Source organism: Stegostoma tigrinum, chromosome 6 (assembly GCF_030684315.1).
Source record: "Stegostoma tigrinum isolate sSteTig4 chromosome 6, sSteTig4.hap1, whole genome shotgun sequence".
NCBI classification, from domain to species: domain Eukaryota; kingdom Metazoa; phylum Chordata; class Chondrichthyes; order Orectolobiformes; family Stegostomatidae; genus Stegostoma; species Stegostoma tigrinum.
This window is the reverse complement of record NC_081359.1, coordinates 55,115,665-55,187,753: the sequence shown is the minus strand read 5'-3', so window position 1 is coordinate 55,187,753 and position 72,089 is coordinate 55,115,665. Positions and strand designations below refer to the sequence as shown.

Genomic DNA, 72,089 nt, shown 5'->3' with positions numbered 1-72,089 from the left:
GGCCACCCAAGTGGACAGGGTTGTTAAGAAAGCATATGGTATTTTGGCTTTCATTAACAGGGGGATTGAGTTTAAGAGTCGTGAGATCTTGTTGCAGCTCTATAAAACTTTGGTTAGACCGCACTTGGAATACTGCATCCAGTTCTGGGCGCCCTATTATAGGAAAGATGTGGATGCTTTGGAGAGGGTTCAGAGGAGGTTTACCAGGATGCTGCCTGGACTGGAGGGCTTATCTTATGAAGAGAGGTTGACTGAGCTCGGTCTCTTTTCATTGGAGAAAAGGAGGAGGAGAAGGGACCTAATTGAGGTATACAAGATAATGAGAGGCATAGATAGAGTTGATAGCCAGAGACTATTTCCCAGGGCAGAAATGGCTAGCACGAGGGGTCATAGTTTTAAGCTGGTTGGTGGAAAGTATAGAGGGGATGTCAGAGGCAGGTTCTTTCCGCAGAGAGTTGTGAGAGCATGGAATGCATTGCCAGCAGCAGTTGTGGAAGCAAGGTCATTGGGGTCATTTAAGAGACTGCTGGACATGTATATGGTCACAGAAATTTGAGGGTGCATACATGAGGATCAATGGTCGGCACAACATTGTGGGCTGAAGGGCCTGTTCTGTGCTGTACTGTTCTATGTTCTATGTGACCACGGCCAAACCGTGCACTGGTATCGGAGTCCTCCCTTCATTTACTGTGTCAGGACCCCCTGACTGACGGGTGCCTCAATGGACTTCGGTGAGAACTGCTTTCTGTGGACTTTGAGACATGGCTGCCAGCTTGTTGTACAAGCAACACATTTGTCACATTAGTTGCTGACACATGTATGACAAACATACATATGAGTCTTACAGAAAGATGTCTACCCCTTTTACTGAGGACTGCTGACAAGCTCCCTGCTTCTGTGGCTGTGCTTAGAGGTAGGACAAGGCAGAAATGCTGTGAACATCCAGATAAATTCTAAATGAGTGAGAGCTATGAGACCAAGTCATTAGACCTGAGACACAGCTTGGTCTGTGTGCTGGGTTCCTGTGCCTGTGTGTAAAATATCCTGTGCTTCAAGATGCAGCTTTGAAGTGCACAAGCATCCTGCAAGTAAATCAGAGAGGTACCATTAAGGTTCTGAGAGCTTGGAAAGTGTCAGGTGTCAATGTCCTTGAATGCACAGTGGGTGAGGCTAGTGATCTAGAGCATACCTGAGATGTTGTTGCCAGGTGTCCAAGATGGCAGCCCAGAGGAGCAACTAGTGAACTGGAGTTGACAGGTACCTGCTCTGAATCTTATGTTGGGAATTATTAATATGTAGTTTCCTCATGGCAAGTGGTAGGATTTTAATTTGCATATTGACTAGAAACTGAGCTGAACAAGCCACTTAAATACAGTGACCAGAAGAGCAAGCCAGAAGCTTGGCATTTGCAGCAAGTAATTTGCCCTCTGCGTCCCCAAACTTTTCCCATCTACAAGGCACAAGTAAGAAGTCTGATAGAATTCTCCGTGGATGTGTGCATGTCCAACAATACTCAAAAAGCTTAACACTCAGGACCAAAGCGCCTACTTGATGGGCAGCACATTTGCAAACAACCATACCAAACATTCAGCATCAGCAATGTGCATCATCCACAAGATGCTCTGCAGAAATTCACCAAAGCTCCTTGGACGGGACTTTCCAAACCAAGAATCACGTCTGTCTAGAAGACAAAGGCAACTGTTACATGGGAAAACCACCAACTATAAGTTTTCATGCGAGCCCCGTACCGTCCCGACTTGGAAAACTTTCACTGTTCCTTCAGTGTCACTGGGTCAAAATCCTGGAAGTCTCTCCTTGACAGCATTGTAGATCAACCTATGGATCATGACTGAAGTGATTCTAAAAGGCGGCCCATCACCACCCTCTCAAGAGCAAGTAGGAATTAACAACAAATGCTGGCCAAGCCATGATTACTACATCACATGAGTGAATAAAAATTTAGTAAAACAAGATTCAGGGTTAATGAAGGCGTTAACATATGATAATCCCCATTAATAGTCATCTTGTTGCTGTCTAATGAAAGTCTTAAATCAACACCCAGAATTTAGTTGGATGATGCAGCTAATTGCACTGAAAGTCATGTACTTCTCATGTGAATATTACAGATTTCTCACCGCTGCTCACATTGCTCAGGTTACTATAAAATTCTGACCTGGGACACAAAAAACTGACAAACTCAAAGATCAGATGATTCTAAAAGAAGTGGGTGAAAATTGCAAATGTCTGAACTATGAAATGGTAAAGTTTGAAGAACACAAGAGAATTCAATTTGCCTATACTAAATCATCACCTCCTTAATAAATAATTAGTCACCAGCTCATGTTCAGTAATCGATGATTGCCATTAACGGGACAATTCTATACAAGCCACTGTCTGGCTAGACAAGATCCATCAACATGACCAATCACCAGGCATGTATAAATTGATCAAAAATAAATCATTACACATAATATGAGAATGCCATTAAACGATTAGATGCCTGTGCCATTGTGTGTTATCACTACATCTTACCATTTTCGACTTATTCTGAACGCTCATGACTGTTGCAACTTGTGACCCTGAGTTTTGCAGCTGAGTGCAATATCTTAGTGCCTGAAATGACCTTACTGAATCTCCTCTGAAAGACTCTGGTCTGCTGAAGGTATCCTGTACTGATGGGCATTCACCACAACTCCCCCCCCTCCCACCCCACCACCTGCCCTTCAACTTAGAGGCACTGAAGTCACTGGCAGGTGGAATGAAGAATGACAATTCACCATTCGAGTGCTCTGACATGACACTACCTGGCACTTCCTATCCCACTCGTTCTGTGATGGCATCCTGAGTATAGCAGATGGGCCAGCTGGAGGTAGCTGTAAGTTGCTCTTTCCACTGCTCAGTTAGTTATTGCTTCTGAAGTCCAGGACCAGAGCAACAAAGCACAAGTCTGAGTGTGTATCCAGCGACCACTGAGTGTTCTGCTGGACCTGACTCTCCATGGTGGTTGCTGACTGCTGCATTCAGGAAGAGGTAACGTCAGTCTACTGCCATGCCACTTGCCTGACTGCTCACAATTACAAAGCCATCCTACTTCTGGCTAGTTTTCTTGCTTCCCCCTATGTAGGAGTTAGGATTCTAGTGTTGGAGCCTCCTCCATTTACCTTCACTCACTTTGTATTATGTGCCAGTCTGTCCTTCAGGCTGATGGGGAAATCTGATGTCATCTCACTTGGCATCTAACCCCCTTAGGTACATGTAGACCTATGACAGATTATGACACCACCTAAAAAACTATTCACACTTGTCCTCTTAAGCAACTTGTGCTATGTATTCTTCATGAACTGGTTTACATACAATCAGACCTGAAAATGCAATCTTCCAGCATACCTTCCTCTTTCCTCCCACAAATGCATTCCTTGATGTTCTCTTCAGAACTGCATTGTTGTGAAAGCAGTATCAATTACATTGGCATGTGGACTACACTGAACTAAACATCTGCTAATATCTCCATCTATGGATCCTCAGTCAGGAATTCTCTTTTATTCATTCACGGAATGTGTGCATCACTGACTATGCCAGCATTTATTGCCCTACCTGAATTGCTTAGAGAGCAGTTGAGGGTCAACCACATTGCTGTGAGTCTGGAATCATACATAGGCCAGAACAGGTAAGGACTGGAGATTTCCAACCCTACAGGACATTAGTGAACCAGATGGGTTTTTTGCCCAAGAAGTGACAACAGTTTTATGGTTATTAATAGATTCTTAAATGTATATTTTATTTTTATTGAATTCAAATTCTACCATCTGCCATCATATGATTTGTACCAATATCCCAAGAACCACTGCCTGGATTTCTGGATTAATAGTTGAGAAATAATCACTTCCCCAGGGTGTCTGGTACTATTTCTGGGGAACACCATCAGCTGTCATTCACAGAACACCCAGAATAAAATCTGTGATGAAGTGTAGTGATTGTAACAAGGTCAGCCAACTAGATGTCATAGAGGCACCATAGTCCTGCCCTCTCATTAGAGAGAGGGACAATGGATGGTGGTTTAACCTGACAGTCATCACACTTCAGGCAAGGAGAAAGGTTAAGAAGGAGAGTCCTTCATGATAAATGTAGCTAGTGCAGAAAATGAACCCATGCTGTTAGTCTCACCCTGAATCTCAAACCAGCCATCCAGTCAACTGAGCTAAACCAGGGTCCTGGGACTCATACAATGAGTTCCCTGATTGGGGTTGTTAATCTGGGCTAATCAGGGAGACCTGGCTGACATGGGGAGGCAATTAGGGATTGGCAATAAATGCTGTCTTACCCTACGATGCCCTCATCCCATGAATGAATAATAAAAATGTCAGGGATATTGAGGCCTGACTTCCTGACTCAGCGAGAGGTAGTTCTACTGTTAAATATTATGTATTTGAAATTAAACGGTGATTAGTAATGGGATGCCAGCTTCTTTAGAGTCATTTCAGGAGCTTTAGTAAAACATGAAGCCACACATATTGTTTGCTCTGAGGCAGTACCCTGCCTGTTTGGGAAATGACTGCAGGTCATCAGAATCAACAGGTGGGTAGGAGATCAAATTTACACTTCCATAAATGACAAGTGGGTGATAGGTAGTGGCTAATCAGTTGTGGGGGCAGTAGTTGTGGTTACAAACACAGCAGAGTGACACTCACAGTTTGCAGGAAAACAGCTAGTTCTGAGGAAGGGTCACCGGAGCCAAAACATTAACTTTGTTTTTTCTTCACAGATCTGTAAGACTGGCTGAGCTTTTCCAGTAATTTCTGTTTTTCTCCTTAGTTACAACATCCACAATTCTTTTGGTTTTTACAAGAAATGGGAGCTGTTTGTAAATTGTGCCCATGTTTTCAACCCCCATCAGTTGGCAATAGCTTTCTGCATCTTCTGAATTAACTGAACATGTTGCGCCAAAGGGCCTGTTTCTGTGCTGTATGACACTATGAGTTTAAGTTCTGTCCAAAGAGTGGTCAAAGTTTGAAACTTTCCTCATAAATCGCAATTAACACTCAATTAATCATTAATTTCAAATCGGGATTGTTAGATTTTTAAACCAAAGATATTAAAAGATATGGAGTTATGGCAGGTAAATGGAATTAGGTCACTGATCAACCATGGCCTTACTGAGTGACAGGTTTGAGAAGTTAAGAGGCCTAATCTTATCCAGTGGTCTGCATGTGGTGAAGGGAAATATGATTCATGTTGGAATATGACAGGCATGACAGCTTTGTCTTCCTTGCAAAGAACAATGCTGTGAGTGGTACCTTCATTGGTATCAACTTTATCAGTTGTTCAGCTCTTAAGTGGTCAAGGATTGTATATTTTCACCCCCATGGAAGCAAGGATGCCATTCTGGAACAAATGATGGATGGAATAGGGACAAAATGACAATAAGATGAATTATGGGCCTCCATGCTGAGTACCATTTCTCAAGGACTACGAGAACTGATAAATTCCATTGGGCCAGCTTTCCTACTGATCAATGGGACCATCAATCCAGAACTCAAGTGAGAGGTAATAGTTGAACTCCATCAACCTGGTGACTCATCTTTCAGAAAACGATACACATAACATACAATCTGGTCCTGCCCTTACATAACTCATTTTACTTGGCTGAAATAATTGCTTAATATAACAATTAATAAACCTCAATTAAATCACCCATAAGTCTCTGCTTTGTTTGAGTTTAGAGAATGATTTTAAATGCAAGCTTGGGGATCATCATCTCACTTTTTGGTTAAGCAGTTTGTAGCCTTCTGGTCCAAGCACTGATTTAATCAATTTTAAGTTGTAACCAATGTTTTCTTGGGCAGCAGATGTAAAACATTTTGGGATGTCTGTTTATCAAGAAAGGACATATTTCTGTAAAGTTAAGCCTTTAAAGTTAAGCCTTTAACTTTCTAATCACAGAAAGGAAGGACAAAGGTAAAGGCTAGTATAATCTATAATGCAAAGTTACTGAAAAAAAATCCTTTTCTAAAGAAAACATTTTGTGAGGTGCTTTATACAGTGGCCAGTACCTCACTCATCTGTTTTCTGTTGTTTAAGAACTGCAATTCAATTTCTTTGCAGTGCAGGATAACTACACTTCCAATAAGCAAATTCATGAACTTAAAAACAAGAAGTGCCTGAGGCTGTAAAGTACAGATTTTGGTCAGCAGTTGTTAGTGTACAAGCAAAACTTTGTGAAAGCAGGCAGTGGAGAAATCGGGGAACTGTAGACCTGTAAGGCTGACTCGATTGTGGATAAGTTATTAGAGTTGATTATTAAAGATAGGATTTATGGACATTTAGAGAGGCAAAAATTGATTGGGGTAGTCAGCTTAGTTTTGTGTGAGGAAGACGGTATCTCACACACGTGCTTGAGTTTTTTGAAGAAGTTACTAAAAAGATTGATGAAGCAAAGCAGTAGATATTGTTTACTTGGACTTTAGCAAAGACTTTGACAAGGTTCTGTATGATAGGCTAATTAGTAGAGTTAGGTCACAGAGGATTTAGCTTGAGCTTGCCAGTTCGATACACAATTGGCTTAAGGGCTGGAGACAGAAGGTGGTGGTGGAGAGTTGCTTTTTGGACAGGAGGCCTGTGACCGGCAGTGTTCCACATAGATCGGTTCTGGGTCCTCTATTGTTTGTTATTTATATAAATGATTTGGATGAAAATGTAAAAGGTATGCTCAGTAAGTTGGTGGATGGCACTAAAATTGGTCGCATAGTAGGCAGTGAATGTTTTCTAAGATTATAAACGGATCTTGATCAAATGAGCCAATGGACTGAAAAGTGGCAGATGGCGTTCAATCTGGATAAATGCGCGGAATTGCATTTTGATACAACAAACAAAGGAAGGGCTTATACAATTAATGGTAGGGCCTTTAGTAGTGTTGTAGAACAGAGAGACCTACAGGGTCAGATACATAATTAATTGAAGTTTGCATCAGAGGGTGTTCAAAAGGCATTTGGCATGATTGCCTTAATTGCTCCGTCCTTTGAGTATAGGAATTTGGAAGTCATGTTGAGCTTGTACAGAACATTCGTGAGGTTTCTTCTGGAATACTATGTCTATTTCTGTTTGGCCAGTTAGAGGAAGCATGTTACTAATCTGGAGAGGGTTCAGAAGAGATTTACCAGGATGTTGCTGACTATGGAAATGTTTGAGTTATCAAGAAAGGTGGGATATGCTGGGTAATTTCTCACTGGAGCATAGGAGGCTGAGAAAAGATTTTATAAATTTTATAAAATAATGAGGGGTATGGTTAGAGTTAATGGTGGTTTTCTTTTCCCCAGGATAGGGAATTTCATGACAATAGGACACATTTTTAAGGTGAGTGGAGAAATATTTAAAAAAGACACGAGGGGCAAATTTTGTACAAAGAGGATGGTTTGTATTGGAATGAACTTCCTGAAGAAGTGTTGAATGTGGGTTCAATTACAACATTTAAAATGTTCTGTTTAGAAATGGATTTTTTTCAGTAGCTTTGCATTATAGATTTTACTAGCCTCGACTGTTGTCCTTCCTTTCTGTGATTAGCAAGTTAAAGGCTTAAAGAAAGACTTTCATATACGGAAATATGTCCTTTCTTGATTAGCATACATCCCAAAATGTTTTGCAATCAGTGAAGGACGATTGAATTGCTATCACTTTTATAATGTAGGGAACAAAGTGGCCTACCAAACTGCATACAGCAGGCTCCCACAAATAAATGAGGAAATTTTGATTATCTTTTTCTTAGTAATGCTGATTGTCCTTGTCAGTATTTATCCCTCAATGGGGATACCTTCTTTAATGTTTTCCAAAATAACGTCATGGGATCAATTACGTTCATATGTCTGAGAAGTCAAGCCTTAGAGTAATGCCTTATGAAAAATGACAATACCTCCATCAGTAATGCACTGAAGTGTTAGTATTATTTCTCTGTTCAAATGCTAGAGTGGAACTTGAAGAAGGACTATAGGCAGAAATAGCGACCTGTGCAACATGTGCTATGATGAGAAATCTGGGAGAATGGCATGAGAAGTCCAGTGAGGCTTTTCTCAATGTAGAGAGCAACTTGTTATATCTTCCAACTCAACTCCTGGCGTTGATTCAACATTTTCACAAGGCAGCAGTGATTGCCTATAAATGGGGACTATTGCTTGTAACCAATTAAATGATGACCATATCTTCCCCCCTTACACAAACAGCTTCCTACTATTCTCCACAAGATGCTGAAAATTCCCAACATGAATTTCAGAGTGAACACCTGGCAACTCCAGCTTATCACTTGCTCCTCTGAGCTCCCATGTTTGACACCAGGCAACATCATCTTCAGGCATGATCCAGGGCACCAGCCCCACTCAACTGCCCATCTACACAGACCAACATCCAATACTTGTCAGCCTCTCAGGACCTTCTCTATCTACTTACAGAACACATTTGCATGTTAGCATTGAAATAATGCTACAAGGATACTTGGTGCATGGGGGTCACAGACTGGGCCAGGATTCATTTCAGGGCTGCTCCCAAAACTAACTCTGCTCCCTGGTTTGTCTTGCCTCTTAACACAGGGCAGCATTGTGGCTCAGTGATTACCATTGCTGCCTCACAGCACCAGGGACCTGGGTTAAATTCCACCCTCAGGCGACTGTCTGTATGGAACTCGCACATTCTCCCCGTATCTGCATGGATTTCCTCCTGGTGCTCCGGTTTCTGCCCACAGTCCAAAGACGTGCAGGTTAGGTGGATTGGCCATGCTAAATGTCCCATAATGTCCAGGGATGTGCAGGCCAGGTTGATAGGCCATGGAAAATGCAGGGTTACAGAGATAGGGCGGGGGTGGGTCTGGATGGGATGCTATTCAGAGGGTTGGAGTGGACTTGGTAGGGTTGAATGGCCTACTTCTACACTGTAGCAAAGTCAGCAGTTCACAGTCAAGGGGTGGAGATGATGCTTTATGCCACATTGCACCATCAATACACCTACACCAGGTCCTCAAACTCAGGAGGAGCAGCTAAAGAAACATCTGTCTTAGCATCAAGCACTGCTGGAGAAGATGACGATGCTGCTAAAGTGGTTGGAGATGCATAGTACACATAACTAGGAGCTGCAAATTACTCATGAGATGGTCTTTTCAGAAATAAATGCCATAAATAAATAAACAAGTCACATTTGAGGAACTGAACATAACTGTTATTTGAGTAATTGCCCATATGTTCTTGTAACTCAAATATTCACTTATTATAGTAAGTAGTCAAGCTGCTTTAAGGAAGGAGGGGCATGTTTAATTTGTAACTTGCTATAAGAATTAATGCTGCGTGCATACAATGTTGTCACTTATCTTAACAGTCTGCTTTGGATTTGCAAGCTGCCTTTGCAGAAATCTGTTGAATTGCTGTATTGCTTCATAATATTTAATGTGCTTTACAATTTTAGAGATTGATTATTATGTCATTATCATTGAGTTTGTTCATTTGTACATTTTGCACTTGTAAACATTACCCATTTATTCAAACATGGTATTCACTGACTATAATACAGGTCAACACTTCACATTTGTTATCAAGCCACGAGATAGAACTATTTCTTTGAAATCATGTGATCTTACATCACTTCCAAACAGTGACGTAAACTATCTTATTTACATGTTTTCATTAACACATACATGTACACATACATGTATACACATACATATACACAAACACGTATGCACACACCCATGATCTAAATAAGAAACAAGCCATAAAGAGAGATGGAAAAACTGTAAAGAAAGACAAGGAAGATCAAAATGGAAATGCCACAGAAGCTGGCCAGAGAATCTTTAAAGGGTAAGAGAATGATAGAAGATGGGAAGCATAAAGGGAGAATTAACAACAGGGAAGAATTACAAGCAGGACAAGTAAACAAGAAGAAAATTAATCAGAAAAGAATAGCAGCCAAACACAGTAATGGCAGAAAGGAAGTAAGAGACAGTTGCAAAACCTGCAAGAGACAAGTGACAAACTTTCATGGGATGGGGAGACAGTTGTATATAGAAGATACAGGCATAAGTTACAAAGTAAAAGAGACAGAGGAGGAGATGGCAAGGGAAGAAATAAAAACACACAGATCAAGTGAAAGAGTGATCGAAGGGAAGGAAACTTAGAAAAAAGAGGTGAAAAATAGTTCTTCAGTATCATTATCCTAAGAAAGTATGAAAGTTTTATACATAGAACCATTTGTTAAAAGAAAATGATTTTGAAATCGAATGAATCAGATTACATAAGATTTGTTCCCAAGATTGACAATGTGAGAATCACCATTAGGCTATAGTACAAATTTTGAATTTAAAATGCAATTTAGTTCCAGAACTTTACAATGTGGTTGCTGAAAAAGTAGGCATGCCTAACCCTGTGAATGTTTTAAACTTGTAATGCATTTTAAGGGGTCACTATTACAAAAACGAAACAAAATAAATTCAAAATTAAATTTAAATGTCCACTGTTCACATTTGGACACAATTACAACAATGGACATCATGTATTTCCTCTCCAGGGATTCCTAGGCACAGACACAAACATGAAGAAAGAAGATGACTTTGTGCCTGAGTGGGGTTGACTCTCCAAATTATTGGTTTAATGTTGAAGGTGCTAGCTGATAGCACAATAGAAGATCACAAAGTCTCTTAAAGATATTTCCCTAATCAACCTGTTCAGAGGTGTTATTACATGCTACTGGAGCAAGTAGGATTGTAACACAAGCTGCCTGGTCTAGAAGTAGTAACACGACCATAGCACCACAAGCCCATTTCAAGAGTGTGGCTAGAACATGGTGCCAAAAAACTGTTTGAAAAATTTTCTAATCAAGCTGTTCAGATGTGTCATTATACAGGTTCGTGACTGGAATGAACTAACAGAGGAAGTGGTGGATGCGGATACAATTACAACGTTTAAAAAACATTCAGATATGTACATGAATAAGAATGGTTTGGAGGAACTTGGGCCAGGAGCAGGCAGGTGGGACTAGTTTAGTTTGCAATCGTGGTCGGCAGGAACTGGTTGGATCAAAAGGCCTGTTTTTGAGCTGTATGACTCTATGAATATGACCTCGAGAGCACGTGGGACTTGAACGCAGTCTTCCTGGCCAGAGGAAGGGATAATATCACTGCACCATGAGCTTATTCAATTGATGTCAAAAATCAGACAACGATAACTTGTAGCAACTGTTTTATGTCAATGTTGAAAATACCTGGTAACTGCCCAATTACAAATTATCTTTGGCTAAAAAGGTTGATACCAAATGTTGAAAGAAGGTATTAAAAGGTGACTAAATTTATTATTTCCTAGAAGTAGTGTGTGTTTGCAGTGTACTCATTTCCATTCATAAATTTGAATATCTATATTCTATTTATTCTTAAATTTTAAACACGCATAATTGAAATATCGAGTGAAACTATAGCTCCAGTTATGAGTTTGTACTCCATTGTATTTTAGCAGATCCAATTACTTCAACATCAGACAGCAAGACATTTATCATGAATAGGCATCCTGTTATAAGTTAATATTTTTCTGCAAATTTGCAAAACAGAAATATGAACTTGTGCTATGAAGATCATATATCCTTCCAAAATAAACTTATTGAATTTGAATTATGCTGATGGAGGAAAATGGATGGCAGCATTGTTTGAATCACTGATAGATGAGGTAAATATTATACCTTGTTGGCTAGCGGGGAAAACCAAGACATTGATTTCTCATGCCAAAGGACTGAATTATGACAAAATATTGAAAACAGAATTAATCTTAGTGGAAACAGATACAAGAATTATTTAACATTAGTACATAAACTCTGGGAAAGATATTCAAAAAGCTGATGTAAAGTGAAATATCATTTAGGAAATATTTATCATGTGATTTTCTTTTGGATTCATGAATAAATAGCCCGCCTTATGTTTCTCTAACTTTTAGTTTTTAAGAATCACACAAAGTTCAGTTCTATTTGACGGTTGGTTTACCTTATTAACTGATGTTGCAATATTTGTTTTGTCCTCAACTGTCACTGAAAGAAGTAATAATAATTTTAATATATCCAGTATTTGTGTAAACGAATAGATTGGTCGCCGACTTTCCAATTCACCCAACCTCTGTTTCTGAAAAACAAGTTAAAATTACTCACATTGTGTGCAAAAGCTGGTCATTGAGAATATTCCCATCGCAACTGCACATAACATGTTCCCTCTTTCAATAATGGGTTACAAATTGTAGCCACAACAAATACTTACTTTGACTTAGAAATATATCACTGTTCCTTCAGTGTCACTGGGGTAAAATCTTGGAAGTCACTGCATTGTGGGTCTACCTACAGGACATGGACTGCAGCAGTTAAAGGCAGATCACCACACACTCTCAAGGGCAACTAGGATGGGAAATAAATCCTGGCCCAACCAGCAAGTACCACATCCCATGAATGATTCAAAAACAATTAGAGAGAATGTGTAAACAGAGGACCCATGGGGTATTTGTGCAGAAATCTCTGAAGGTGATGGGACGGGTTAATAAAATAATTAATAAAGCATACGGAATTATTCCTAAATAATTCAGAAGCATAGGGCAATTAAGCCAAGAGTTATGCAAATACCAAACTGAACACAAATTTACCCCGAGATAGCAACTAGGCAGCAGACTGAGTCTAATGTAGAAAAGCATGAACTTATTCAGTTGGAAGTAGGAAGAACAGAAAATTATAGTATTGTTAATGAGTAATTGGCAGACGTTTGTCAGCAATAACCTGCTATCTGCTCAATTTGGGTTCCAACAAGGTCACTCTGCTCCCAACCTCATTACATGCTTTTCTCATAAACAAAAGAGCTGAACTCCAGGGATGAGGTGAGAGTTACTGTATTTAATCGAGATAATATTGGAGTGAGGCATCATGAAATTTAGCAAAACTGGAGTCAATTGGAGTCAGGACAAAAGCTCTTCACTGGTTGGTGTCAGATTTTCAAAAAAGAAAATGGTTGTGATTGTTGAAGATTGGTAATCTTAACTCAAGGACTTCACTGCAGAAGTTCCTGAATGTAATGTCCCAACTCCAGTCACCTTCAGCTGCTTCATCAATGACCTTCCTTCCATCATAAGGTTGGAAGTGGGAACATTCACTGATGACTGTACAATGTTCAGCACCTTTTGCAATTCCTCTGACACTGAAGAAGCCCATGTCCAAATGCAGCAACATCTGCACAATATTCAGACCTGGCCTGATAAGTGTCCAGTAGTCATGCCATAGAAGTGCAAGGTAACAACTAATTCCAAGAAGAGCAAATGTAACCATCGCCTCTTAACATAAATGTTATTTCCTTTGTTTAAACAATATTCTGGAGGTTAACCTTTGACCTAAATTAAACTAGACTCATCATAAAAATACTGTAGTAATGTAAGCAAATCAGAGGCTGGGAATTCTTCGGTGAATAATTCATTTCCTGGTGCTCCAAAGCCTGTTCACCATCTACAAAGCACAAAATCATTCTTACGGTTCATGATCACATCATTGATTTGTTATCTCGGGTTATTGTTGACAAAATGACTAAAGGATTTCTTGAAACTGCTGCAATCTATGTGGTGAGATGCTAACAGTATTGCAAGGTTGTAAGTTTAGAATCTTCACTAATTGTTTAAGGAAACAGTGTGCAACTCCAAAGGAAACTTGTATGTAATTATATCACAGAGATACCAAGAACTGCCGATGCTGGAGAATCTGAGATAACACAGTGTGAAGCTGGATGAACACAGCAGGCCATGCAGCATCAGAGGAGCAGGAAAGTTTGACGTTTCGGGTCAGGACCCTTCTTCAGAAAGCCTTTCTGAATGGCCTGCTGTATTCATCCAGCTTCACATCATACTATCTGTAATTATATCACGTTTTGCCTGTTGCTGTTGTCTTTCTAAGAGAAAAACATATTTAATTAGTTTGCTGAATTCTTTGAAGAGGATTACTGAAGGAAATGTGGTTGATATGGTGTGCATGGAGCTTCAAAATGCATTTGTTACAGTACCACAACAATAGGCTTGTGAGAAACTCCTAAGTACAAAACTGGCTTAGATTTGGAAATAGAAAATAATAGTGAATATTTTTCAGGCTGGGGAAGATTTGTAGTAAACTTTGTACCAAGGATTGGTACTTGAACCCTCGGTTTTCCTGCTTTAACTTTCTAGATCTGTGGGTGGACAGGGCAAGTTCAAAGTGTAAGAAAGTCAGTATAGATGTCTAAAGGACATTGACAAGTTAATGCAGTGTGTGGGTAAGTGACAGGTGAGGTTCACTATGGAGAAGTGCAAGGTGATCTATTTTGTGAGGGAGAACAGAGACAATATAAAATAAAGCGTACTACTCTCAAGTTTGCACAGTGAGCTAAGAGCGAGCTTAGATTCTATGTCATTAAAGGTGTCTGGACATGTAGAAAGAGCAGTTAATTTTTAATAAAAAAATCAAGTGTCCTAGGCTTTATTAATAGTGGCAGAGGGTAAAACCTCAGTTAGATCATGCTAATCCTATATAAGACACTAGCTAGACCCCAGCTGGAATAGTGTGCTGTTTTGGACACCACACTTTAAGAAGGATGTGAATGTATTGGAGACAGTAGTCAAGAGGTTTATAAGAAATTTTCCAAGGGTAAGAATCTTCATTTATGAAGATAAATTGGAGAGGTTAGGATGGTTTCCCTTGGAGAGGAAGGAGGCAATTTTATTGAAATTTTCAAAATTCTGAATGGTTTGAGCAAATTAGATAGGGAAAAACTGTTTCCACTCACAAAATGGTCAAGAACAAGAGGAAACAGGTTTAACAAGGTAAATATGATGCAAACAAAACCTTGTGAGCAACATCTGAAAACTATGTTTTAAGCTTAATGGGAACATCCATTGCTTTGGGAAGGAGGCTGTTGGTTTCAGTGTTATTCTGAATGGGTCAATGTTGTAAAGTCATTGGATGAGGATTGCTACATAATCCAAGGCTCATGAGAGGAAAAGTATATCCTGAAGTCATTTACCTTAGACAGAAGAGTTCATGTTAATCACAGATAAGAGGTGTCAGAATAAATTGCTGAAGAGGATAATTAGAGCTGAGTACATTTAAGTTCAGATGTATAAATAGTTTCTCTAAGAAGCAATCTGCAATTGAAGTCTATAAGTTGAAGTCACAAGTGACTTAAACCTACTGAAGTCTTAGAGACAGGGATTTCATTATGAGTATTGTACGAGTGGTATTTTGAGCACTGTACCAGAGTATGTTTAGGGTAAAAGCTGTAGATAGTCAGAGTCTTTTTCCTAGGCTGGAAATGACAAATACCATGGGGCATAGGTTTAGGTTGAGAAGGGGTAAATTAAAAAGATGTGTGAGGCAAGTATTTTTACACAGAGGGTGTTAGGTGCCTAGAATGAGCTGCCAGGGGAGGTAGTAGAAATAGATATGAGTGAAATGTTTAAGAAGCATTTAGACAGGCAGGGAATGGTGGAATATAGACCATGTGCAGGGAGATGGGATTGGTTTAGAATCACATTATGGTCATTACAGACATGGAGAGCTGAAGGGTCAGTTACTCTGCTATTCAATCTCTGTTATTTTATCTTAATTTCCTATGTTGATAAACTTCTGGTTTATTCTTAAAGCAAAATCTGCAGTAGTGCGTGCTTGTGTTTCAGCAATAGATAACTCTGTTGAAACAAAACTATTCAAATTATATCAAGGTTGTTCATTAATAAAATCAGCAGGGATCACAACAGCATATCATAAATGTAATTATATTTTCATGTATGTTGCCTTTTCATTATGTGGTAGTTGCTGCAATGATGAAATGGTTTTAAGGGAATTGCATTCAATCCCTCTCAGAGTCCATGGTTGTGGACTTATGGATGAATGGTTTGTTGTGCTCCATCATTACTAGTGTCATATCTCATATCTTGCTATTTGTAGAGTTGATGGTTGGGCTTCATTTGTGAATTTGAGACTTAGGAACATATTTGCCAACCCATCATGTAGTGTTTAGCTGATTATGATCTCTCCGAGCCATCTGCCTTTTTGTTCTTTGGTTGTTACTGTGTGTGGGACTCAGGCACCCTCCACTAGCTCCTCTTCAGTTATACCTAAGCTAGCAGAAGGGTGGTATTGATGTGCCAGCCTCGCATATGCATGAGATAATCTGTGAGGAAAATAAAAATTGCATTGCGGTATTTGTCCAGCATATTCTTTGCAGGACACCATCTGGTCCTGAACTGTTTGCCACTAGGATGCCCATACCTAGCATTGGTCAAACACTGGCTTCTATCCACCATGGAATGATGAAGCCAGTCACTGACATTTTCTCTTCATATTCACAGAGCCATTTGCATTGGGACTAAAACATTGACATTGAAGGTAGAAGCCACACCCAAGTGCCCTCCCTCTTTTGCTATTGAGTTTCCCTCTATCACATTCAAGAAATTTTCAAGAGATGATTACATTAAAGCCTCAGAATTATTTCTCCCCACACTCTTATCAATGAGGAGTAAGAAATCAGGATTGTCAAGGTTCCAAACAAGTCTATGGTGTCTCCTCCACTTCTTAAATCTAAACTGGCCCACCATCAACTTCTCTACTTTCTTTGAGTTCCAACAGCTGCCCTCAATTTTCAGAGCTGCAATAAGATCATTCTTTGTATGACCCTTGCTGTACTCACCATTACAGTGACTGTTTGTGCTATCCAATATATCAAATGAGGTACACGTATTCTTTTTACTTTGGTGGTTTTGTTTACAGCTTAAACTAATACAGACAATAGTCATCCCTAGATATATCTTTCCGAGGCTACAGTGCAGAGTGACTGTCTGGTCATCTGATGATATCCAGGTACATCACAAAATTGCATTTTGAATTTTCTAAAGGGACATTACTTTTGAAATGATAACATATCATCCACATTTTTGCCAAAGATAGGTCTTGTATGCCACAAGTGAAAATACATAAATATTGAATAACAGCGAAATTTGTCTTAGAGAGATGGACATTGTAAAATTTGTAAGTACTTATGAATACGAGTTTAAGTTTCCTTACTTTGTTTTGCCGGATTGGGAACTCTTCGAAATTTCGTTAAGGTGCAATCTTCTGAAGATGTGAGTTTTGCACTTTGTTGTCTTGACTCAGATGTGTTGTCAGTGGGTTGAATGGAGTCCTGGTGTTCCATCACACGGCCATCGTCTAGTTGTATTCTTTTTAAGTCCACTGTGTGTAGTTGGCTTGTTGTGCATTCCCCTCGGGTGGCTTCTGTTTCCCATCAACATTGTTCAGCTGGGTGTCTTGACTTTGTAACAGCTGAGCTCACTGCACACTTTGGATACTCTTATAGACATCCAGGTTTCCATGCCAGGTGTGTGTGATACTACTATACATATTGTAGAAGTAGCCTGCACCTGTGTGCTGGACAAACACCATCTTCATCCTTCCTTGTTTGCTGAGAAGTGTTTTCTGCATCTGGGAGAATTTGGATAAGACCATAAGACATAGGACTGAAATTAAGCCATTCAACCTATCAAGTCTGCTCCACCATTCAATCATGGCTGATAGATTTCTCAATCCTGTTCTCCCACTTTACCCCCATAACCCTTGATCCCTTTGGCAATCAAGAACCTATCTATCTCTGTCTTAAATATAATCAATGACCTGGCCTCCACAGCCTTCTGTGGCAATGAATTCCATAGATTCACCACTCTCTGGCTGAAGAAGTTTTTCTTTATCTCTGTTGTAAAGGGTCTTCCCTTTACTCTCCTGCTAATGGCAACATTTTCCCAACTTCCACTCTGTCCAAGCTATTCAGTATTAGATACCCCTCATCCCCAAAACTCCACTGCATTTCGACCCAAAGTCCTCAAATGTTCCTCATATGTTAAGACTTTCATTCCTGGAATCATCCTCGTGAACGTCCTCTAGGCCCACTCCAGTGCCAGAACATCCTTCTTGAGGTATGAGGTCCAAAATTGCTCATGATATTCTAAATATGGCATGACCAGAGCTTTATGAAGCCTCAGAAGTACATCCCTGCTTTTATATACTAGTCCTCTTGAAATAAATGGCAACATTGTATTTGCCTTCCTAACTACTTACTCAACCCGCAAGTTTATCTTAAAAGAATCCTGGATTGGACTCCCAACTCCCTTTGCACTTCAGATTTCTGAATTTTCTCCCCATTTAGAAAATAGGCCATGCTTCAATTCTTCCCACTAACGTGCATGACCTCACACTTTCCCATATTGTATTTCATTTGCCATTTCTTTGCCCACTCTCTTAGCCTGTCTAAATCCTTCTGCAGCCTCCCCAAATTCTCAATACCTCCTGTCCCTCCACCTATCTTTGTGTCATCTCCAAACTTAGCCATAATGTCCTCAGTTCCTTCATCTAAATCATTAATGTACAAAATGAAAAAGTTGTGGTCCCAACACTAACCATTGTAGAACATGACTAGTCACCGGTTGCCATTCTGAGAAGGACCCTTTAATCCACACTCTCTATTTTCTGCCGGACAGCCAATCTTCTATCCACGCTGGCACCTTGCCTCTAACACCGTGGACCCTTATCTTACTCAGCATGCTCCTTCTGGAAGTCCAAGTAGATAACATCCATTGGTTCTCCTTAATCTAACCTCATTATCTCATTATCTCCTCGAAGAATACTACTAGATTTGACAGGCATAACCTCTACTTGATGAAACCATGCTGACTTTGCCCTATTTTACCATGCACTTCCAAGTATTCAGAAATCTCATCCTTCACAATGGGCTCCAAAATCTTACCAATGACCAAGGTCAGGCTAATCGACCTGTAATTTTCCATCTTTTGTCTTACTCCCTTCCTAAACGAAGCGATTTTCCAGTCCTCTGGGGCCCTGCCTGATCCCAGTGAGTCCTGAACATTACCACTCAGGCCTCCACTTTCCCTTCAGCTATTTCCTTCAGAACTATGGGGTGTAGTCCAACCAGTCCAGGTGATTGATCCACCTTCAGACCTTACAGTTTTTTTCTAGCAACTTCTCCTTGATGATAACCAACATACTCACCTCTGACCACCCGCAGACTCTCTTAATATTACTCGTGTCGTCCACTATGAGGACCGACACAAATTACTTATTCAGTTCCTCTGCCATTTATTTGTTCCCGATTATTACTTCTCCAGGGTCATTTTCCAGCCCAACATCCATTGTTGCCTCTCTTTTGCCATTTATATATCTAAAGAAACCCTTGAAATCTTCTTTTATATTACTGGCTAGCTTACTGTTATATTTAATCTTCTCCCTCCTTATTTCTTTCTTGTTGTCCTCTCTTGGTCTTTGTAGGCTTCCCAATCCTCTGGCTTCCCACTACCCTTCGTCACATGATATGCTTTCTCTTTTGCTTTTATGCTGTCCCTGTCTTCCCTTGTCAGTGATAAGGATAAGTCATGACTTGGCGAGGTCATTCTCAATTGTTTCCAAACATGCTCTCTGCTGGTTGTGATAACCCCATATCCAGACATGTCATGCTTAAGGGTAAAATAGAAATACAGAAGTGTCATTTTGTTCTCTTATACTTCAGGATGAGTGAATTAACAGTGTGAGTCATTCAGTTTGGAAGACTGTTTGATCTGGGGTCATTTGCCAATGATGTTACATGGTTCATCCATTTGACACAGATGTCCTTGAAAGCTCTTCCCATATACTGTGGCCCATTGTCACTAAGGATTTCTTCAGGTGCATTGAGCAAACTGAAAATGGCACTGAGTGTGTCTCATACTGTGTGCCAGTTGTTCTGTCTATTTTATGGCCATATTCTCTTGGTATATATGCTCTTTGTATAGTTCTAACAGGGTACACTTGTAGAAAGCTTCAAGCATTCAACCACTTGTTCTTTGTTTTTGAAAATTATACTTCTTGAGAAACCAAGCTCACCTGTGAAAGCATCTGGGACATTTTATCAGGTGAGGCCACACTTCAATATCTTTCTACAGTGCTTTGAGTTGTGTGTCACTGGCACTTTTGAGTGATGTTGGTTGCAGTTGTACTGGCAAAAATGAAATTGATCAATAGTTGAGCACACTTTTTACCTCAATGTTTATACTGTCTACATCAAGATCAAGTGAAACATTTGTATCTTTGCTCAGGTTTGGAATCCACTCAGCATATCCAAGGTAATCATTTTGGTTCCAGATTTGTAGCAGACATCAAACCTAGGTGACCTTGGTCTCAGCTCACCCTCTGCAACTGGATCCTCAGCTTTCTGACCCATAGTTTGCAATCAGTGAGGATAGGTAACAGCACCTCCTCCTCAATAACACTCAACACTGGAGCCCCCCAAGGATGTGTCCTCAGCCCCCGCTGTACAACCTGTACACCTATAACTATATTGCCAAACTCTGAATGAAAGCCATCTACAAGTTCGCTGATGACACCACTGTAGTGGGACAGATATCTAAACAATGACGAGTTAAAATATGGAAGGGAGATGGAGGGCTTGGTGACATGGTGCAATGAAAACAATCAGTCTCTCAAAGTCAGCAAAACTAAAGAACTGGTCACCAACTTCAGAAAGAAAGGAGGAGAACATGCCCCTATCTACATCAATGGAACTGAGATTGAGAGAATGAAGAGCATCAAGTTCCTTGGAGTGACGATAACCAATGACCTGTCCTGGACTTGCCACGTAAGTGCGACAGTCAAGAAGGAACAACAACGCCTCTTTTTCCTCAGGAGGCTCAGGAAATTTAGCATGTCCGTAATGTCTCTCACCAACTTCTACAGATGCACCACTGAAAGCATACTGTCTGAGTGCATAACAACCTAGTATGGCAACTGCTCTGCCCAAGACCCTATGAAACTACAGAAGGTGGTGTGCATAACCCAAGCCAATTTGGACACTAAACTTCCATCCACTCCAATACCGAAGGAATTTAATCCTTTGCGGGAAACTCTTTGGGGAAAGGTTTAATCATATCAGTCCTTTATCAGTCTGCACACTTGCACGAGCAGGTTCTTTCTAGCCATTATCAGACTGTTGAATGACCCCTTGCCTCAAATAATGTAATCTGTGAGGAAACCTGCACGCCTCTAAGTCTGCTGTGATCTACCTGTACCACTTGTAAACAAAGCTTATCACTGTATTTTGGTACACTTGACAATAAATCAATCTATCAATTGACATTGAAGTCTACACTTATACTGGCAGTTGATGCATCTGGCATGGTGCACGTCAATGGTTTATGTCATGTCATCTCCACTGGTTTGTGATAGGTTTCTATAGAGAACAATTAGTTGCCAAACAGGTAGCGGAGCAATTTCATGATCTAAAATTCAAAAGCAAGTATTTCAGAAACTACATTGGATTAATTGGTGACTTTTCAGGCCTATACCCCTCTCTGATGAAGGGTCTAGGCCAAAACGTCAGCTTTTGTGCTCCTGAGATGCTGCTTGGCCTGCTGTGTTCATCCAGCTTCACACTTTTTTATCTTGGATTCTCCAGCATCTGCAGTTCCCATTATCTCTGATCTTGGATTAATTGGATTGTGTTTTGGATAGTCTTTTGGATCTAAACACAATGGGTTGGCCACATTGTGTGATGCACATTTCTAGCCCTTTCTTCAAACAGTCGATTTCCAGGACTGTCTTCATCCTTTGGTCGCTGTGCAGTGGCATCCAGTTTTCTACTGACAACATTTGTTTGAGAGATTCGAATATATCTTAATAGTCCTTTTTTTCAAATATAAGATATGTATTTCTTTCAGTGTTCACTTAATGGTGGTGCTTTGCTGAATGATTTGAATTATATAGAGCCAAGAAGTTGAAGAATCCAAGGCATCCTGTGAGTATTTTTAGTCTTGTCTTACATCTTCAAATTTCCAAGGATTGGGTCAGATTCCACAACGTGAGTATACACAGAGCCAAAAAAATTGTCCTGACTTATGTTCACCTTGCGCATCTCGCTGTTGAATATAGCCATTTGCATCGGTGAGTGAAAGCTCTGATCATATTCTTAATTGGTTTTGCCTATTCCCTTAATATCATTGGCCATGCATACATATTTAGATACATTTTATATAAGTCTGTCTATGCGCTGCTGGAACAGATGTTAACTGATTAAAAAAAGTAGTCTCTGGAAGCAATGACTTCCAAATGTTGCTCTCAGATACAGGCTTCCTATGATTCCTTAGCTAAATATACCAACCATTATCCATTTTTGACAACAAGCTTCTCATTCAGCTTGAGAAGAATATCACTTCTATGAACTTGGATTTCAATGCTGAAAGAATTGAATCCTTTATGGGAAACTCTTTGGGAAGGTTTAACCATCTCAGTTTGTTTTAGTATGTACACAAATGAATAATATAAATTTGGATGGTATCACTGCATTTTATGTCATCCAATGGATTCTTAAGCATGTCTTGTATGTGAGAGTTGCATTTTCTGGGTGGGTACATTGATGGAATTGCATCTTCTCTGGGTACAAATCGGCATCATATTCAAAACTTTCTTTGACATTCAGCCTGTCCAAATACAAATGTTGCAAGTCCTGAAGTGACTCAATGTAAATATTCTGGATCTTTTCTACTAACATCGGCACATTTTTGATCTTGTGGATAGATATGATCTGATATGTTGGTCACCCTGCTATCGCTGCTTCACTACCTTTTTAAATATTTGGTTTCCATGCTTGATTGCCACAGTTGCATTGCATCATTATTGCACCAATATAAGGATGGGTGATCCATTTTTTCCAGTTAATTTCGTAGTGGTACCATTAAGTTCCATTGTTCTATTTAAAGTTAAAAAGCAGAACAAAGAATGCAGCATTGCAGGCTTAAAGACCAAGAAGAGAAGCAGTCATCAAGTTACAACAGAAGTCAGAAGTTACCAGAGAAGACAGAATTGAATAAGTACAGAAAACCGTAGGGAGCAAAGCTTTCTTCACCAACTGTGAGTACCTCTGAGCTAAGAAAAGCCAGTCAGGGAGTTAATCAATTCAAAATCATATCATTTGATAGCTATTCAAAAATTTAAAGGACATAATGCAAGGAATCTGGCCATAAAGACAGAGTCAGAAACTGCAACAGGATAAAACCAAATTCAAAGCAGGTGAACGAGCCTGACAACAGCAACCGAGTGTATCCGAGACCTGCAAAGCATTAGCTGATATGCAAAGTTCATAGCAAAACTGACACAAAGCTGATTGGAACAAATTCCACCCTGAAAACCTATACAGGCTTTTCACATTGTAAATATAAGACATTGTGTGGGCAAAGTCTTGTAACCAGAACCTTTTGCCACATCAACATTTGCCCAAAAACAGTGGAAACAGACACTCAAAACTGAGATTGACACAGGAACAAGTATAAACATTCACCATTGCCAATATGTCCTAGTATGTTGCACCATCTAAATGTAACAACAAATGAGGTGAGTGGCTTTTATATACTTGAAGATTTTTGGCACATTTATTTATATTGGTACAGGTATCTTGGGACACATCCTTTGCCAGTGTGTTACAGTACAGAGTAATGACATCCAGGTCCAGAATAAGTCATTGGTCATTTAGGACTGAGATGATAAATATTTCTACTAAGCATTGTTGACCTTTGGAGCAATCAACCTTGTCAATGAGTATATTCAAGACTGAAATCAATACATTTTTTTAGCTGTAAGGAAAGCAAACAGTAAAGACATACAATAGAAAATACATTTTTATTCGTTTGAGGGACAGACATGGTGCTGGTTGGGCCAATGCTTAGTGCCTGTGCCTAGTTGCCCTGAGGTGAGATACCACCAAAGTTTACATAAGAATTCATCCAAGATCTTAATGAATGGCAGAGCAAGATCAAGGGGCAATATATCCTGTTCTTATTTCGCAAATATTGTGTCTAATTCTAACCACCTTTTAGGATGGAAGCTTTAAAATCTCAAAAGAGAAAGAGTACAGAAGAGAGTCATCAGAGTACTCTCAGGGTAATTGAATTAAGTTACATAGATCATCAGGAGAAGCTAGGGGTGTTTTCCTGAGAACAGGAAAGTCTAACAGGCAATTTGATGGAAGTATATTAAATTATTGAGGATTCAGATGGAGTAAATAAGGGAGCATGGGTTCTAAATTATCAAAAGATCACAAACCAAAGACATTGCTCTAATGTAATTGCCAAAATAATCAAAAGGAATGTGAAGAAAAATGTTTAAGCAATGAGCAGGTAAAATTTACATTGTGATGACTGGTAGCATGACAGATGCACAGTCAATAGTATCCTTTAAAAGTAGCTGTAAAGATTCTTGATGGAAAAGAATTGCAAAACTATATGCAAAGAACGTGGAAATGGGACTCAAAAACAGAAATTACTGTAATAACACAGCAGGTCTGACAGCATCTGGGTGGAGACAAAACAGAGTTAACATTTTGGATCTGGAGACCTTTCTTCAGAACTGACCCAAACGATAACTCTGATTTCTCTCCACAGATACTGCCAGACCTGCTGTGCTTTCCCTGCTTTCACTCCACCAACACTGCCAGACCTGCTGTGTTTTCCCAGTAATTTCTGTTTTTGTTTCTGATTTCCAGTATCCGCAGTTCTCTGACTATTTTTTGTTTAATGGAAGTGGAACCAACTGGATAATTCTTTGAAATGGTCAACAGACATGTTGTGCTAAATGGCCTGTGCTACCTTCTTCTATGATTAGTCACTTTGATAAATATTTTTTATGCCTTTTACATGCTGGAGTACTTGTCCACATTCCTCAGTAAAGACTTATACATTTACATAACCAAGGAGTGTGCCAATAATGTATTCTGAACTGGAGATTTATGTGTTTTGCACGTGTCTTCATATATCTCACCAAACATTTCTGATCAAGAAAACAGTGGTCATGTTTGACCAATATGCATTAGCTTTCGATGTTATCTTTTCTAGCAAATGAATCTACAGAGCACCAGTTTTGATCAGACTCAATTAACTTAATCAAGTCTATTTGGATTCTATTATTTTTAAACTTTCTTCTAGTCACTGCCAAATGCTTCTTGGTTTAAGAATGAGCCAATGAGCTCACAGTTGTAAATTTCTGCCATAGATCTTCATTTGACTGAATAGGCTGATATTATCTTTACGTACAGGAAAAAAACTCGACAAAGTAGTGAGATTCAGAATTCAGGCTTTGTCTCTTTTTTTGTCACTGGTCTACCTCATCAAAAATAATGGGTTTCAAATAAATGATACAGCTTAATGGACAAATTGTTATTCTGAGAGACTGGCAGGGAGCTCCTTCTAGCACAATGTCAACATAGCTATATTTCAAGGACAACTTCAATTTTCCTTGAATCGTTCACCTTTGAGAGTTGAGAGAATGGGACAGAACAAAGCAGATATTTTTCAGCTATGCAGATAACACAACCTCATGGCTGATCAGATTACTCATTTTTCTGCTTTCCTCTGATATCCTTTCAGTTCCTTGCTTATCCAGAATTTATCCACATCTGTTTTAAAATATTCAAAGACACTGGTTCCACCTTTTGGGGAAAAGCGTACCTACGACTTAACATCCTCCTGAGAAAAACAATTCTCATCACCATATTAGTGATCCCTTATTTTAAAACATTGACGCCTTGTTCTAGAGAAACATCATTTCTACATCCACACCATTAAAATACTTTAATGATTTTTTATTTTTCTGTCATGTTTTACCCTTATAAACTTAAGTAGATCCAAGCCTGTTTGTCCAATGTTTTCTGAGAGGATAACCTGCCCATTCCAAGTATTGGCCTCATAAACCTCTGAACTGGTTCCAAAACCTTACATCTATGCCGAAATAAGGAGACAAGTTTGTGTTGCCCCATATGTGGTTAAAAGTGCAAACCAAGACACGTTCTGGAGTAGTGGTCAGAGATAATGGGAACTGCAGATGCTGGAGAATCCGAGATAACAAAGTGTGGAGCTGGATGAACGCAGCAGGCCAAGCAGCATCTTAGGAGCACAAAAGCCGACGTTTTGGGCCTAGATTCTTCATCAGAAAAGGGGGATGGGGAAAAGGTTCTGAAATAAATAGGGAGGGGGGGGAAGGTGCAGTGGGAGAGCGATCCCCTGAGGTTGGTCCGGAGGGAGGAGGGTAACTTCTTCAGGTTGGGCATCCCTAGAAGAGGCTTCGCAGTGGTGTTAAAATTGTGATCAGAGAATAATGTGAACTGCAGATGCTGGAGAATCCAAGATAACAAAATGTGGGGCTGGATGAACACAGCAGGCTAAGCAGCATCTTAGGAGCACAAAAGCTGACGTTTTGGGCCTAGACCCTTTATCAGAAAAGGGGGATGGGAAAAGGGTTCTAAAATAAATAGGGAGGCAGGGGGAGGTGCAGGCATGAGGTTATTAAACGGTGGAGCAGGCTCAAGGGACTCTGTGAACCACTGCTGCTCCTAATTAGTATGTACTCAATTTAAAAGAAAAACCGTTTAAATAAAAGTTTAAATGTAAGTCTGTTTCTACGATTTTTTCCCGGAGTCACAAATATCTCAAATCACCGCGATTTACTGTTTAACAGATATGAAAAATACTGGCAAATTAATAAAAAGCTCACCCTGGTGACTGTACTTTCCCTACCGAATCACAATGTGTCATTTGGGAATTTCCTCACTGGTTTTACCATGCCTGCGTAACATCAATTACATTCCTTGAGAATATTTTTCAGGAAAACCAAGGAATGAGAAAATATGAATTCAAGACGTATATCGTGCGATCGTATTTTTAAAAAAGGCTACGTTTATAAAATATAATCGACAACAGCGGTGATATATATCAAGGAAGATTACAAAATGTCTTCCCTGATTCTGCAGAACTAACCGTCTAAAGACAACCATGCGCAACTTTAGGCCGGTCACATGTCCACATCCCAGCCTAGCCTAGCCTAGCTAGGACTACACGTAACTAGATGACGTAACTTCCCAGGCTCACACGACACCAACCACCCACCCGACCCAACAGAAGAACAGAGAGACGGGAACTACAACAGGAAACACCAATCAGCTGTCGTACTTTATGCAACGTCACAACGCTTTGACCGACGCAGCCAAAAGACACAAATGGGAAGCGGTCGGATTGTGGGCGTCACGATCACCAGCCAATGAGATCTGGATGTGATCACTCCCCATTGTGCTGCTCATAAATCGTTTATCTTGATGCAGCCGCCATTTTGTCTTAGGAGAGGAGGGAGGATAGATTACTGAGCTGTGCGGGACAGTTTAGTATTGTTTTTCCCCCGTTTTTGGGAAAGGACTTTCGTATCATGTATACGTTTAGAGTATAAGTACTTATTTATATACAAAGGCAAACATTCTTTTGCTGTTTAAACGCTAACAGCGAACCCCGAATTTAATTTTTTTAAAAAAACACAACAATGGCGGCGGAAGATACGGCCAAGGCGGACGCCTGTAAAGAATATCAGTCATCGCTCGAAGACCTGACTTTCAACAGTAAACCCCACATCAACAACCTGACCATCCTGGCCGAAGAGAACCTGAAGTACTCGCCGGAAATCGTCAAGTTAATCGAAGCACAAATAACCAAGGTTTTTAAAATCAGTTTTTGTTTTTATTTTAATTTTTTTTGAATTGAACATTCGGATTTTTTTTAAGAAAAAGGAATGTCGGGCCTTTGTTCGATCGGCTGAGTGATCCGCTGTGTTTCTGCCGTCCCACACCCTTGCTGTTGGTGTTGTAATGTTAGTCAAGATGGCGGCGGGGCGCCAAGGCTGGCGCACAATGACCGACCAGCGATCCGGCTGCCCGGCCTTGACCGGTTCCACGGCCGCGCTGCCTCTTACCGTGCATCGCCTTCCTTTATTACAATAGATATTTTTGAAAATCCCTTTTATTTTTTGTCTTAAACAGCCTCACGGTTAGATTTTAGTCGAGGTTATTGATCTGGGTGTGGAGTGGGCACTTTATGATTTTACAGTCAGCGAGGTTTGTGGGTTTTCATCTTTGGGGCTCCTACCCTTTCTTTCTTTCTCCTTCCCCCCCACCCCCTTTCTTTCTTTATCCTTTCTCCCCCCGCAACCCCCTTTCTTCCCCCCCCCCCCGCAACCCCCTTTCTTCCCCCCCCCGCAACCCCCTTTCTTCCCCCCCCCCGCAACCCCCTTTCTTCCCCCCCCCGCAACCCCCTTTCTTCCCCCCCCCCCGCAACCCCCTTTCTTCCCCCCCCCCCCGCAACCCCCTTTCTTCCCCCCCCCCCGCAACCCCCTTTCTTCCCCCCCCCCCGCAACCCCCTTTCTTCCCCCCCCCCCCGCAACCCCCTTTCTTCCCCCCCCCCCGCAACCCCCTTTCTTCCCCCCCCCCCGCAACCCCCTTTCTTCCCCCCCCCCCCCGCAACCCCCTTTCTTCCCCCCCCCCCCCCGCAACCCCCTTTCTTCCCCCCCCCCCCCGCAACCCCCTTTCTTCCCCCCCCCCCCCGCAACCCCCTTTCTTCCCCCCCCCCCCGCAACCCCCTTTCTTCCCCCCCCCCCCCGCAACCCCCTTTCTTTCTTTCTTCCTTCTCTTCCCACCCAAACTCCGAACTGAGTTATTCTGCTTCTCTTCACTTCGCCGCCATCGGCTTGCTGTCATTTCATGCGAGAACAGCCACCCCCACCCAGACCACAAGGGACGCCATGTTGAGTGCTCGAGTTGCTTCGTAGTTCACTAAAGCCTCACGTTAAGTTTCGCGTATTTCATTTCGGGTGTTGCCTAGTGTTGACCTATTAATGACAGCTTAAACTTCGGAGTTCCCTAGGATAGACGAAGACAAATTGTTCCCCTTTTGAAGCCTTGCCATTCGTTCTTATTTCTTAGTTAAGGTACATCCATTTCCTTGTTTGCCTTTGTTTGAATACATTTCTAACGTAATTTGACGTTAATTGAATATCAGCAAGAGTGTAGTTGGGTTTTCACTTATGTAATTGGGTTAGAACGAATTAAGTTTCCTTTTTAAATTGCGTTTAGATTCCTACCGTGTTTTAAATGGTAATTTGTTTAACTGGTTCTTTGAAAAATGTTAATAAAGAAAATGAAATACGTTCTTTTGTCTTATTTCTTTCACAGACGTTACAAGGTTTTCATTCGTGTTTCATTAATTTTTTTCTTTCAAGAGCACATCATAAAGCTGAATGCTTGTGATAAATAACTTGTGCATTTTCGGAAGGAAGGCTGACATTTTCTTAAATCTGGAAAATTGCAACTTGATTAATACTAAAATATACCAGTGAAGATAAACCCAAACGTCAGTTTAGAATTTTTAGATACTCAACAAATGTTTTTCCATATGCTCATGGGTTTTGCTTCAGGTTCCCAGCAGATTCTAAACAACTCATTTTATAGGTCTTATAAACTAACAGCAACAGTAGTTTAAAAAAATAATGGCCACAGCCATAGTGCTGTTGGTTCAGACACAACTATCAAGCTTTTAATATTACCTTGCTCCAACTGACTTAGAACACATGGAACCAAAAGCAAGTGTAATTTCAATAAGCTGTTCTTTTGAATTTTAAATTCACTTTATTCTGCTTAAATTTGGATTTATTTCATGGGTAATGCAAAATAGGTTTAACTACCATTTTTACTTCAATTCACAAGTGTTGCTTTTCCTACAAAGCATGAAAGCAAGGCAGGTTTTATAATTTTAAACAATTATATCTTATCAGGTGAAATTTTGTAATGTTTTTTTCAGTGCCACATCCTGCAATTGGAGAAACTACTACATGAGAACAAACATCCTTGTTTGGTTCTAATGTTTGTGAACACAGTTGCCCCATTGTGACCTGTCTTACCTGAACTAGTTGAGCAGGATTACTTTCAGTAGATCATGCTAGCACTTATGTTTTACAAGGGGAAAGCCACAACCACATGCCTGCAATTGCTGATTTTAACCAGAGTTGCATTTTGCTGTGACCGTCCTGATCCACTTGTGTTCACTTTTGATGTCTCTTTAAAGTGTAAACTGCAACTGGTGCTGTTGCATATTGCCTCACTGATATGGGGCATTGGTACTTAAGGATTTAAATTGCACAATGGGTAATTTTTGCTGACACTGGATTATAACATTGACTTTAGTTCTGTCCTTATGACCTAACTGCTGTTCCTGACTTAGTTTTAAAAGTGAATCCACTTAGTCATAAATTCACTTCACTCATACCATTCTATGGATCCCGTAAGTTTAGTGCCAGTTAATTTACCCACAAAGTTCATAATTGTGGCATTGTCCATTATCTTAACCTAAGAAAATAAATAGCATCTGCAAGTCTGTTTCCAAAACAGCCTTAGTAGTACGGCTCAGCCAATCCCCCAACTGATTGCTGGGGTAGTGTGGATTGTTATGGTGGGGACTAGATTCAATAATGGGTAACAGTATGACATAATCTAATTCTGGCATCCCAGGCTGTTTGTGTATTTGCGCTCAAAATCTCAAGTTATTGTGACCATTACCTTCATTTGAGAGTACTGACAGGTCCTTGTGAGTAAATGGGTAATTTTTTAAAGACCAGGCAGTACGTCTCCCTCTGCGTTTGATGTTTCGCAATCGCCTGCAGTCCCATGTAGCTCAACTGAGGAAATAATATCTTAATTGGTGGAATATTTTATAGTTCCAACAATCTGAGTTGGAAGGTTGTTACTACAACTGCTGAATTTGATATTTCCCTTCCTAACAATATGGGTGTTCCTATGTCGCATGGGTTGCAGAACTTAAGATGGTGGCTGAGCCTTTTCAAAGGCAAATACCGCTGCCCACATCCCATAAAAGGATAAAATAAAAGGCTTACTATTGAATAGACAAGATTTTGCACATGATTCACAGTGCAAATCTGGTTCTCACTTGGCATCTGGTCATGGTGATGCACAAATTCGCACATTAAATGGGACATTAATTGCAAATGCCAAATCGTGTTTCATGGATGTTCTGGAGATAATTTTTAATCATGTTTCAGTGGATGAGGGGGAAAAGTGAACACATTGTTCAGTTTTATAAAGGTTTCTAATTCTAAATAAGAAAATTTGGCAGGTGCTTACTAACTTTAGATGTTGAGCCATACCCATGTAAAATTGATTGGGTCAAAGTTATGACTGGCTACATGAAATTGTTAACTTATGAATTTCAGTCATTTCAAGGTTATCCTGTTGCAACCAGACCCTGACTTAAAACAGGTGTTTTGAAACAATTGTCTCATCGGTGCAAGTTCTACAATAATTGTTCAAAGCAAAAACTGGACACTCACTTTCAGCAGTGCTAACCAACTGATGGTAGGGGCCTTTAGCATGATTTGCAAATACTACATGGGTTTCCAAGTTATTATTGCATGGTATATATTTGCGACCCAGGATGTGGTTCTCATGATGTTAACAGCACCAGTTAAAACTATTAAACATGATTTGTAATCATGTGCAATGGAAGTATCTAACACTGATACTTAAATTCTGAAAGCTGGATGGAATTACAAGTATTTTGGAACTTGCTCAAATGCATACCTTTTTTTAAAAAAAGCTATTTACACCTTACAACAATGGGTTTGTTGCCAAGTATTTTGATCACTTCACATATGTAATGCTACATGCTGTCTTGAAAGCCATGGACTGCATTGGAGAAGATATTAATTGGAATTTTTAATAGTAAGCAAGTTAACTCTGCTTGCTTTTTATGGTAACAGATTGTAAATGAGATTTTGAAGATGCTTCATTATAAATCTTGTGGTTCTTTCTCAAATAGTATGCTTAAACATAACAGATATAAACATGAAATTTCAACTCGACTGGTAATGTTCTTTTTGGCTTGATGCATCTTTGTGTAAGAAGTTTTAAGCTGAATGTGATAAAATAGAGTATTTGAAAATTAAATCGTTGAGTTGGCATGGACATAGGCTAGCCTGGACGATCGCCAACATTTATTAACAAGACCGAAAAATACGAGAAGAATAATGAAAGATGTGATTTGATTCTGGACTGTTAACCCACATTGTTATCCTGCAGCCTCTACCTAAAGTCAACTATTAAATATGCAATGTTATCTTGGACTGAGGTGAGCATCAGGTGGTCAACATCCAACGTTCACTTGACAGCAATGAAGTGAAACCTGGACTAAGCAGTTGCACAACTGTTCCCTGGCTTTGTGAGTCTGGAGGCTGGTGTGCATTGGTTCCCCTCTTTACCAGAAACAGTGATTTTTAGAACTGAAGTAGATTCAAGCGATCAGTTGATGCCTGCAGATCCAAATATGTTCAATTGGCGATGTTCTGTTGCAGTTTATATAATTGACACCTAGCTTACCTTGTGATCAAAGTCTGAAGGCAATGTTAGATGACTACATTTTCTTCAGAATGAATCACTTTTATTTACAATTTTTGTGAATAATTGAAATTCCATGCACAAGTTGTGTAATTTTGAATCAATATTCTTGAGTTCAGAGAAGTTATAAGATTATCTTGGAGTGCATAGCTGCCTTTAATGGATCAGTGTCAAAACTGCTCTGTTGCAGAAGGTATTTTATCAAAATGAAACACTCCAGTACAGAGCTACATTTTTAAGAATGCACATAATTAAAGACTGTTACAGACATCCCTCTTTTTTTTTGTTTATGGAAGGGAGTTGTATGTGCAGGAAATCTGGTTTTGAAATAACTGCATTGAGAATTGAAAGCATCCATTAGTGTTCCATACTGAAGTAAACTTAAGAAATTGATTGGAGCAAAGACCAATGAGATTTGCCCTCTGACTTATTGTGATTAATGTTAGCCTTGTGTAGTTGTGCTCCATTTGATCTCATCATTCTTATTCTAAATAAGAAAAGATAACATGAAATGAGTTGTTGGCAACATTGGTGGTGGCATTGATGCTATATAGTCTTCTATCAACACAAAGTTAATGAGCTAGAATTTGGATAAATGGGCAATTGAAATTTTCTTCATGAGAATATGAAAGATCAAAGGGATGTTAAACACAAGCAATTCTAGCTTCAATTGGAAATAGAAATTTAGAGGAAAACTAACCACACATTTGCATTAAGTGATGAGGTAGTGGGTCTGTTAAAGTTTTTTTCGTTGTAAGCTAAGTGATTAAAAAGAGTAGGAAGCACTATATTTCCCTTTGCAACTCAATTCATTGCCAATTTTGAATGTGGTATAAAATTGTATATGTGAAAACCCATTACAGTTGGTGTTTCATTTATATAGTTTACTGCCTTGTAGGGGGTTACCATCATTAGCAAGCTTAATTATAGAATTACTGATAGGAGGCTGCAGTGCCATTATTACGTTATTTACCCCAACATATCATTTGAGAAAATCACTGCACACAACTGCAAAGAAGGGTGCAGGCTGTAATGAACTCAATCCTTTGGGTGTGAAAGAGAAGTTCACAAATTACATAATGTTGAAACAGATTTTAGTTTTCTTTGGTTCAATGTATTAAAAAAAATTCTGCATCTTTACTGCTATAACTCAAATGAAGAATAATTGGCAAATGAATCAGAGAACATGGAAGACCTGCTTTGAAGTTCGAAACATGGTAGTGAACCATTCTAAGCTTGTGCAGCTTACTGTCAGTATAGTTTTCAGTCTCTTGAGATTGTTCTGTGATTTTTTAAAAAAATATTTTTCAGACTAAATCTGAAGTTGTTCATGCTGTTAGTCTCAAGTCACTGCTATTATTACAGAATTCAAGGAAAATTAATATATTATGATTTAACAAGAATTGTTTTGTTCTATTTGTTTACCTACTTTGCTAATGTTTTGAGTTTTCCTATTGCTGCAGGCCCCAGCTTCAGAGAAGCTTCCAGTCATGTACCTCATGGATTCCATTGTGAAGAATGTTGGAGGAAGCTATATTTCACTCTTTGCTCAAAACTTAAGTCTTATATTTTCTAGTGTTTTTGAAAAGGTATCTATACTTTAATCACTAGAGTAAACGTGAATGTATTTTTGTACACGTATTTGGATGTTTAACAAGTAAACATTATAACCTATTAGTGGAAGATTTGTACATTCATTTGTGATGTAGGTGAGATTCAACTTTATTTTGTCACTTTTGCATTGTACCTTATGGATTGGAAAATGCAGTTCACTTCATTACTGTTATTTATACAATTACTATTCTCTGTTTAGATTATTTAAGTTGGAAGAATGAAAGATTGACTGGATTTTATTGCCCCTTCCCAACCAATCTAACTCTTACTCTGTGCTGTAGTAGTTTGTTTGAAATATTAAACACTTTGAATTGTGGTTCTAATGGAATTTTATATTGAATAGAATCAAGTTAATTTTTGAACTGTGCTCTCACTGACTCCTGACAAGTTCATTATTTGATTGGTTATCGAGTTTAGTATCTTGGCTGAAATGAATTAGTTCATTTGACAGCATATTAATTGATGACAGTTGAAAAGTTGTGACTCATTTAAGCTGGTGATTAATTTTGTCAAACAGGCCCCCACATTGGCCTGTGTAAATTGTATGCCATGTAAATGTATGCGCACTCAACAGAATTGAAATAGCACTCCCAATTCCCATTTTGCCCATAAATAAAAGAATGTATCGCTTTTTTTGAAGGGTTTGACACATAGTTGCCAGATGACAGTTTTTTGCACCTTTTTGATTTTATTTATTTGACTTGCTTTAATCTGTGGCTGAGATAATGCTTCACATTTTTAGGTAAATTTCAGGATTTTTTTAAAATGGAAGGCTGCATTGTTAGATTAAGTCAAAATTCATTGCTGTCTTAACTGGACCATGTATGGAATGTATGCGTCTAGACGTTCCTATTGCTTTATATAGAAAGCTCCAAGATTGAATTTTTAATTACAGAACCAATTTTAGACAAGCCTGTCATGGGACACTATTGAAAACTTATTGTTTGTACTCACGTGTGTCATGGATCAATAGGAAGACTTCCAGAATTTAACTTGAGAGAACGCCCTGTGTATATGCTGAGTTCTACATGTTTTTCTGTGTACTGAGAATTTGCTTGAACATTGTAGGTATTGGTTCAGTTGCTCCATTGGATAAGACCAGGTGATAGCAAACGGCTAAAGTCAGCACTTGTGGAATGATTGTTAATGCATGCCTGCAATTCCACAATACAGCATTTTGAGCACCAGCTTGAATGTCATCCTCTGTCCAATATAACAATTAAAATTTGTGTTATTAAAACTGAACTTCGTTTTGCTAGTGTAACAAGTGCAATGTTGCATCTTTAAAGTATGGTTTCAATTATACAATCAGTGTCATATTTTTCTTAATTATGCTTTTTAATTGGAAAAAGACTTCAGCCATATGCATTACTTTTTGAACTCTACTGCAATCCTCTTGTAACTGAGTAACATGAAAAATCAACGCATCCATCACAATGTTGATAATCTGCACTTAAAAATGCCAGTGGAATGGGAACATAGGCAACAGTTGTGATTCTAGTGAAGAGTACGCAATTGCAAACAGCTGCAGATTTGCAGTGTTAGCCCATTACATCTGTGTATGGCTAATGTTTAAAGTGATCAGTTCCAGTTCTAATTATTGACCATATTTTATCAATTGTTTTTGTTTCATTCATACCTTATTGTGCCCCTTCCCGGTTAGAAGATTTCTTTTTCTTGAGCTCATCACAAAAAAGTAACTAGGGAATTATTTCCAGTTTGAGCCTTCCTGTCAACCCAGCACTCTGTTGGTATGTAATGCACAACAGGATGTACAAACTCCTGCTTTGCAACAGCAACATACTTTGCCTCTAAAATACATCCGCACCAGCAATTTAATGGTTCTTTTCTGTCATCAGCCATCCTGGTGCCTTTAGGAGGTAATTCTGAATTGCAGAACTGAGATCACCCCAATTCATTAGAAGTTTTACTCAAAGCTTTCCTGCCTTCAGTCAGTTGGGACTGGATTTGAACTTCGGAGGCAAAAAACAAATGGGCTAAATTCAGCACACTACCCTGTTGCTATGCCAGCTGTTTTGCCTGCTGAATTTTAATGAAAATTTCTAAAATGCTCAACTACATCAGTGAGTAGCCCTGGTGAGTGACAGTGTCATACTATGCTGAACGGTAATCGTGGCTTTACATGCTGGGTCTTGTTATGAATACAGTTTCAAGTTCAGCACTCAAAGCATTCCTCTCACTGTTAGTTACCACAAGGAAACTACTTGTTGACTAGTTTTGAGGGATAACCTCACATTCCAATGAATTGTTCAGAGATTTATTCTGTTAATCTAATGTGTCTGGAGAAATACAAGTTGAAGTGCAGTTAATATCCAAGTACAAATAGATCAACCAAAAATGAAGACTGTTATTTGAGTCGAGTGCCCATTGAGCGTAAGCTTCCAGTCATTGAAAGTGCTCTAGTCAGAAGAAAACTTCCCTCCTTTGAAATAAGTTGTCAAAGTAAATTTAAGGCTATGTTACTTGTAGTAATGAATGGATGTATTCTTCGGCATTTAACATTGCATAAAGCTGGATAATTGTTTTGTTCTTAGGTGGATGAGAGCACTAGAAAAAGTTTGTTTAAGTTGCGTTCCACATGGGATGAAATGTTTCAACTGACGAAACTTTATGCCTTAGACGTCAAAGTCAACAAGCTAGATCCTGCATGGCCTATTAAGCCTTTGCCACCAAATGTGAATAGTTCAAGCATTCATGTAAATCCCAAGTTTTTAAATCGATCGGTAAGTATTACAGGAATTCTCACGTATAGCATAAGGGAAATATTACTCTTCCAAGATGAATTAATGTGCTTACAAAACTAACTTCTGAGTGTAAATAAAGAAAATTTGCAAAATGTTGTGGTCCTCCTTTTATTTGCCATTTCTTGTACCAGTTTCCTTGGAGAATTGTAGAATATCCTGGTCATAACTTCACTTTCTCATTACTCGTAGCTTGAAGAACCTACCACCTCAAGTTCCACAGTTTCTCCTATTAACTCAGCTAAACAAAACATTGCTGAGTCACAGAAAAACGTAACACAGGAGCAAGAGCAGTTTATAAGACAACAGCTGTTAGCAAAACAAAAACAGTTACTTGAGTTGCAACAGAAGAAGTTGGAACTGGAATTAGAGCAGACAAAGGCACAACTGGTAAGTTCAAAGTCCTGATCACTAAATGTCATTACATTAGAAGCAATTTCTGTAGTGATTGAGGTCTAATGGGATTGAGGTAACGGTACTCTTTGGTAAGTTTTATTTCCTATGCTGTTTAACCGTGATATAAACGTAAACCCCATGTTTGTCAGAAAATGCAGATGTGCAAAAACGGCCCATGTTTCTTTAGGTCCATCACAGCACTTGCATCGTTTATTTAACTTGCCATGGCCATTTGTATTCATTGTTTGCCTTCAGCAGCTGTCTTGGACCGCATTTTATAATCCAACTCAGTTGAATGTGGTTCAAACAGACCAGGAATCAATGTGTATGTGATAGTAACTGGTAATGGAATCTGAAATCCTGTATGGCCTTAGTTCTGAGGGTATTAGATTTGAGAGCGTGTATTTGTATTAATAAAAATTGATACAATACCATTTTCTGAGAGCCCAACGTTGTTTTTGATTTTCTGAACTTGTGGTTTTGATGGAGAAATCATTTTTAACCAGTTGATTGGAGTGCTTTGAGGGAGTAATGTGCAGGGTATAATGGGAAAATAGCCCAGTTATATCAGTGCAAGGCTTTGTTATGCTTTGACTGCTGTGCAATTACACCATGGTGGCTCAGTGGTTAGCACTGGTGCCTCAGCGCCAGGGACCGGGTTTGATTCCACCCTCTGGTAACTGTGTGGACTTTCTACATTCTCCTCATGTCCTGGATGCTCGGGTTTCCTCCCAGTCCAAAGATGTGCAGGTTAAGTGGAGTGTCTGTGATAACTTGCCCGTAGTGTTCATGGATACAAGGATTAGCCGTGGGGAAAAATGGCATTACAGAGATGTGGGTGGGTCTGGGAGGGATGTTGTTTGGTTGGGTTACTGTGGACTTGATGGGCCAAATGGCCTGCTTCCACACTGGGGATTCTATGATTTGCAAGTAAGTGTAGCATCACATCAACAAAGATCAATCATCTTCTGCTTTCTAACTTGACTCATGGATGAATCATCATTTCCAGACAGAATATCCTTTAGATAAGGAGAGGGGATTGATTTGTAAAGCAGGCAAATCTAAATAGTATTGCACATCTCAAACTTGAATTTGTGATAATGGATTGGTGTTGAGCCCTTCTTGGGAAATTTTTCACTCTGTTCTGCTTCCATATTTGGGGATAAGTTCAGTAATTTGAAGCAATCACAGAAGAAATCTTACCAACACATGAAGATGTGAAGTATGTTGCTGTGCACCATTCACACCTATGAACCTTCAATATGGTTGTAATTAATACCAGTTATTTAAAGGCCTTGCACTTGTACACCAAAATAAATGCTTATTGACAAGCAGAAGATGATGAATGCATCAGATTTCAGTTACATTTAAGATCTTACTGCAATCCCTGAAACATTTTGGAAGATTGATTTTGTTGGCTGTGCTCAGTTGAAGTTTAAAATGAAGTAGTACTTTCACAAAGTAAACATAGTTAAATACACCTCTGACCTGAAGAGAGTTTAGGGAAATGCACCAGGTTTGGCAGCATCAGTGGAGATAAAGAGTTAATGTAAAGAGTCAACTCAAGTTCTGTTAGAAGATCCTGGTGAAGGATCACTGTACTCAACATTAACTCTCTTTCTTTGTTTCAGATTTCCAGCGCCCTCCGTTCTTCACTTGTTAATATTAGAGATACTTGAGTTTTGTTATAACCCAACATTCTGCCTCCCTTTAGTTCTTGAGAGTCTTCAACTGTAAGCATCTGTGAAAGATAAATGGTTACTAGCAGAGGTGTCTTGTTTTTCCAGCATACACAATATTTTGCTTATATTTTCAGCCTGAACTGATCATAGCCGACAAAACCAAGTGTTGGAAAAGTTTACTGGCTAGCATCTGTGTTGAGAGGGACAAGTTTAACGTTTAGAATTCGATATGACACTTCGGGACTCCATGGATGTAGAAAAGTATTGGAGTTATTGAAATAGTCATATTTCTGACTCTTTTGTATTCTGAAGAAGAGTCACATTCAACTTAACCTTAACAATATCTCTCTCCACAGATTGTGCCAGATCTGTTGAGTACTTCTAAAACTTTTTTATTTAGGATTTATTGGATGCTCCAGGTATCAGGAGACTTTTTGGAACGACTGATATTCTTGTAGAATCAAAATGCGTTCTTGTGACTCATACAAAACTTTTTCAAAGCAAGGAAAACCCTAACAATTGATTACACATAATAATAGTGCTTTAACTTTCAAAGTTTGGGTTAGTTTTTTTAAAATTTTCCTCCATTTTTAGTCGTACAGCATGGAAACAGGCTCTCCAGAGTCTCTGCTAAGCCTAATCCCAAATGAAACTGATCCCAGCTGTCTGCGCTTGGCCCAAATCTTTCCAAACATTTCCTATTTATATACTTACCCAAATGTTTTTTAAATGTGACTGTACTCCATCCACCACTTCCTCTAAAAGTTCATTCCATGCACAAACTACACTCTGTTTTAAAATAAAAGTTGCCCTCTATGTCTTGTAAAATCTTTCTCTGCTCACCTTGATATGTGCCCTCTAATCTTGAATCCCCCACCCTAGGTGTGACAAAAAAATTCCACCTGCCATTCACCTTGTCTATACCTGTCATGATTCTATAAACCTCTAAGGTCATCTGTTAATCTCCACTCCAGTGGGAAAATGTCCCATCCTATCTCGCCTCTTTGAAACTCTGAAGATTGCTGAAACCTATCAGGCTAGGCTGTAGCTTAGTGATTGTTGCCGCCTTGTCCCTACCAGTCCAAGTAGCTGCTGTTTTTGATGTTGGAGATGTGATATCGCAGTTTGAGCATTGGCTATTTTTGGGACCGCTTTAGTGATGAAGGCAAAGTAACTGTTACAAATCATTTTTAGTTTATTTTTGGGATGAGTATTTCTTGCAAGATCAGCATTAATTCTCATCCTTGATTGCTGTCAAGGTGGTATTAAGCCACTTTCTTAAAGTGGTGCAGTCTGCTGCTGTAGGTTTGTGCTCAGTGCTGTTTGGAATTTTTTTTCCAAGATTTTGCTCCCTTAACTGGAAATGACAGTATAATTTTGAGTCAAGATGACGTGTGACTTGGAGAGTTGCAGTTGTTGAGTTCCTGTGCATATGCAGTCTTTTTCCTTGAGTTTGTAAGGTACACTGAAGTATTCTTCAAGTTTCTATCATTAATCCTGCATGGTACATGCTGCCAGTATCAGAGCTTGAGAATTCAACATCTAAAGTTGCTAATGTGGGGTAGGTTGTTTTGTCTTGAATTTCATTAATCTTCAGTGTTATTGGATATTAAACTCAATTAGGTAAATAGAGCAGTCTGTCAAACTTTTTTTGATTATATAGGTGATGGGAGGCTTTTGGGAGTAAAAAGGTGACAGCACTGCTGTATCTGTGGATAGTCCAGTTAAGCTGCTTGTTGACATTAACACCAAGGATGGCAGAGATATTTAATTTCTACATTGTGGGTGGTCATGATCTTTCATTCATTACTTGCGAGATGTTTAGGAATTGTGAATGTGGCTACAGACTGCTTTGGCATCTGATTAGTTTGCAAATTATACTGAATATGGTGATCATAATGAGCATCCCTACTGTGGACAATGATATTGAAGGCCAACAAAACCGTTGAAGCTGGCTTAACTCCTGTCATTGATGTCTTAAACTGAGATGGTTGCCTCCAACAACTGCAATCGTGTGATGGGTATGACTGCAAGCATGGAGAATTGGTGATATCACTTGGTCCAGTAAACTAAAGAACCAAGGCGTTCTAAGGACATAGCTTGAATTTATAGCAGATTATGTTTGAATTTGACAAATGAACTTGTATTAAAAGCTAGTCTAATGTTGATCGTATAATTATTGTTATAATGCATGTCCATTAGGGAAGAAGATTAGTTGTCCTTTAGCTACATGTGAACTCCACACTCAGCAATGTGATTCTTAACTGTACCTATGAAATGACTTCAGCCACCAGGCCAAGGAACAATTAGGGATGGGCAATAAATACTAACCCAGCCAGCAATGCCCATATGTCAGAAACGAATAAAATCAGGAAAAAAAATGCTATTTTGACAGTCAAAGTACACTGTCTTGTGGTTCACCTCAACCCATTATGGATGCTACTTCATCGAATAGTAAACACTTATTTCCCCTCGTTAAAGCCAGGCTCTGCCTGATCATTTGTTTTGTATCTTGTTACAACCACCATCATAATAGATTCCATATGAGAGGTGTTATGCTATTTGAACTGTGGTTTCCTGTTTTTGCCTCTTGAGTAAAGGTGTTGCATTTGCTGTTTTCCCAACCCATTGGGACCTTTCCAGAGGATGAGGGATTTGAGAAGTTTATAATCCACCTATCTGTCATTTCTGCCACTTCCTTCTAAGCTGCTTCTGAGTTTCTCCCAAAATGCATCTTCACATCCTGAAATTTCAATTCCCCATGTTTGTGCTCTATCATCAGAGGGCCAATATTGGCTTTGGTTGCTCTTCTATTCAATAGCTTGTAGTAATTCTTCATATCCTGGCCCACCTGGCTGCATTTGGCCCATATTGCTCTAAACCAAGCCTCTTCGTATACCTGTCCAAATCTCTCGCAAATGTTATCATTGTATCTGCATCTAACACTAGTTTTGGCAATTTGTTCCACACATGCGCCAGCCTCTGTGTGGGGAGGGAAAAGTTGCCGCTCAGGTCCCTTTTGAATCATTCTCCTAACCTTAAAAATATGAGGCTATTGATAAATCTTGTCTCATTGCATATTACCAGGTCTAGGAGAGTCTGTTCCCGGTTGGCTGTAGATTGTACCGAAGATCTTGTACCAACTCATCTTTCTCAGTTTGATTTTCCTAAACTACGTGTAGATCTAAATAATGCGTATTTACTGCTGTACATTTCTTAACATATCCTATTAATCTTAATTGCTCTGTTCTTCAATGTAATTAGTGTTCAGGGTGATTGTAATGGGGCATCCCTATAAGCTAGTGCAACAAGTGACCTCTTGCCTTTAGTTTTTTCTCTATACAAATTGGTAGTGCATCTTAGAATCTGAATTTTGGTGCAATAAAATGCATTGGCCTCGACATGTCTGCACTGGTAGACATCTTTCAATTTAAGGTCATTTCTCAGTATTGGATTCATGCCATTTCTCAGTATTAGATTCATGGCATAGTTGATTAACAGAGTCACCCTGCCATCGTTTAATACCTTGCTGTCATTCTGCTATATCAAGCATGAGTATAGGAGTTAGGAGGCCATTTTGTGGCTATACAGGATGTTGGTTCAGCCACTTTTGAAGTATTGCATGCAATTCCTAGTCTCTCTCCTATAGGAAGTATGTTGTGAAATTAGGAGTTCAGAAAAGATTTAACAAGGATGTTGTCCAGGTTAGAGGGTTTGAGCTATAGGGAGAGGCTTAATGGGCTGGGGCGATTTTCTCTGGAGGTCATAGGCTAAGGAGGAACCTTATAGAGGTTTATAAAATCATCAGGGGCCTGGATACAGTAAATAGCCACGGTCTCTTCCCTGAGTGGAGGAGTCCAAAATTAAAGAACATAGATTGAAGGTGAGAGGGGAAAGATGTAAATAGGACCCTTTTGGGCAACTTTTTTCACGCAGAGGATGGTGCATGTATGGAATGAGCTGCCAGAAGAAGTGGTGGAGGCTGGAATAATTATGACATGTAAAAGACATCTGGATGGGTAAAGGAATAGGAACGGTTTAGAGGGATATTGGCCAAATGCTGGCTAAGGGACTTGATTATCTAGGATATTTGTTTGGCATGGATGAGTTGGATCGAAAGGTCTGTTTCCATGTTGTATATCTCTATGACACTATCAATACACCTCCCTCTTTAACCAGTACTGGTGTCGTGCCCTCTGAATCAAAACTGATTTCTCCCACACCAATCTTATAGCTATGCATACTCAGCTAGACTCTTTCCTTGCACACTGCACCACTATTCTTTCTCCCTACTCGGGTGGCTATCTGTACCATGCTATCTTGATCATTTAGCTCATGTACCTTTTTACTTCTATCCTCATGAACAAGATTGCGTAAACTCAAAATCCTGTTGGGCCATTGAGGTCTGAGGCTCCTTCACTTCTGCATTCGCTTCCTTTACTTACTTCACTTGCAGTCCCATTTCCCATTCCTGCCTGCTGACATACCTTAGAAAGCATACTAAGAAATATGATTGCCTCCTGAAGCAAAGTACTTCCCATCTCTCTAATGTGTCACTGTTTGAAGCTCCACCTCCAGCTAACTTACTGAGCTACAGTCAGTTAATACAAACATGTTTGTTCTGGATCACACTGGCAACCAGAAATGCTTTCATTATAGTTATTCTTCTTTTATAAATTCTATTTTGGTAGTGCCTCTCTTTATTACCACTAACTGCCAAAACAACTTAATAACAGAATAGACCTTCACCACTTAAAAAGCATTTCAGAACTTTTTTTCTAATTTCCAGCTATTTACACACATTTCTTAATAGCTGTTAATGCAATTGGCAGGCATTCACCACCTTCTGCATGAAGTCACTGTTTCACACCGAAAGAAATAACAATTTGAAGCGAGCAGATTCTGCCAACGTCAGAGATTCTATTGTTCTGCCAGCTATTGCCTGTTGCAGTGTTCTCCTCTTGCCCACTCCTAGAGGCTGTAAATAGATACAAGAAGCTGCAGATGCTGGAGAATCTGACATAGCAAGGTACAAAGCTGGATGAACTGAAACATCAGCTTTCCTGCTCCTCTGCTGCTTGGCCTGCTGTGTTCATCCAGCTCTCCACCTTGTTATCCTCGCTGCTGTAAATCTTTGTTGACAGTGGTTTAAAATGAAGTATAGAAAGTATTCATCATTCAAAAACTCAGAGAAATTGGAAATACTAGAAGTAAACGTTTTAGACTTCCTAAAATATACAGGTCTGTCAGCATCATTAGAAGACAGAGATTGATGTAAGTTTATGTTCACTGTGATATATATATAGTTCTTCCAACGTTTTCAACATATTCATTTTCTTAGTGTGAGCTTCTGACACACAAAAACATTTTGTCTGATTGCTGGTGAGCACAAAAAGCAATCAAGAGAAAATATATTTCTGCAAATGTTTAATGCATACTTTTCATGCTAAATTTGAAAATAAATCACTTTATTTGGAAGTGTCTTGAGTAGTTTGAAGTATTTTATTTTCTCTAAATTTTGTGTTCTTTTACTTTTAGATGGCCTCACTTGCTTCACAGCATACTGTTCCTGATTCATCAGTGAACCTTGGACATTCCAAATTACACGTGCCAATCACAAAGGTTTCTCCTATGCTTTCAATGGGAACGGGAAAGCCGACTCCAGCTACAGTTAGACCCTTGCAGCAGGAATCAACCGAGTTAGAAAAACTTCAGGCACCAAATGTCAGTGATACCAAAGTATCAAACAGAGACCCTCGGATAAATAGGCTAAGTCAACAGTCAACTCATTCAAAAGATCCTGTTAAAAAAGAAAGCCAACTGCAAACTGAGAAATTAGAGAAAGCAGGAAGCAAAAGAAATAGCCCAGCTGGGGGATCTTCTGAGAGGACAGAAAGTCAAATTAGTACATCGAAACAAGAAAAAGATAAAATCTGTGAGAAGTTAGTACGAAAGGAATCCAAAAGTTCGGAAGGAAAATCTAAATTGGTGTCGCCAGCGAAAAGTAAGTTGCCTGTTAAAAATACCAAAAAAACAGATACTGAGAAGGTAAAAGTGGAAGTCAGTAAAAGAGATCCAAGATTGCGCAAGTCTTCTCAAGACAAGACTGATAAAGTAGAAACAAAAGAGAAGAGGACAAATGTTGAAAAAAAAGAGGATGATCAAAGCAAAGGAGCTGACCGTAAGCCTTCAGCCATAAGAAATAAAACAATTAATGGGATTCTGTTGAAAAGTGAAAAGGATGGAAAAGAAATTGGAAAGGACGTTTCTAAATCTGGGGGGTTCAATTTTAGATCACATTCTAGATCTTCACGATCACGGTCCCCACGATCTCGCTCACCAATATCGCGGTCACCTGTGTCACGTTCTGCCAGACAAAGAGGGCGATTGTCACCAAAGAGGCGGCGAACAAGTGTTTCGCCACTTTCTAAAACGCAGGACAAAGAAAAGTCTGTAAAGAGACCCCTTCCTGATGAGTATAAACAGAATGCCAATAACTGGGAGCGTCGAGATGTTAGAAAGAAAGGCAGTACCAAACCGGAAGTAAGAGACCCAAGGAAACTGAAGAGAACACGGGAGGATAGATGTCAAGAGCCACAGGTTGCAAGACCTGAAAACCGAAATTCTCCAAGACACTCCCCTGAGCCAAAGGAAAATGTAGAAAATTGGCATGACCAGCCATCTGCAAAAAGGTGGAAGTCTGGCTGGGAGGAGGCTAAAAGGTAAGTTATGAATGTGTAGGACCAGAACACAGGTTTCGAGTACAGGTGGCTGTGTTACTATTTTCTTGATATCCATTGGTTTTATATTTAACCAGAAGATAACCAATTTCCCCTTGAACTTGTTCAATGTATTGTCCTCCACATGGTTCTGCACTATGTGTCATTGGTCATTAAGTCTCAAGCTGTTCATTTCTTCACACTTAATTTGTTCACTGCTGTTCATGCAAGAGTCAGTTTTCTTTGGTAAGGTAGTTAATTGAGGCAGTTTACTATATCAGTATGCCTTAATGGGACCTTGCTGAGTCACAGTTTCCACTTATTCTCTCCTGGTATCTAGGTCGTAGAATCTTACAGAAGAATATACATAACATTTGGCTGCCAATGTGCTGCATTTCTAATAAACTCTAGTTATGCCACTCACTCACTCTTTTTAATTATGTCACCTCTTATAGAGACATAGTCATGCAGCAGAGAAACAGACCCTTCAGTTCAACCAGTCCATGACAAACATAGTCCCAAACTTATTCCTGCCTCTGTTCAAATGTCTTTTAAATATTGTAATTGTGCCCACATCTGCCACTTCCTCTGGAAGTTCATTCAAGTCTTGTGTTTTTAAAAAATTCTTGTCTTTCTTTTAAATCTATCTCTCCTTAAAAATGTGTCCACATCCTAGGGAAAAGACAACTGCTATTAACTCTGTCTATACCTCTCATTTGCCTCGGGCCATGTAAGACGCCATATACATGCAAATTCTTGCTTACTTAGCCTTGGCTGAGAACGAAATCTGTTGCACCTCACAGGAAAACCCTGGAAACCCATCATAATCCTGACATTTGTTTATCTCCCTCATCACTGCCGTTCATGGGTTAATAGTTCGTGCAGAATGAGGTTTTCTCTTATTGAGCTGTTTCAACTCTGCTTGTTCTTGATAACTTAGCATAGCTTCTAGCTCTATGTACCACACTTTATACTTCAAAGTCACATGTGCTGTGTGCACAGAATTGGCTTCTGAAGTTTGTTTTATTTCAGTTTTACACCCAAAAAGTTGATTTGTTTTATAGTGACAAACATGTTATCCCTGGGATCTTCCCGTATGCTGTGATATGGATTTGTGCTACCTTGTGTGTGGAATGTATGTAGGTTACCATGTTTGGTTACCGCATATTTGTTCATATTTCATTGTATCTGCCACTTCGCTGTCAGTTCAGCCCAATCCCACGTAATTCGTCTGCAGTTCTTCCCAGTTTGTTTCCTAAATCTCCATCATCTAGACTTGCATTTTGGTTTATCAGAATATGCAGCAAACATTTTAATAATTGACATCTATGGGATTAGGAGTGTACCGGTTGATGAAATATTCCAGTTGATCAAGAGGTCCACAATCGGTATAAAAACACATTAAGTAAGAGGAGCATAATGCATGGTGTATACACATTACTGTTATACATTATTTACTGCATAAATCACTTAATGCAACTTTACCTAAATAAAACTTAGCAGAGAAGCTTCTCACCCTCAACTAACTGCTTGGCAATGCAGTTGACTTTGTGTTCGAGTTACATAATTTTTCCTGCTTTATTGAGAGCTGGTCCATAAAGACCCGGTTAGGACAAAGTTTGCTGTATAGATATAGTGTAAACAAAATGCTAGATATTGACATCTGAAGAGAAAGTTACATTCAACTCAATGTTAACTCACTTGACAGATGTTACTACACCTACTGAGTAATTCTAGCTCTTTGTTTTTGATTTCCTGCAAGTGCATCATTTTCCTTTAATTTAGTTGCTGGCTCTACCAGCATTATCTATCTACAGTTGAAATTATACTTATTCTAACAGTGATCCTTGAGGCAGCCTTCACGTTACTACTTTATAAGTACATGATACGATTTTTCTGATGTGTGTTGTGTACATTTGTGAATTACCTTCAGGAATTGGGGCTTCTGATAATGGCTACTGCCACATTATGAAATAATGGTACTAATGGTTGCCAATAAGCCACTTCAGTTAGTTTCAAAGAAGTCTGTAAATACATAGTTGAAAGCTTGAAAAAAAGTTAGATTTTTTCATTCAAATATGTTTAACGCAATAAACTTAGATGTTATTTTATCTCTGACTGTAAAGGAATCACTCGAACCAAAACGTTACAGGTTGTAAAATTAAACAAATATGTAAATATTTACTTTAAAGCTTGAAACAGAAACAAGAAACCCCTTCACATGGAAAGCTTCCTCATCAACAGAAGGATGTATATTCTGGAAGTAAAGGTATTCTGTCACCTCGGACACCTAGGCAACAAAGGATGAGTGTTGATGCAAATCTGCAAATCCCCAAGGAATTGACATCTGCTAACAAGAGAGATTTGTTGAAAAAAGTAAGTCAAAATGTATTAACTATGCCTTGGTCACCTGTTAAGTTGGTTAGCATTGAACTTTTTAAAAAAAAATAAAGTTAGCCAGTTCATTTAGAAAAAATCTCCCGTATTGTCTGTTGCATTGTTCATGAGTTGCAAAAGGGGTGCGAGAACAATTGAAAGAGGTGGGGAATTTCTGCCACATCCATTGTTTCTAGATAAACCTTATCAAGAAGAACACCATGTAAATGGCTTATTTTATGTGTCTAAATGAATATCAGGAAAGCTTGCACAGCAATTTGTAGTGTGACCCTTGAATACTGTACAGCAGATCCTGCCTGATGCAATCACTTGGTTCTGAGATCAACTATCTTTGGCAAGATTTGCTTTTATCAGTTTATCCAGAATTTTATAGGGTCATATTTAACAGACTTTCAATGTACCACCTTGTGTGTCTAACTTACTTGTTGACACCTTTAGCATAATGTGGTAAATCGGAGCAAATTAACTAAGTGACGTTGTTAGCAGTTGGAGTTGACTGAGCTGGTGTGAGGTAAGCTAAAAGATAGATGAAAGTGTTTTGTAACTGATAAGGTAGTAACTAATAAGGTAGTAACAATTAAATTAAACAACATCAGTGGGACAGTCTAGAACAATGAGTGCATAATCTTAAAATGAGAGGTGGACTGTTCAGGTAGTGTGAAAAAAGCACTTTATACAAAAGGAGTGTAGAAATTTGGAAGTGTCCTAAAAATCTGTTGTAACTAGGCCTGTTGAAAATTTCAGCAGATTGATGGACCTTAATTAGGCAAGGGCAATAAAAGTTAGGGAACCTAGTCAGTGGTAAGTTTACATTGCAATATCAAACTACCAAATTTGGTCTATTCAGAGCATGAAATAAATAATATATTCTAACCAAACCCATCTAACGTGTTGGGATGAGGAAAACCAGCAATCTTGTGTGTAAGGACTGAGGCTCTAAATTAAAAAAAAAACTGGGTGTTTTACATTCTGACAGAGAAATATTACTTGAAAGCTACATTAGTTACTATCAGTTGAGCAAGAATGTGATAAATGTATCTAAGCTATACCCTTTATAAGAGGACCTGACAGGTTACTGACAAGAGTATAACCTAATGAGCTGTTTGCTGTAAGTTCAGACAGTCAGGAAACATTTTTGCTTTTGATCTGGGGAGAAATCTCACCCAGAAATGAGCATTGCTTTTTATATGGGAAGAGTGGTTGATGAGCCTTAAAAATATTCATTGTGTTTTTAACGTGCTTGTGCATGAAAGATGAGCCTTAATTGAGGAAAGCAATTTTTTGTTAGTAAATGTAGTAATAAAATGTAGCGGGTCATAATTAAGTCAGTTGACATCGTCAGAGAATATTTTTGCTGAAAATTTGACTGTCATTAATTGGCTTCATGTTTAAAGAGTTTTGCAATTGGTTATCTGTTTAAGAATATTCCATATTTGTATTCATACCTTGCTGGTACGCTGTTGATGCTCAGAACTATTTTCCCTTTCTTGCATCTCCCTTACAGTAATGACTCCTGTTTCATTTGCATAATGGGCAGTGATAACACCACATTTTTAATAAGTATAGGCTTTTTGAGCAATAAGCATGGAGACATCATGGTGTAATTTTACAATTGTTGTCTATGCATCTGTGAATTAAGCGAGCTTAACCCATTTTTTTCTCCATGCCTGGGGATGCAAAGTTCAGTTTCACTTGCTGTTTTCGTTGAAGGTCCATTTTGAAACTGTAGTTAAGTATGTTAAAAGATAGTTTTTATTTGTCCTTGGCTTTTCATTTACTCAATTTTATTCTATTGTGCTTTTGTAGGCAAATCAACGACTGGCAGCTGGAGAAATAAGTTATGATGAATTTCTTGTTGTTGCTCATCAAATTAATCAGCTGTTCCAGTATCAAGAAGAAAAGAGTAGATCTAGTGACTGGCAAGGATCCCATGTTACCCCCAGGGGTTTTAAAACTGAACTGAAGGGAGAATCTCCATTAGCTAGAACCCAAGGTAAAGGTACACCATTATCTGAAGCAGAAATGAGCTATCTTGAACACATGTCTAAATTAAAAAGAACCAGAGTTCAGTTAGAACAATCACACGAAATAGAACCTCGTTGGAAAACAAGAGAGGCTCTTAATAAAGATCTGTCAGGGGATCTCTCGCTTAGTATAAGAGAAGATGGTGACCAGGGCAGTAAGTCTCCCAATATGACCAGCACTTCATACTCATTAATTGAAAGGCATGATACAAGAGGTACTTGTCAGGAAAGGAAACTTGCAGAGAAAAGAGAAGCAAGTGAGTGTGGACGTGGACATTACAGTGAAGGAAGGCATTCGGAAAGAAGAAAATTGTGTGACGCCAAGCCTGCAAGACGATCTCCTGCTGGTGATAATAGACAGTTGCATGAGAAACATTGTGATCATGTATCACCACTTCGTCAACATATGAATCCTGTAGTAGATGAGGAGAGAAACCAAAGTAACGTGCGGGATAGCAAAAAGCATGTAGATGAGAAGCTGCCAATTAAACAAATGAAAAGTTCTCCAATTCCTGAAGAAAGATACAAAATAGATTCTAATCATGGAAAGTTATGTAACAACTGGATAGAACCCAGGAATGAACACCATAAAGATCAGCGGCAGGGCTCGAAACATCAGCCTGTGGTTGAAAGAGACCTTCAGGAGTTTGGTCCAAGAGATGGCCAAGGTAAAGTTAGAAAAACAATCGATAGTTTTCTCAATGCACTGTTAAAATTATTCTTTCCTGGGTCACAATACACAATCCCTAGTCTCCGGCAAACCAGTATCTCCCTAGAAGTTTGTGAATGCCTCTATTATTCATGAATGAGAATAAAATGTATGCTGTGTTCAAACTGAAGTGTGCGTGCTCAGTATCTTTCTCTTTGGTATTTAAGGTTGTTGTTAACTAGTTTAACACAGTCTTTGCAATTTTTAACATGTAAGGAAGCAGTAGCTCCAGTTGGAGTTGAACCAGAGACAATGCTGCCAAACAGTCATTTCCCTGCTTCTGTGTTGTCTAATTAGTGATCAGGAGTGAGAATCTGACTGAAAATACTTTTCTTGATTTACTCCACACAACCCAAATTGTCAAAATACTGTTGGAACTCCAGTTAGGATCAGCTAACCACAAAACTGATTGCTGAAAAGGGCCTTGTAAAGTATTTCAATATTAAAATAGTTGTCAATTCCCCTAGTGAACCATGGAAATTCTTTTGCACTTCAACAGCAAACTAAACCTGGCCACAGTAATTTTTTGCACTTATGCATATAGCTACCACTTTTTGCTACTTTCAGGTTTTGTGGTTTACTACTTGCATTGGAGTTTCTGGGCAGGATATTACAGCACTTTTTTCTTTACTTGTGCTAATACTTTGCGTATGAGTACTACCTGCTAAGCCATCTATCAGGCTAGAGTGAATATTTGCAGTCTGGTCCATCTCAAGCATCACAGATGAGTTTCATTAATGTCTGCATAAATTTACTGGATGGGAATCAAATGTGGCATCTTAGTTTTTGCCACCTTTCTCACATTTCCCCCAGTCCATTTGGAAGAAAATGGACATTGAAGCTGTCTATTATGTCACCAGTGCTCTGCTGCCTTTGTCTGCAAGAAGTCATTACTTAATAAGGAAATTTAATTGGATGTGATATCGGATAAAGATGTAATTTTTGGATAGTTATTATCAGAATCACTTTTGTGCTGATTGGTCTGTTCTAAATGGAATTTGTGTAGCAGTCGATCCACTCGTACTGGGATAGTTAATGTGCAGTCACATGGAGACATTTTTCTAGAATGGTTTCAGAATTCTACTATACAAATGAGTTTATGAATTTTCTTTCTTGCTTGAAACCTTTAAAGCTCATGAGTTCATTAAATTTTAGAGCTGCAGAGACTAAGATCGGATACAGCTAGATGACTAAAATTAAGCCCATCAGGTTAACATGTATAGAATTGTTCTACAGTTTCAATAAAATTGACTATTAAAGTAGCAAGAGGTGTTTGAATATTTTATCTTCAGTCTCTAAATCCTACCTAGCCTGAGAGTGTTTCTCGAGACAGAAATGATACAATGTAATTTCTCTTTTAAGCAGATATAAAAAGAGAAGAACCAAGATCTATTTGCGACCGTCATTCGGAGGAAAGGCCTTCTTATGAGGCAACCCAGAGAAACAATGGACTAGTTGAAAGCACAAGGTTAAGATCCGCGGCACTTGAAATGCCTCCAAGGTTTAGAGAAGTTGCCGATAGACCAGGGCAAGGAAAATCTGGTTCTGGAAGAAACCTAGAAAAATTGAGAACTGACGAATCAATTGAATCAGATAGGACATGGCTCCGTAGTAGAAATGGATCTCCAAGTTGTGACGGTTGCATTGCTGGATCTAGAATAAGGTTGCAGGAACCCCCTGAACAAGTAATACAACCAATTGATAATGCCCCTGAACAGCCATGTCATTGGATTGAAGGTATTCCTAGACAACCCAATGCACACTTTGACAGTCCAGGTGGTTCACGTGTTGGACAGCCTGGTACATGCTTTGATGGTCCACACAGAGGACAGCCTGGTGCATGCTTTGATTGCCCAGGCGGTTTACATTTAGGACAGCCTGGCGTGCGGTTTGATGGTCCAGGTGTCCCTCGTTCTATGTTGCGCTTTGAAAGCTCTCGCCCTAGACAGCCTGGGCCACGTTTTGATGGTCCTCGTATGGGGCAGCCTGGGCTACGTTTTGATGGTCCTCGCCCAGGACAGCCTGGACTGCGCTTTGATGGCCCACACCCAGGACAGCCTGGGGCACGCTTTAATGGTCCACACCCAGGACAGCCTGGTACATGTTTTGAGAGTCCAGGTGGTCACCCTGGGCAGCCTGGGATACACTTTGATGGTTCACACCCTGGGCAACCGTGTGGTCACTTTGACAGTCCAGGTGGCCACCCAGGTCAAACTGGCGCACGTTTTGGCCCACACGCAGGTCAGCCAGGTGCACAATTAGATAATCCTGGAAATCGAGGGCACGCTCGCTTTGATCCACACCCTGGGCAACCTGCTATGCACTTTGATGGCCCACATCCTCGACAGCCTGGTACACGCTTTGATAGTCCAGACGGTTTAGGTCAGCCCTGTATGAGATTTGATGGTCCCCAACCCGGACATCCCAGTATGCGCTTTGATGGCCCAGGTTCTCGTCTGAGGCAGCCAGTCACATGTTTTGATGGTCCGCATCCTGGCCAGCCCAATACACACTTTGATGGTCCTGGTGGTCGTCCAACACAATGCGCGGTGCGATTTGATGGCCCACAGATGGGCCAGACTAGCACACATTATGACAGTTTGGGTAGTCACCCAGGGCAACCTGCTATTCGTTTTGATGGGCCTGCTGGAACCCGTTACGACATGAATTCTACACAGCCTGGGACATACTTTGATAATCCTCGTGGGCCACAGTTTGAAGGGGCTTCCATGCATCCTGATCCTAGATGCAGTGTTACTGGTCACTTGTTTAATGGGCATCCACCAAGTTCACAGTATCAGGGAAGAGCATTTGATGGACAGCCTGGACCCAGATTTAATGTACCTCAAGGATCCCATTATAATGAACCTGGTGTACATGGAGCAACAGCATTGGCTAACCCAGCCTATGGGCCAACAGGTCCTTGTTTTGAAGGTCAGACAGCAGTGCCTCGGTTGTCAGGACCCCATAATAATGACCAATATGATTCAGCGTGTGGAACATATTACAACAGTAACCTTCCTGCATCATTACCTGAAAATATGCGTCAGTTGCAGCCTGTGAGTATTAACACATTAATTCTTTTGAATGGGAATGTGTTTTGTATTTTAAAAAAATTGAAAATATTGTCTGGTAATTCCAATACTTTGTACATGAGGTAATAGAATTAATTTTGCATTACCAGAACTTAAAAATCTGAACACTGCAGCAATGTTGGGAAATGTTTAACAAGTAGATTTAAGTTGAAATGCCACTGTGTTGTTGACTCATATTCATACAACTCTGAAACAGACACTTTGATCCAAACCAGTCCGTAGCAACCAAAGAAATCACGTGACTTGTTTCGGTGGCACTTTATTGACCTGTTAAAATCAGTGCACCTGATTTTCCCCTATAATTTGGGCAGGAAAATACTCTTCATGGACATCACGCTAGCTGTCCACAGTCAAATTAATGCTGGAATTTGAGGTTTATATGAATTTACTCTTTCAAATGATGCATTCAAGGAATTGTGAAATTGTATGCAATATCTTCAGGAGTGGAAGGTAGAAATAGAACGAAGCAACAATACTTTCTAAGTGAAAAAGCATAAATTTAACGTGAGATCTCTGGATATTTTCATGATATAACTTTGTATTTATTTTCTAGGGTACTACCATGACTGGTTTTTCTCAAAATCCACTTCCTTTTAGTCAAGGCCAGCAGTATATAACCCCCCAGTCTTCTGTTCCGGTTACACAGATTCAGCAAGGTATGGTTTTCTTGCTGATGAATTGGACCAATTAATTTCTTCTACTTTGATTTACCCTTATGGATTTCATACACAGTAAATAGCAGCCATGCCTTGGACCAGCAATGTGCCAATAACTACAAAAATCCTTTTGCCTCCAGTGCTCTTGTATCCATGCTCTTGTCTGAAATTCATGTATCTTTCTCATAACTGCATTGTTTGGCCCATCCATTCAGCCTTCCTCCCTTGCCACCAGGTGTACTTCCTTTCAGATTATTGGGTAATTGTTTGAAAGCCGTCTGTATTGGCTTTTCTTACTTCACATTAAAACATTACCTATCAAGGAGATCTGTCTTCCCCTCCCACTAACTATTTCTCTACAAAAAAAATCCCTCTATGATATCAGCTAAAAACATGTCAGATCCAATTCTCGGCTGTCACCTTTTCATTCTGCCTTTGTTGTGTTCATCTTGCATTCAGATTTTTCCTCAAATTTGATACTGATACAAAGTGTCAGTGTTTACTGGTCCACAGCATACTCCATTCCTTTGTCACTGACTCCTCTTGGTAGTTGTTGGAAACTGAAACTGGTTGCTTGCAGCTGTAGTATTCTCTTTGATTTTCAGCTGAACTTGTAAATCAGTATTCTTCACCAGGACTGTCTGTTTCCACATTTGCAATATCACTGGTCTTTTCTGCTTCAGCTCGTTCACTCAAGCCCTCGTCTGCACCTTTGTTTCTTGCAGGCTCAACTGTTGCAATTATTTTGCTGGCCAGCCTAATTTTGTACATTCTATAAAAAACTTGAACAAATCTGAAACTTGAGAAATTTTTAGCCATCTATCATCCATACACTGATTGATCTATGTTGGCTCCTGCTGTGGAAACACAGTTGAAAATGTTTATACTTGTGTTTGTAAGGTATTTCAAAATGTGTTTTCCAATTTCCATAGCCTCCCTGCTACAATTCCGTAAGATCTTTGCATTCCAATTTTGGCCTGTTTCACATTTCCAAATTTCATCATTTCACTATTTGCCAGCCACACTTTCAGCTCCCTAGTTCTTGACTTGGTGTTCGTGGCAAAAATAAGCTCAAACAAGAGAATGCTGGTGGATGTTGACTGGTTGGACTTCCATTCATAGAAGCCAGTTGTGGGCGATAGATATACGGAGGGAAATAATATCTCAATCCTTATAGCCTGAGGGTTTGTGCATAATTATGCACAAATTATCTGACCTGGTCTGCCACATGTTATTTTGTTTAGAAGTTTTCCAGAATCTGATTTTTACAGTAATAACGAGAACGATGTTCAGTGTAAAAATTCACAAATGTTCTGTAAATATTGCATTAAATAATTTATTCTTCAAGAACCCTTACGTTAATAGTCTGAAGCCCCTGGTTTTGAAATAGCAAATAACATTTTAGTATTGATAAATTGGTGTGGTCATAAAATACCTTGCTACTGAGCTTACGTTGGATTTTGTTTGCTGCCATAAGATCGATGTATTTAAATAAAGTGCTTTGACTCCATTCGCTTGCATTGACTTGCCTGTTTTGTAATCAAATATTTTCTAATATCACAGGATCATCTTTTGCACCTCTAGATAATCATTTGGGGCAGTTGGACGTTAACGAACTGTTTTCAAAGCTGCTTTCAACTGGAATTCTAAAGCCAAATCCAGTAGACTCTGTTCCAACACGTAAGATGTTTTTATAGAAATTCTTTTAAACAATGCGTTATTACATTGATTCAGGTTTTCTAAAGATGACAAATTGTAACTGTTTAATTTCAATGAATTCAGAGTCTGATGTGGTTCCAGAAGGTGATTCTCAGGTTCAAACAACAATTGAAGAAGATGAGGAGGAAGAAAACGAGGAAAACATTCCAGATCTTACCGGCTTTCAAATTGAGGAATTGAAACAGTAAGTAACTTGTAACATTCATAGAAACTGTTTTCAAGATTGAGAAAAGATCACTTACCAGATCAAACGTAGAAACAAACATTTCAACAATATGTTACGTTGATTCCATTATATAATAGTTCAAAATTTATTTTTTTCTTGTTTGCTTACTGAAGACAATTGAAAAGGAAAGGGGGAGGAACAGTGGCAAGACCTTCAAATTGTGAAGCTAGTTGAGTTTTTAACTGAACAGCAGTTAATGCTGACTACAAGCAATCATGCACCGCAAAAGAATATTAACCCAGTATACCTGAAGGAAGTATCCACTTCTTTTAATTATTCTCTTTCTCTTTAGCTGTGCTGGATTTTTACCTTCTTTACATCTGCTGCTTGATATAAATCCATCTTTTGAGTAGCTTTGATCAACACCCCTTCCGTTCATTTGGTAACAGACTTAGTTTCGGTATTCTGATTTTTGAATGACGTGCTTGAAGAACAGTTGTGCAAGTCACTGATGTACGAATATTTTTGAGACCTCAACGCTGTTTTGAGCTGATACCACTAAGTTTGAAGTTACATTAAAAGAAAAGCCTAAAAGTCAATTACTTTATTTGATACCCATGCAACAAAATTTAGAATTAGAATTAGAATTCCACACAGAACTGAATGTCAGAGAATGAAATTCAAAAATAATACAGAAAACTGTTATCTGTCGTGTTTAAGTGAATGCTAAAGTGTTGTCAGGATGCTCACCAGCTGTGTGAAATTATCTGGAATAAACGATGCTTATTTAATTTTGTTCTATCATTACCAAAGTATTTCTCTCAATCAGGTCTACATGCTAACTTTGTATCTACTTCCAGATCTTAGTAATTGCTTCATGGGTATTTCATTGGAAGGCAGTTTCTATATTGTCTCAATTAGGTATAAGGATTTTATATGATTGTAGACATGAGGAAGAAAGATCTGCTTGCTCTGATAGTTGTTTGACGCCACATCCTGTTAATGGATAATTATCTGTGCAATCTTCAACTTTTGATTTCACTGCAGAATTGGTCTCTGTAGAAACAACACTTTTTTTTGTTAAGAAAATGAAACACCTGCAATGTTAAGGATGTAGGAGCTGGGCTGATTTACATTGAAGTTCAGACTGGATTTATAGGCCAGCAAAGAGTCTGTCACCAATCTCAAGATGCATTATGTTTGCCACTGTTCCTCCCCCCTTCCTTTTCAATTATCTTCAGTAAGCAGACAAGGAAAAAATAAATTTTGAACTATTATATAATGGAATCAATATAACATATGGTTGAAATGTTTGTTTAACATGCTGATTAGATTGAAATTTAATTATCAAATGTAATTCAACTCCATGCGCACATTCTGGTTCTCTTTTCCACCTAGTGTAGCTTGTGAGAAGCCTTGTCTCTTTTAAAAGCAAAGGAGAGATCATTCTGTTCATTAGCACATGAAGGTTCACTGCAATCAAATAATTAGTAAAGAAATTAGTTATCCATTTCTGCCCTTACATTTGTCCATAAGCAGAAAGAGTAAAGGTTGTGTGCTTTATACTAAATTCTTGTTTCAGAGCAAGGAAAATATCTGTTAAAGAAAGCAAAGGTGTGTCAGATTTCTGAAGAGCTTGAAGATATTGAGAAGTCTACAACCTGTAAAAGATTTGGGATGAGCATTTTGCAGCTTGGTGCAAGGCTTTTTAAATTAAATTGTTTTATCGAGAAACTAAAATGACTTTGTTTTGCATCATTATTGAGCACTCTATTTACTTTTGCTTTCTCTTAACAGGAGATATGATGGTGTTATCAGTCGACTATACACAGGGATTCAGTGTTACTCCTGTGGAATGAGGTTCACAGCGTCTCAAACTGATGTTTATGCGGACCATTTAGACTGGCATTATCGTATGAACAGAATGGAAAAGGACATCACTAAGAAAGTGACTTACAGAAAGTGGTACTACAGTTTAACTGTAAGTTTGTTGAATGTATGAAGATTTTTGTGCTAGTTGATCTGTGGCTTGAAACCAGTCAAGGCTGTTTAGAGAATTCCAGGACAAATGCGATTGGATATAGTATAATTGGATGGTTGTGGAGAGGCAGATGTGATGTGAGGGGAAGAATGGGGATTAGAATAGAAAAGACTTCTTAAACTTGCATTGACAAAGAGAAAAGTTGAAAACCAATTAGGCTGTTCACATGCCCATCAGTTCAGGACCATTGATGGAACATTAGGTGAAACCCTCCCTTTAATCTTGTCTTCTAGTGGGACATTTAAAACTATTCCTCTCACTGAGAATCTTTCATTTTAAATTTTAAAATGGTTGCATTTACAACACAGGAAAAATTTACTTTCCTGTTCCAGTTCTCGATTTCTTTTGAGTATACCTGATGAGGAGGCTGAATCAATTTGTTTCTATTTAACTTGTCCTTGACCACAATAAATATGTTTACCTTTCTGCATGCAGCTAGATCGCAGTTCAATTAAAACATTGTTTGCTAGATGTGAAATGAAAAAGCCAATTACAAGGTGTTCTTGAGTAAAAGTATGAGATTGTATTGTTTACTGGCCCAGGGAGTAAAAAGTAATGAGATTGAACACTGATTTAAAATTTGAAAAGCAGTGTCTAGTGTGAAAAGAAAGATTGGGAATGTGCATTTTTAGTATCCTGAGGGTTTTGTCAACTGATGGCCTGTATCTTCAGTAGCAAGATTTTTGTGTGTATGTAAAAGTTTTAGAACTTTGAGTTTTTAGTGAATGAATGTTCCAATTTATTTTATCAGTCGAGCTATTTATGGAGAGGCTGTGTGAAAACTCTGAGCGAGAGGATATTTCAGTGCTGCTGTCACATATATCCATTTTACATCTCTACTTGACATATATTTTCCTTTTTCTTGCCCCATGTTTGGCTTAATTGTTTTCTTCCAGCTGGATAATCTGCAGGTGTCCTTCATCCAAGTATGTAAAACTTGCAAATTAGAGATGAGATCTGAACAATTGACTGTTTTGGTCATTTTGATGCCTCAAACTGGGTCTTGTTTGATGTGTTAATGAGCTTAGTTAAACTTGATCAAGTGATCACTGCAGCTATCTTAAGGCGGTGGTTCCCTTCTTTTGTAAAGAACCCTTACTCCTAACAGCAAAATGGCACGGTGCAAGCACGTATGCTGTCATTGAGGTCACTTGGTCGCGACAGGCTTTAGGAAGTGCCATTGATGTCACCGTGCCGGGATGTGTCTGTGCTTGTGCCATTGAAATCATCAAGCGGCAGATGAGGTGCAGCAGAAGACTAGGACTGACAGTGCAGAGATTCCCCTCCCCAAATGGTGTCTGCATGTACCTCTCCATGGCTGTTGCTGCTTTGTCCAGTTGCGGCCTTACTACACAGTACTTTCTAGCCACCATGCTGGGTGCAGAGGGGCTAATCTGGCATTACTGGTGCACTTGTTCTGTATCCTCCTTTCAGAGGTGGCATTTGCAGTCTATTTTTTAAACAAACTATTTTAGTCCATAAAAAGCTCCAAATAGAGAATTCATAGTTTGAAAGTTTAAAATTGGTAGCCCATAAACACTGAAATCACAGGCTCCTTGAAGTATGTCAACAGATATTCTATTTGTTAAGAATGGTTCTAGATTTGAAAACAAAAGTTAAAAATTGAAATGTTGGGATTTTGAAACATTTGTTTGCAAATTTCCAGGATTGGATAGAATTTGAAGAAATTGCTGACTTGGAAGAACGTGCAAAGAGTCAGTTCTTTGAGAAGGTCCACGAAGAAGTTGTGCAGAGAACACAAGAAGCAGCCAAGGAAAAGGAATTTCAGAGTGTTCCTGCTGGGCCTGCTGGAGTACATGAAGTAGGTTTGTTAATAGAAATGCATGTGATTACATAGTATGATCATAGTTTCATCAGATTTCCAGAAGAAACATACAACATGACTTGGATGCATGCAGGAGTTACCAATAACCGTCTTGATGCCTTGTCTCAGAGGATGATATTAGGTACTTGCAGGCCACCCTTCGGTGCACATTATTGAGCAGGATAGCTTGATTTCTGTAGTTGAGACTCTGCTTTTCTGCCTCACACATTTAAAGAACTGCAACAAGCCATTGCATTAGTGGCTGATTTGTTGGAAATACAGGAGTGGATGTCAGCATAAAGATAATTCTATTTCAGAAATTGTTATTTCTGGAATTAAAGTTCACTGGTTAAGCCTTTGGAAAATAAGGTACTTAAAAATCTGGAAACCGAGGTCCTGCGTGCAGTGATTGTTAACTTTTTCTGCTCCAGTTAAATCTAATATACTTAATCAAATTTTGCCTTAACTGTGCTCTTAAAAAAGTTGTGCAAACAGCCTTCTAACAGTTACAGCAGCAGGAATATATTATGCATGTCATTCTATCATGAACATTTACCGTAGAGTTTGATCTAGCTGTGTGTATATGTCATTGTAATCAAATAAGAGGAGAAAACAAAAGCAAATCTGGACTGATACGGCGGGGGGGAGAAAGGAAGCTTGAGAGATCCCCAAGGCTCAAAATAGCAATGCATTGGAGGAGTATAGTCAGTGCAGGGGGTTGCTTAAGAAAAAAGGTCAACAAAGAGGAGGCATTTCAAAAAAAAGTGGCTGGTAACATTAAGGAAAATACAGCGGTGTGTTACGTAAAAGGAGTAAGGGCCTATTAGGGACCAAAGTGGCAATCTGTTTGGAGCTGGAAGATATAGCTGTTGTTTGCAAAGTTTTCATTTGAATCTCTATTTACAATAGAGAAGGAGCACGTGGATATGAAAGGGAGGGGGGAGCTGCAATATAACTGAATGAATTAGCGAATTTGAAAGTAGTTAAATCTTTGGACCAAGATGAGATTAATCCTATTTCATTGTGGGAAGCAAGGGAGGAGATTGCAGGGGCTCTAATATGAATTTTCAGATCCTCTCTGGCTACAAGAGGCTTGCCAGAGGACTGGAGATCAGCCGTCATTATGCCTTTATTCAAGAAAAGGATGGTAGCGTTAAACCAGAAACTACAGGCCTGTAATTCTTAGATCTGTGGTAGCAAAATTTTTGGAAAAAGTGCTGAGGTACAAAATTAACCTCAGGCAGGATCAAGCAAGGAAAATCAGTGTGGCTTTATGAGCTTTATATCACCTTTAACAATTTAGTTGAATTTTTCAAGGAGGTGACTAGCTGTATAGATGAGGTTAATGCAGTTAGTGTATTCTGTATGGATTTAATGAGATTTTTAACAACGTCTTGCATGTCAGACTGGTTAAGAAACTAAGTCTGTGGAATCCAGGCCAATTTGGTAAATTGAATGTAAAATTGACTTCGTGGCATTTTTGTAACGGGAAGCCTATACCCTGTGGTGTACCCAGTGCTGGGTGCCTTGCTCTTTATGGACATTGTCGATCTAAGCATGAGTGTAGGGGGTGGTGTTGGTAATTTTACAGATGACTTGAAAATTGGTTTTGTGGTGAATAGTGAGCGGACGAAATGGCCTTTTAAACATAAAACCATGAAGTAGATGGGCCTTGGAATACTTGATGTTATATCAGTGATTTTATCCCATCTGTAAGTCTCTTGCAAAAAGGTTTTATGCCTTTTGTGAGGCAGTACAATGTAGATGGGCTAAACAGCGGTAAGTGGAGTTTAATTCTGAAAAGTGTTGATTGTATGTCCACGGATCCTTGAAGATAGCAAGACAAGTAGATAATTTGGTCAAGAAAGAAATGGAATACTTGTATTCAATGCCTTACCAATAAAGGCAAGATCAAGGTGGTTGTGATGAATTGAATGTAATGTTAGGCCACAGCTGGAATACTGTGGTCACCACACAGATATAGTTGTACGAGAGAGGGTAAAGAAGAGCTTCATCAGGGTCTTGGCTGGACTGAAGCAATTAAACTATAAAGAGGGTCTAGATATGTTGGGTTTGTTCTCCTTAAAAGCAGTGAAAGTTGAGTAATGTGACTGAGATATACAAAGGTCTGAGGAATATAAACCACATTGACACGGAGAAGGCTAACTCTTTAGAGGAGTCAGTATCTAGGGGACACAGGTTTAAAGAAAGGAACAGGAGGCTTGGAATGGATTTGAGGAAAAATGTCATCACCTGTTGGTTTGTGGGTACTTGTGAACTCAACACCTTGAAAAGATGGAGGTGATGGAAACCCTTGACATTTGAGAAATACTTAATTGAATACGGGAAATGTCATAAGCCAAGAGATGAAGAGTGGGATGTTTGAAGGCCATTGCAACCACGCTGAAGGTCAAAGGACCTCTTATTTCTTGCTTAAAACTGATTCTCACACTTAACTAAAGCACAGGCAGGTAGGAGATTCTCCTCCATTCAACTATGTTGCTGACCAGCTCACCTTTTTCCTGAATGTGTCAAGAGCTGATTAAGGTTGGAAATAGCCTTTTAAACTAAAAACAAGAACATGAATCCAAAGATGCCTTGGAATCCTAGATTTTATCCCATCTGTATGTTTTATAAAGGTTTACTTTTTTTGTGGCTAAAGGTTCATGGTGTCAACATCTGATCCATATCGCTCTTTGCTTTAAATAGATATTAAAAGTGCAGTTAGATTCAACTTGAGTAGTTCTTGCTCTGTCTCAAGGTAGGTTTCAATGCCCTCGTTAATGTATTGTTAACATAATATTGCTCCTCATGAATCCTTTTTGGAGCAAGAATTCTGAAATTATTTTGCAAGCTCTGGTGTTGGTGGTAACTATTGAATTTTTCTTCCCATAATCAAACATCTCAGTTGTACCTCAGTACCAGGCAGAGTTGCAGAAGATGAAGGCAGAATTTCAGTGACTGTGCCTCTATTAGGCATCTTTAACCTTCCCATCTACTAGACTAGGTAATAGGTCCCCCTGGTGAGTATGGTGAGAGAGGCAGCAACAGGCCAGAGGGAGTGATTGTGTCACAGTCTTATGTTTTGATTGGGGAGTTGGAAAGCATATTGTACTTTTTTCAGAAAGCTGAATCTGTCATCCCAAGTTGAGCTGTGGGAGTTGATAAATATTGTTTTCTTTTAGTTACTTGCTGTGTCTTGTAATAGGTTGTAAAAATTCTGAAATAACAAGCTCTAAAACTGGATGAACACAGCAGGCCAGGCACCATCAGAGGAACCCGAAAGCTGATTTTTCGGGTCTGGACCCTTCTTCAAAAACTAACTTAGAAATTGTTGAAATCTAAAAATCAACATTTTTTGTTATGAATCATTAGTCTCAAGGCTTTTTTAAAACTTGATACCAAAGCACTCAAACTTAGTAAATGCATTACCATTTGGAAGAGGGGCATAAATGCATTTGTACTTGGGTAGCACAAGAATTAGGAGGAAAATTATAACACTAATAAACAGTGACCCCCACATGAACAGTAGTAAACGACTACCTACAGTTTACGGAAAAGGACTGGTATTGCTACTGTATCAGAGATAATGGGAACTGCAAAGAAACCTACAGCACAGGAACAGGCCCTTTGGCCCTCCAAGCTTGCGCCGATCAAGATCCTCTGTCTAACGTGTCATCTATTTTCTAATGATCTGTGTCCGTTGGCTCCCTGCCCATCCATGTACCTGTCCAAATATATCTTAAAAGACGCTAACGTGCCTGCGCCTACCACCTCCGCTGGCAACGCGTTCCAGGCGCCCACCACCCTCTGTGTAAAGAACTTTCCACGCATATCTCCCTTAAACTTTCCTCCTCTCACTTTGAACTCATGACCCCTAGTAATTGAGTCCCTCACTCTGGGGGGAAAAAGCTTTTTGCTATCCACCCTGTCTATACCCCTCATGATTTTGTAGACCTCAATCAGGTCCCCCCTCAATCTCCATCTTTCTAATGAAAATAATCCTAATCTATTCAACCTCTCTTCATAGCTTGATGCTGGAGAATCCAAGATAACAAAGTGTGAAGCTGGATGAACACAGCAGGCCAAGCAGCATCTCAGGAGCACAAAAGCTGAGAGGGTCTGATGAAGGGTCTAGGCCCGAAACTTCAGCTTTTGTGCTCCTGAGATGCTGCTTGGCCTGCTGTGTTATCTTGGTATTGCTACTGTCATTGCTTACCACACTTTCTGCGGCACATCCAAAACCCCAAATAAATCATCTTGCAATACTGGAGCCATCGAAATCAAACGAGCTAATGTTTGTTCTCTTAGACTTGGGTGCTGTCTTCATCAACCATGTTTTTGTTTTGTCTTCAAAGTGCGTTGTCTCTTTACAGAACAGCAGCTTTAATCTTTTGTTACCAGCTATTCCACTTTCCCCCTGCTGTTACCCTAATCTGCAGTAATTTATGTGCATATCAGAATCCTGTTTTATCACTTTAAACTCTGACCTAAATCTAGCTGCATCTGAGGTGTTAAAGGCTGCAATTGGTTTAATCAAGGCAGGTATCCAAGGAAATAAGCACTATTCCCAAGTATATAATAAGTAGCATTTTAAAGTGCTAATGTTCATAATTCACTGCATGTAGATCTTTTATCACTTTAAAGAGTAGTGACCAATTATTAATAACAACACAGGAGCCAAAAATACATAAGTATATACAATGTCATTTCCAGAGATACAGTGCAAATTACCAATTTGTCTGTTCTGAGGAAATTTGAAAGAAAATTGGACATCTGCTGGAACCCCCTGCAGTATTGGAGTGGAGGTGGTGGGGAGGCATCCATCAGAAGAATTTTGCAAGTTTAGCACACTCTAAATCTCTAAGTATACTGCATTGTATTTGAGTAAATATATTCAGTCTTATCAAAAAATCAATACTTGCCTTAATCCTGACAAGCACATTTGTATTTTCATCTGGTAGGTGTGTGAAATTTGTCAAGAGGCTTTTGAGCAGTATTGGGATGAAGATGAAGAGGAGTGGCATCTGAAAAATGCAATTCGTGTGGATAATAGAGTAAGTAAACCCAATATTTAAATGTCCTGGCACTTCCAAACTATCAATTATATACAACTATGGTCACTGTTTGCCATTATTTGGGGAAAGAAAATCCTTGGTGAGGTCACATTGTCAAAAACTCATTGGTGAATAATCCAGTGGATTATTGAGCCATAAAGTAGAGGAGCGGAATTAGACCTTTTGAGCCTGCTCCATCATTTCATTATGACTGATGTTTCTCAATCCTGTTCTCCTGCCTTCTTGCCATAACTTTTGATTCCCTTACTATTCAAGAACTGTCTATCTCTGTCTTCTTTCTGCGGAAGTGAGTTCCAGAGATTCATCACCCTCTAGAACTGAGGTAAGGTGGAATTTCTTCAGCCAGAGAGTTGTACCTTCACTCTGAGGCTATGCCTTTGGGTCCTAGTCTCACCTAGTGGCATAGCCTCTCCACGTCCATTCTGTCCAGGTGTCTCCATTTGCTGTGAATTTCAATGAGACGTCCCGTCATCCATCTGAATTCCAGGTACAGGCCAACAATCCTCAACTGTTCCTTATATCCCCTGGATCATTCTTACAAACCACCTCTGAACTCTCTCCAATGTTAGCACATCCTCCTCCAGCGATGGGGCCCAAAGCTACTTAGAATATTCCAAATGCCGTCTGACCAGAGTCTTGTACAGCCCTACTCTTGTATTCTGGTCGTCTCAAAATGAATACTGACATTGCACTTGCCTTCCTGCCTGCCACCTAAATCTATCTGTTAATCATGACAGTCCTAAACTAGGACTCCTAAAATCCCTTTGTGCTTCAATTTTGCAAAGCCCTTGCACACTTAAGAAAAAGGTCTCTGCTGCCTCTTCCTTCCAAAGTGCATCACCTCATACTTTCCCATATTGTATTCCATCTACCACTTTTGTCCAATCTCCTAGCCTGCCCAAGTGTCCTCCTTCAGCTTTCCACTTCCTTAACACTACCTGTTCTTCCACCTATCATCTGCTGACTTAGCAACAATGTCCTTGCTTCCTTTGTCCAGATTGTTAATATGAAAAGTTATGTTCCTAACACAGACCCCTGTGGAACTCCATTAATCATTGGTGCCATCACAAAAGAGATCTATTTAACCCCCTACCCTCTGCCTCCTGCCAGTCAGCTAATCCTCTATTCATGCCAGTACCTAACACCCTGGGTTCTTATTTAGCAGCATCCTGTGTGGTACTTGGTGGAAGGCCTTCTAGAAATCCTAATAAACCGCATCCACTGGCTCCCCTTTGCCTGATTTACTTGTTACCACCTCAGTTCTAACAGATCTATCAGTCACAGCCTGTCCTTGATGAAACTGTGCTGATTCATCTCTATTTCACCGTGCACATCCAAGTATTGTGCAATTTCATCCCATAATAAGGGAATCAAGTCTTAACAACAACCAAGGTCATGGTTATGGTTATTTGTACAGTTGTAAGGAAAAAGCGTTCGTGTTGTTTACAACTTCCAGATATTTCAAACACCTTTTGCCAATGAACTGTCTAAGTGTAAACAGATATATTGGCTATTATAAATGATTAATGAAAGGACATCAATATGTGGATATGCAATACAATTAAAACAGACTACCCTTCTGTTATACTCTTATCAGCTAGCATGTTTCCAATAAGATGTATTAATGTTAGTTTGAACAGCTTACTAATGTGAAACCTGTAGTTGAAGACATCAGACAGAACTTTCAGAGCAAGGCATCTTGCATGGTACAACTCAGACTTCATCAGCATGTTCCTGCTGAAATTTCTTCACATATCATTAGTTGCTGGAAGTGCAAGTTATTGAGTTTGAGCAATGCGGTAGGCCTGTTGAGACCTTGGTGAATGGTGGGACTGACCGTACACTTAAGATTTAAGGATTGCAAAGCAAAGTAAATTCCTGAATGTATTAATGAGATGAAATAGTCAAATCAGGTAAAGAAAATTGAATTTGGGGTTTGGAGGTACTGATGAAACAGGGAAATTATATTTGAAACGGCTTTTTAACCATCTGAAGGAATCTCAGTTTTTGATTTGTAGGTGAGAGTTTAATTGGCACTATGTTAACAGTTATTTTGTCAAAATATACTTGTGCTCTTAATGATGGAACTTAACATTCTATTGATGGTTAATGACGGAACAAATCAGCTCTTAAAAGCAAAGCATGAAAATAGATCAGTGGAGGAGTGCAAAACAAACAGGTTTTGGAGATTACCTCGTAATCTCATCTGCATGTTGCACATTAAAGTGCCATTATCATGTCTTTATTTTTCCAGTAAGATCTGTCCACTTGTACTAATTGCAAGTACTAAACTATGACCTGATGTTTCTTCTGATCTTGTTTATTTTAGCAAAGCTAATAGCATTTGAAATATATTTAGCAACTTGGATATTGTCACTAATTACCTTTAATATTTGCAAAATTTCTTTTAGACATATCATCCAGCATGCTATGAAGATTACAAAAATGTGAGTATGAACATGAAATATTTTTGCTAAACATTATGTAAATAAGTTGAAATATTTGTTACGCGGTATACAGTTCAACTGCATTTAGAACAGCAAAATAAGTTTGGATGTGGTACTAATTACTAAAAATCCTGCAGGAGTCCTGATGGATTTCATACTGTTTACATGAGTTGTATGTAATTAAGCATATAAAATTCAGATTAAAGTAAATTTTAACTTTGTTTTATCAAATTTGTCATGAAAACTGCTTTTACATGTTAATTTTTCTCATTACTTTTTTAAAGGCTTCGTTTACTGATGCAACACCATCTCCAAATGAAGCTCCTGTAGAAAACCCACTACATTCAGTTCTTAAACAGGAACAGTTGGCTAGTAGTAACAAGACTTCAGATGCCACCAACAGTTGTAAAGATACTGAGAATGAACGGAGCTGTATGTTGACAGATGATAATAAAACTGAAAAAGATAGTGCAACTGTGAAAGTGGAAACAGTCTAGGTCTTTGAAGAAAATTTTTTTTTCCACTGTTACAAACTTTAGAATTGGAAGAAGAATCAGATGCAAGATGACTGGTTAGATTTGATGTATCCTTTTGTATGAGGGTGACTTTCATATGACACTGAAGTGATACTACCTCTTGCTATGTTGAAATCATTGGAAATGTGCGAAGCAGCAATAGTACATGTTACCTTCAAGGAACATGTTGAATTGAAACCTTTTGTTTTATATTTTATTTGAGGCAGGGATCTCAGCAGAAATTATATTGAATACATTTTGGTATTTGTATGTTCAACTGCATGTGCAGTTCAGGTGTGTATTACTGTGAGTGCTGCAAATGTGTGAATGCACTTGGGAAATGAAAATGTTACTTTTGTAAGAATGTAAATTCTAAAACCAATAAAATATTTTTGAAATATGGTTTGTGTACAGTTGATGCAAAGTATTTAAGTTTTTTTATTTATGGTGCAATTGAAATTAATACTTCGGTTTATTTAGGAAATAAAATTTATTATAAAACTACAGGATCTGAACAATTGAAAACTAATAATAAATCTATTGATATTTGCCAGACATAAAAGTTACTTTGTTTTTCATGTGATTCCTGCATTCCTAGTTGTTTTCATAAGTTAGTAAATCTTCATACAGCTAAAGGATCTATGCACCTGAAACAAATGCAGTGTTGAAACCATTAGAAGTTAAGCTTGTATGTACTAAACTAAATAAACCATTTGCACACAAAATATTTCTGTTTTTATTTCTACCATTTTGAATCTAGCAACATTGAAGTTAACTTCATAGCTTTTAGATTTCCTACCAGATAACATTGTGCACAGCATTCCAGCCACCATACATTTTAAGTTTGGTATTAACTAAACTTAACTATTAAGCAGAAAACATGGATAGTTTTCTACAGATTTTAATTGGAAGGTTAAATGGGAATGAACAGTTTTTGAGCTGTCTGTCATTCAGTTAGGATTATTCTGTATTTTCATATAACTGCCTTAACAGTTTAAAAATTTATCAGTTTTGAGAGTGTGTTTGCATTCAAGGCCAATATAAGCAGCACGAGAAGTTTTGCTAACTAAACTGAAAGCTGACACGTTGGGAAATTTTCAGGACAGTGACCTGTGACTAATGGAGTGGTGCTGAAGTCTCAATTATTTGCCACATAAATGACTTGGATGAGAGAAATGAATGTGCTATAGCTAAATTTACAAATGATGAAAATAAATGGGAAGGCAAGTAGGGAGGATGTCAAGCATCTATGAAAGGATATGGAACAAATGAAAACTTAACAGGTGTCTGCTTTCATTTTACAACGCAGCCTTCCTATGGCATTACAGAAATGTTTGCAACTTCAGTTATTTTTTGAGGGTTCAACAGAAAGCTTGGAAACCTTGAAGAATTTAATTATTTAATTGTGACATCTTAACAGCTTTAGTTGCTTTTGAAGTTGAATCCGTGACTTGCAATGTGACTTTCAAGGGCCATTAATATTTTGTCAACTATAAAGATAGATATGGAATACAGTAGGTTTGTGAGGCCAGATTATTTAATTTGCCTAATTACTTGCTTGAACCATGTTAACTTTGAAATGAGTACAAGGACAAGACCGGTGCCTCTGTTGTAATATTCTGTAACCTTTTATTTGAATTTGCTTTTCTGTTATTCCAAAGTGGACATTCTCACATGTTTCCACATTATACTCCATCTACCAAACCTGTATTAGTTATTCAATAAGCAATAAGATTGGTTAAGTAGTATGTCTTGCGCCCACATGTCTGGCCTGGTGTTAAACATTAAATTGTATCTGTTTCCTGGATGGAAGTTTAGACAACAGTGATCATGTGGAGTATATTAGCTAGTGAACATTCAAACCCTGTCTTAACCAATTTTATTTTACAACTGAAGTTTTAATTCACAATTGAAATTTTAACGAAGTTTAGAACATATGGAGGAAAATATGCACTAAAAATTAGGAATTATGCTAAAAGATAAAATGATTGAGTAATACAAGTACAAAATGGAAGGGATTGAGTACTGAAGATTAAAGCTAATGAACATACACTGCTCTTAGATCATCAAATGGAAAAGATCCTAAATAATAAGTAATGTGACAAAACTGTAAGGATAATCTTTGGGCCAGAAGACCTGGGTTCAGGTCCCATCTGTCCAAAATGTAGTTGAACAAGTTGATATAGCAATAAAGTACTAAAATACTCATGCCTAGCAATGACAAAAGAAATGTGCAAAACATAATTTGTCAGTCAGGAGCTTTCCTCAGTTCAATGAGATTAAATTTATACTGAGCCACAAGTATTCAGCGTATTATTGGTTAGTGCAATCCTATAACATTGTTGAGAACACGGGCTGTTACTTGGCTGCTGATGGATCTGTAATTAGACTTTGTGGCCAGGACCTAACTGGAGATTTTTGTTCAATTCGACCTGTTTGGATATGATGGTACTCACCTCTGTCGCAAGTAGGACTTGAACTTAGGCCTTCTCACTCAAAGGTGCTGACTGTCACAGTACCACATGAGGTCAGACATACCTGGACAAATTACAGACGAATATGTATGACCTCCTAGTCATTATGGAGACTTGATTGCAAGCAAGGTTACTAGGTCATGGGTTTGAATATTGTAGTGTATTTGACATTTTGAATAGAAGGAAGTGTAGGTGAAAGTGGTACTCTAAGTTAAGGATGAAATTACTAATAATGAGAGATGATCTTAGCTGGAATCAGCAAGGATGTAAATTCAGTTTTGATGAAGTAGGAGAGATAAAAGGTCACTTGCAGATGTAGCTTATAGGCTCCCTACCGGTAGTTACACTATAGGACAGAATGCATGGGAGGAAATGAACATATGAGAGGTACTGCAATGATCATCGGTGACTTAAATGTACGTGTAGGTTAAATGAATCATTGCTAAATAGTGCCTGGGTAATGAGATTGTGGAGTATGTTGGGATAATTTCTCAAACTTTGTTCAAGAACCAATCAGAGAGCAGGCTATACCATAAGTTCTAATGAAGAGTCATTGTGTATTTGAAGTATTAACTTTGTTTCTGTCTCTACATATAGAACATAGAACAGTACAGCACAGAACAGGCCCTTCAGCCCACAATGTTGTGCCGACCATTGATTCTCATGTGTGCACCCTCAAATTTCTTATCTTCTTATCTTCCTATTTCATTTAGACCCCTATAAGCCTCCATCCTGTGATGCATGAAACCAGAATAATCTCTTTGACTCTCAAGTTGCCTCAGTTCAAACGGCCAATTCTGTGAACAATGCACTACACAAGAGCTATGTTAGGTTTAGTATGGTTTAAATAGTTACATTGCTTGATAGGTCAGTTGATATTATAAAAGTGATTTATTACTACATAATAACTTCTGAGTTTTTAACAGCAGAAGAGTGTTGTACCGAGGTGGGAATTAAGATGAACAAGTACTTTTCTGGAAGTTTTATTTGCTTTTAAATAAATTGCCAATATTCTTTGCTCAGGCAAATAATTTGTTATCACATCCACCGCTTAGAAGTCACCACCTACCCTGCTTCGAGAAGATTGCTTGTAAAATGGGATTATTGAGAGGTAAATTGAACAACATATGATAGGAATGAAATTTTTCTGGATTTCTGACATGCGCCACAGGCCAGGGATTTCATTCAAAAAAAGTTTCAACAAAAAAATGGGAGCAACCAGTCCCAGAAATATTCCTCTTTGGAATGAAACCCATCATGTCTGGGTACAGGCTTGAGACCTGGTTTTGCTTCTCCTGTGTTTGTAACCAGTATGGCCAATTTGGAGCAGCTTTGGCAGTGCCCAGAAGCTGGAGATGAAGAAGGAAGAGATTTGAATGAAAGAAAATCGTTTGAAGCATAGCGTCATTGAAAAGTCCTTCACCACTGCTTTGTATCACATGACAATAATTTATTCCTTGTCACATTA

At 39.0% G+C, this 72,089-nt stretch overlaps 1 protein-coding gene across 5 annotated transcripts; it reads left to right on the top strand.

Annotated features, from left to right (window-relative positions):
- The first annotated feature begins 27,184 nt into the window (after nt 1-27,184).
- On the top strand, nt 27,185-68,548 carry pcf11 (PCF11 cleavage and polyadenylation factor subunit). Of its 5 annotated transcripts, none has more exons than XM_048533479.2 (16): nt 27,185-27,561; nt 33,766-33,891; nt 36,472-36,660; nt 36,871-37,068; nt 44,295-45,478; nt 47,668-47,851; nt 49,679-49,865; nt 51,971-53,664; nt 54,254-54,356; nt 55,920-56,036; nt 56,139-56,259; nt 58,039-58,222; nt 59,949-60,104; nt 65,072-65,164; nt 67,597-67,632; nt 67,917-68,548. In XM_048533479.2, exons 1-16 carry the CDS (start codon nt 27,391-27,393, stop codon nt 68,127-68,129), a joined length of 4,956 nt encoding a protein of 1,651 aa, XP_048389436.2. In that variant the 5' UTR covers nt 27,185-27,390; the 3' UTR covers nt 68,130-68,548. The 5 variants fall into 5 exon arrangements, with proteins under 5 accessions (XP_048389436.2, XP_048389435.2, XP_048389433.2 ...); XM_048533478.2 differs by having other exon boundaries at nt 51,968-53,664; XM_048533476.2 differs by having other exon boundaries at nt 49,679-50,564.
- Nucleotides 68,549-72,089: the final 3,541 nt, after the last annotated feature.

Bases quoted from the DNA above. Each gene is read 5' to 3' on its own strand.
- pcf11 (XM_048533475.2), top strand. From the start codon at position 27,391: ATGGCGGCGGAAGATACGGCCAAGGCGGACGCCTGTAAAGAATATCAG. The intron at 36,661-36,870 runs GTAAGTATTACA...CATTACTCGTAG, and splicing joins CCAAGTTTTTAAATCGATCG to CTTGAAGAACCTACCACCTC. The intron at 54,357-55,919 runs GTATGGTTTTCT...CTAATATCACAG, and splicing joins GGTTACACAGATTCAGCAAG to GATCATCTTTTGCACCTCTA.